This window comes from Citrus sinensis, chromosome 4 (genome assembly GCF_022201045.2).
Source record: "Citrus sinensis cultivar Valencia sweet orange chromosome 4, DVS_A1.0, whole genome shotgun sequence".
NCBI lineage: Eukaryota > Viridiplantae > Streptophyta > Magnoliopsida > Sapindales > Rutaceae > Citrus > Citrus sinensis.
In genome coordinates, this window is record NC_068559.1 from 9,420,428 (window position 1) to 9,489,951 (window position 69,524).

At 32.7% G+C, this 69,524-nt stretch overlaps 1 long non-coding RNA gene and 1 other non-coding gene across 2 annotated transcripts; one reads left to right on the top strand and one right to left on the bottom strand.

The window, feature by feature from the left end:
- Positions 1–12,061: 12,061 nt before the first annotated feature.
- Positions 12,062–12,170, bottom strand: LOC112496802 (small nucleolar RNA R71). The gene has a single exon (XR_003063369.2). It is a non-coding gene; the product is annotated as a small nucleolar RNA R71 (small nucleolar RNA).
- Positions 12,171–29,498: 17,328 nt separating this feature from the next.
- Positions 29,499–33,284, top strand: LOC107177835 (uncharacterized). The gene is made up of 5 exons (XR_008054230.1): positions 29,499–29,666; positions 30,184–30,268; positions 30,823–30,884; positions 31,434–31,880; positions 33,010–33,284. It is a non-coding gene; the product is annotated as an uncharacterized LOC107177835 (long non-coding RNA).
- The last annotated feature ends 36,240 nt before the right edge of the window (positions 33,285–69,524 follow it).

The window sequence follows — 69,524 nt, forward strand, 5'->3', positions numbered from 1 at the left end:
ATTACATGCCTAGAATTAGAGAATAAAACATTGCATGATAGAGTTGCATTATCAAATGAGAAACCTAGCACTTCATATAAGCATCTAGAATATCACATAGATGACTTGAAGAAGGAAAATGAAATGCTTAAGAAGAAGAGCAATGAGTTAAATGAGATTGTTTTAAAATTTACAAATGGACAAAAGATGTTGGATAACTTGATTAATTCACAAAAAAATGTGTTTGATAAAGGAGGACTTGGTTATAAGCCAAATTTGAAACAAAAGTATTATAAGAACTACTTTGTGAAGAGTACATCTATTAACAATCAAGTTGTATGTCCTTATTGTAATCAAAACGGTCACATGAAGCTTGGTTGTCCTATTAAAAGAAAAGTATATCATGGAGTAAAATGTGTTTGAGTTCCAAAAGGAACCATTGCTAACACTCAAGGACCCAAGAGTATTTGGGTACCAAAGGGCACAACGTGAATGTTTTCTTTGTAGGTACCACAATCAAGGAATGGTGGAGAGTTCCTTGATGAAAGCTTGTGAGGATAATCACTTGAGTATGATCTAGGAGAAAAGATGAGGCAAGATGATTTAATTGTTTTGGTAACAATTTTTGCCATATTAATTTTGTTGAAAGAATCATGATAAATGAATTTGCGAAAGTATGCTTGTATGTTTACATGATGGAATTATCATTGTGTATAACATTGAGTGATTTATCATGATGCATTTGTTTGATTTTGATGATTGTATGGTCTTTGATTTCATCTTCTTAATTGTCTATCGTCATTGTCCATCTCTTATATGTGCGTGAATTCATATGCCATTAATTGTGTTATATCATCATTCATTTATAAAATTAACATCATTGTTTAATACGATTTCATATGTTTTGTCTTGTATGCATTTATGTCTCATGTATTAATTGGCTTATTGAAAAGTTTTGAATCACAAAATGTTTTTAAATTGATCAAGTTTTAAGATAAATTGGTGTGTACAATACAAGTTTTTAGGTTAACCAAAATTTAATAAGAGGCAAAATGATCTCTAAGACACAACCGGCATACCACATGTAACCAACCGACAAGCCGTTTGCTTATGGTTGCTCTCAGGTCGACTTTCGGATAACCAGATTGGAAAACCGGTAAGCCGTTTGAGAAAATTTTATTTTTGGGCAAAAATCGGTCAACCGGTTATGAAATCCGGAAAGCCGGATTCGGTTTGGAACTTATTGGACACAAACCAGTCATCCGATTATGAAATCCAGAAAGCCGGATTTGCAAAGTTCCTTTTTTGCCTCAAAATCGAAAAGTCGGTTCTTCTATCTGGTAAACCGAATTCGTTTCTCTCCTCACTGGACACTAACCGGCTAACCGGTTAGTGAAATCTGGCAAGCCGGATTCGGGCATTCATCATTTGTCAACCGATTTTCTCTCTCTCTTTAAAATCCACCATTTCTTTTTAAATAACACCATACATCGCATCTCTAAAATCATTTTAATTGATTAAAACTTACCCATTTTACTCAATATCTTGAAAATCCGAATTTGTGCATTTTGATTATTCAAATTACTACTTCCGTAGTGTGCTCTCCTTATGGTTTTTACCATAGTTCTCTATTTATATTATGCACCTATATTTTCATATGCATTGTTGCTTTCATTGTGGATTGAAGATTATTATTGTTTGATATTTAGATGTTTTATATTTGGATAATGTGGAGCTAATGTGCTCATCTTGAGTTTTTGATGATTGATAGGGGGAGTTTTTTACTATATTTGATGATGAAGAGGGAAATATGATATGTAAGGGAGAAATACATATACTTTGAAATTCTTAAGCATATGAAATTTTTTTTTAAGTTTTATTAAAATGTCACATTATATTTTTGATGAGTTTAGTTGTCATGATTTCTAAAATGTGATTAGTAATTATAGAGCTTGGATTGTTGACATTATGCTCTTATGAGTTTTGCATTCCCTTGCTTAGCTTATTACTTGTTCTATTTTGGATAATATGTATTTTGAACTTTTTTATTGTCCAAAGGGGGAGACAAAGTAATAAATCATTTTGATAATGTCAAAAAGGGGATAATAACATGCACTTTGAATATTCTTTTGATGATTAATATGTGCTTATGGTGATGATTTTGAGTATGATAGTGATTTGATTACCTAGTTTTTATATGATGATTTTATGTTTTGAGTTGTTGATTTGATAATTAATGGAATAATAGTTCATGATCATTTTATGGTTGATGGATTATATGATGATGATAATTTGGGAGTAATATTACTAAACTTGTATTTGAGGTTATGCTTGTTGTTAGGGGGAGATTCTATCGTAATTTCTACTCGGACAACATGGGTAACAAATTTGCTACTCTTATTATTTTCCTTTAAGTTTTCTTTTTGATGATGAAGGGGAAGAATAATACATGTTTTAAATTTATAAAAATTTGCTACTCTTTTTCTTTACCAATTAAGTTTTCTTTTTGACGATGAAGGGGGAGAAAAATGCATGTATTTAAATTTGTTAATTTAGCTAATTGGCAAATTATAAAAGAAGATTACATTTAGGGGGGGAGCAATTTATGGAATCATTCTTTAAATACATGAAATGTTTGTCATCATAAAAAAAAGGGGGAGATTGTTAACATATATGTTTCCATAATGTTGATTTTGATGATAACAAACAAAACTAAGAATGATTAAGTTTTTAAAAGCTCAAATTATTTTTGATACATTTTAAGTAAATCATTATTTTCACATTATAAAGGTTTTATATTTAATGAAAAAATGATTTTATGAAATGAGTTGTTTTTCAAGTTTATGGTTTAATTGAAAGAGTTTTGAAAACTTTGAAATCAACAAGTATTGCTTAAAATTTTGGAGAAGGACTTATTTGAAAAGTTTCATAACGTTTTGGGCCATAATCTAATTTTATAAAGCTTTGGGGTTAAATTATAAATTTAGAAAATAGTTCACTGTAGCAGTTACTGTAGCAAGCGGCCATCCGGATTTTGGGCAGTAAGCTTCTGGAGCATAAACGACGATCCGAATTTCACAAGCGACTATCTGGATTTCAAAAGCGGCTAACCGGATATGAAAAGCGGCATGGCAGATATTCTAAAATTCAAATTTTTGCCTTAACGATAACAAAAGCGGCTAACCGGATCCCATAAACGGTAAGCTGGTTATCACCAAATTGTGCATAACGGTTATTTTTTGAGCTCAAACTATATAAACTCAAATCCAATTCATTTTCAAGCTCTCTTGTAAGCAAAATAAAAAAGCACACAACATTCATTGAGCTCTCATTTCGTAAATCATAAAACCTTGAATCATCTTTTGTTCTTCAATTTGTATATCTACTCTTTAAGAGACTTTTTATTGTAATCTTCAATTCCTCATCTTAATTGTGAGTGTTTGAGTGTGTGAGACACTTGAGTGAAGAGATTGGGAGATAATCTCTTTGTTGTAAAGGTTCATTGACACCTTGAAGTCAATTGTAAACATTTGAAGCCTTGGAAAGCTTGGATAGTGAAATCTTCAAGCTTGAATTGCTTGGAGGCGTGGACGTAGACGGGGATTACCGAACCACGTAAAAATTTGTGTGTTTGTTTCTCTTCTCTCTTACTCATTTGTTATTGTGCTTTTATCGATCTTATTGCTCTCGAATTTATTAAGGCGTTAGATTGGATTGTTGTGTGATTTTGTTAGAATAATTTTTAAAATACCAATTCACCCCCCCTTTTGGGTTGCACACTTGTATTTCAACTTAACCTTTGCTCGTCCTCAAGCAAACCTAGAACAAAAATAAAATAAAAAGAAGGGCAATTATCCACTGACCACTTATTTTTTCGCACTTTTTCAAAAATACACAATTTTTTTTTACTGAACTCCACTCGAAGTTATATTATTTTGCACATGTCCACTTCCGTCTTTAAACTGTTAAGAGAACTAACGAAATATTGTATAAATGACTTTTTAACCCTCAAATGTAAAAGGGCAATTATCCACCAACCACCTTTTTTTCACATTTTTTGAAAAAAATACACAATTCTTCATTTTTTTTTTTGCTGAACTCTGCTTGAAATTATATTATTTTGCATTTGTCCACTTCTGTCTTCAAACAATGTTGTTTTGAAATGACAATTTTACCCTTATGATGTCACAAAAGTTCTAACAGTGTTATAACTTGAGTGGACCAGTGAAAAAAAAAATTAACTTTAGGTAGAACGCTGCAAAAAAATAATAATAATAATTTGTGTGTTTTTTAAAAAGTTAGAAAAAATAAGTGGTCGATGGATAATTACCCTAAAAAGAAAATCTAAACTAGTCCACTTTCGTAAGAAATCATAATTGCATTTAGCGTATGCAACAAGCCTTTAAACAAGTAGGCAGCTCTAGTGGACGAGTTATAGTCTTGTGAGAGCTTCAGCGATAATACCCACAAATATCATTTCATTTTCCATTTTTTTTCAATATAATAAAAAGAACAAAAGACTTTAAAATAAAAATAGCCTCAAAGATTGCATAAGTCATATAGCTCAAAGAAAATTTCAAATATTATCGAAGTTCCAACTTCAATTCAGTAGTCAAATCTCATCTCTCTTTTGATTCTTATAGTGTGTATGAATCAATTCAATCAATATCCATTCCCAAACTCTTCAATATCAACAGCCTTTGCCTTGAACAAAGAAAGAGTAGGTCAAACTAATCTTATTATCACGATCTCTAATTTTTTTTTCCTCACAGGCGTTTGTGTGCATTTTCTTTTATTTTTTTCTTTTTTTGTACCACATGCACTTGATTGACCACATTGCATTGTAGAGATAAGAATCAAGACAAATAGTCATTTACTCAATCTAAAATTCTCAACTCAGATCAATCTCAAATTTTAAGTCAAAATTATGAAAGAATTGACTTCAGTGCTCATGGTTTAAAGAATCTCAATTAAGAAGAAATCAATACAAGAATCAAGTATAAACTAAGATAATATTCAACCATTTCTAAGAACCATATTCATTGTCAATCAAATTCTTATCGTTGGATAACAATGTTATTTTTTTGGTTTTTTTTTTTGTAAAAGAAAAGCCAAAGCAACAAAAACTAAGTTCTAAATCCTCCCCCTCACACTTAATTCTTACATTGTCCTCAATGTAAGCCTAAGCTAACAAAAGAAAGAATTAAACATGGGGAAATGAGATGAGACACACAAATAGAAACAACAAAATTTTGAAATACAAGTATGCAACCCAAGAGGGGGGGTGAATTGGGATTCTAAAAAATTATTCAATTTATTAAATAAAAACTTAATACAATTATAAATTAGATTCAAAGCAATAACAATTAAGATGATCACAATATAAAAAGATAAGGGAAGAGGGATTCAAACACCGAGATTTTTACGTGGTTCGGCCAACCTCGCCTACGTCCACGCCTCCAAGGTTTCCGGGCTTGAGGATTCCACTAAGCAAGCCTCCAAGGCTTCAAATGCTTACACTTGACTTCCAAGGTGTCAATGGACCTTTACAACAAGAGATTATCCCCAATCTCTTAACCCAAATGTATCCCAACACTTACAATCACTCAAAGTAAAAGATTACAAACTGTTTTGCCTCTCACAATATATAAGATTACACAATGATGCTTAATATGTGAGTAGATGAAGCAAGAATGTGTTCTAAGCTCTATGAAGATTGTATTCTCAAATATTAGCTCAAAATGGTCGTGTTGTGATCAGTCTTCTTTGAATTTGAATGAGCTTATTTATACTTGGATTTGAAAATCTAGCCGTTACAAACTGTCGGACAGAAAACGGTTCGCCATTAACCATTAACGGTTAACCGTTTCGGTTGGTCAAAGTTACCGTTGGGCCAGATTTCAAATAAACGGTTTGCCGTTTAGGATTGCCCCTTCGCCGTTAACTTCCAGAGACCTGCAAGAAGAGCATTTGTTATCCATTTACACTAAACGGTTAAGGACTTGCATGAAGTAACGTTTTTGGATATTATCGGTTAACCGTTTGAAATAATCGGTTAGCCGTTTGTCTCCAGTAACCTGCAAAATGAACATTAGTTAATCCGTTTTCATTTAGCGGTTAAGGGATTGCATAAAGTGGCTTCTCTGGGTATTATCAGTTGACCGTTTAAAATAAACGGTTTGCCGTTTGGCTCCAGTAACCTGCACAACAATTCAGCCTTATCAGTTTTCGTTAATCAGTGCCAGAGGAGGACAACCATCAATTCTGGACGTTATCGGTTAACCGTTTAAAATAAACGGTTCACCGTTAGGTTCCAGTAGCCTTCCCATGTTAGGTGATTTCTGTTAAGCATAACCGGTTAGAGCTTAGGTAATATGTTGCTCTCTGGTGATAATCGGTTAACCGTTTAAAATAAAACGGTTTACCGTTAATTTCCAGTGGCCTCCCTATCTTTTGTGTTTTCCGTTTTTCATAAACGGTTAGAGGTTTAGGGAAAATGTTTGCTCTCTGGCTGTTATCGGTTAACCGTTTAAATAAACGGTGAACCGTTTATAACCAGAATTTCATTTTAAACCAGTTTTTGCAGAGAATCTTTTTTTTTTAATTTTAAAGTCCATCTTTTATGAAGCATGAATGGAATGATTACTAAGGCTCTCGTTTATTAAGAAATAGCTCCAATACTTTTATCAAAAATCATTTAAAATTTGTTATCATCAAAATCAATATTATTAACATATTTATGTTAACAAATTTAACATAGAGTGAATAAAGTAAATGAGAATAAGAGGGAGAAAGATCAAATCTGTTATAGCGTGCTCTCAAAATATTTTCTCTAGCTATAAGGTTGCCTCCCAATAAGCGCTTAGTTTATTGTCTTCAGCCTGACATGGTTCTCAAGTTTCACTCATCAATGTACGTGGGTTCATAAAGTGGAGCCTCCTCTACATTGAGTGTCTGAAAGTTTTCATAGTAAGGCTTCAACTTATGACCATTAACCTTAAACTCTTTACCTGTCTTTAAGCTCCTAATCTCAACTGTACCATGAGAAAAACCATTAATAACAACAAAATGCCCAACCCATCGAGAACTTAACTTACTTGGAAACAACTTAAGGTGAGAATAAAATAGCAAAACTTTCTGTCCAACTTCAAAGTTCTTTCTTAAGATTTGATTATCATGAAAAGTCTTAGTCTTTCCCTTATAGATTCACGAATTCTCATAGGCATTATTTTGAATTTCCTCTAATTCTTGTAGTTGGAGCTTCTTGTGTTGGCCGGCGGCATCTAGTTTCATGTTACATTATTTCACAACCCACCATGCTTTATGTACAAGTTCCACTGGAAGATGACAAGGCTTACCATATACCAACATGTAGAGTGACATACCAATAGGCATTTTATATGCGGTCTTGTATGCCCAAAGTACATCATCAAGACATAGCCTCCAGTCCTTTCTATTCGGATTAACTGTTTTTTCCATGATTGATTTTCACTTCCCTATTAGACACCCCAGCTTGCCTAGTAGTTTGTGGATGGTAGGATGTGGATACCTTGTGAGTGATGTTGTATCCAAAGAGGGCTTCTATTGACCTGTTACAGAAGTGAGTACCTCTGTCCGTAGCAATTGCCTTCGGCATTCCAAACCTTGCAAATATATTACACTTTATAAAATTTACCACAACTTTAAAGTCGTCAGTTTGAGTGGCTTTTGCTTCCACCCATTTTGAAATATAATCAACCACAGGAACAATGTAAAGATTACAAAACAATGAAGGAAATGGTCTCATGAAATCGATGCCCCAGAGATTAAAAATCTCTACTACAATAATGGGAGACTGTGGCATTTGATTTCTAGATCCTAAATTACTTGTTCTCTGACAATGATCACAAGATTTGCAAAACAAATATGCATCCTTAAATAGTAATGCCCAATAAAAACTGGTCGCAAGTACATTAAAGGTTGTTCTCTTTAGTGCAAAATGTCCTCCACAAGCCAGAGTATGAAAAAAAGTGAGAATAGAAGTAAATTCAGTTTCGGGTACGCACCTTCTAATAACTTGATCAGAACAATACTTCTACAAGTATGGCTCATCCCACACATAATATTTTGCATCACTCTTGATCTTGCCCTTTTGTGCATGGGTCAACTCCTCTGGTATTGTTATGGTAACCAAGTAATTTACAATATCTGTGTACCAAGGAGTAATCATACCTACCTGTAATAACTGCTTATTTGGAAAGTTTTCATGCATTGGATGTGCATTTTCCTTATGGGTAAGTCAACTCAAACGATTTGCCACCAAATTCTCAGAACCTCTCTTATCTAGAATCTCTAAGTCAAATTCTTATAATATAAGTATCCATTGAATAAGGTGCAACTTGGCATCCTTTTTTGTGAGCAAGTACCTAATAGCTGCATGGTCAGAGTAAACGATTACTTTAGATCCAATTAAATAAGAATGAAATTTCTCTAAGGCAAAGATAACTGCTAAAAGTTCTTTCTCGGTGGTGGAGTAGTTGAGTTGTACATCATTTAGTGTACGAGAGGCATAGTAGATGACATGAGGAAGCTTGCCCACACGCTGGCCCAACAAGGCTTTAATGCCATAGTCTCTAGCATCGCACATGATCTCAAATGGTAAATCCTAGTTCGGTGGTTGAATCACAGAGACTGATGTCAAAACCTCTTTTAACTTCTCAAAGGCTCTTTCGCACTTTTCATTGAAGTCAAAAGTTGCATCATTTTGAAGTAAATTACAGAAGGGTAATGCCATCTTGGAGAAGTCCTTGATAAACCTGCAATACACTACAACAAAATTGATATATGGTAGCACTAAAAAAATGCTACAAAAAGCAAATGGTAGCATTTTAAGCAATGCTATGTTAGCCCATGTTACTAAAGGTCTTATAAGTTAGTAGCATTTATTGAATGCTACAAATTTGAAAACATAGCACTGAAAAAAAGCTACACAATCATATGTGATTGCTTTGGATAAATGCTACCATTTTAACATCAATAACATTTAAAAATTGCTACTTAATGACATTTAAATCATGACGAAAGTGTTACTGTTATAATCGTTTGCAGCACTTGGAGATGCTACTTCTACTACATTTTTTAATTTTATTAGCAAGAATACCCAAATAAATTAATATAATTGAATTACTAAAACATTTAACCCATTCCATTGATAAACAAAAAATAAGTACAAAATAACAAAAAATAAACTTCATAATCAGATTACAAATTAAAAAAAAAAAGATGCTAAAGCATATACATGTAATTCAAAATTTTTCAAAAAGATTACACACCAAACAAAAAAAAAAACAATTTTTTTTTTATCTTCATTTTGCATCCAGTACTTCTCCAGATGCTCTTTATCATCACAACTGCATCATAAACCACGAACAAGAGACATGGAAGAGTTACATTTTGGAGGAAAAAAAAGTATTAGAGAATCTCATAATGGTTGGAAAAGGAAGCCCACGCCTTTGATGGTGATTAAAGTAGATATGAATCCATGGTACGTTATTCAACTCCATAATCTGAAACCTCTCAAAAAACCATAAAATAAGATAGGCCAATGAAATGAAAAAGATAGAGAATTTGAAGAGAAAGGAATTAAGAATTGAGATTCCCAGATGAATATTAAGCTATGATTTTTCAATATGTGTGATTAGTGTTAAAAATTGCATGTTTATTAAGGGATAAAAATGTTATTTTGTTTTATTAATGTAATTTATATTTGTAATTGTGTAAAATATTGTGAATTTCTAATTATTTTTCTAAATATTTGATTTTTTGTGTTTATTAGGTAAAAATAATAATTTCATGCAATTTGAGGTTCCGAATAAATATATAGATGTCAAATTTGAATTCCGAAAGTCCAAGAAATTATGTCATTGTCGAGGAGGATCCAAGACTTTTGTTGTAAATTTTTACTTTTTTACCACGGTAAATGTGGTAATTGTAAAATTATAAGTTTTTAGCATGTTAGGTATGGTAATTGTTAGTGGAATGTGTTGGATATGCTTGAGTGGATAAGTTAGGTTTATGTTTTATTAGTGGGATTATTAGTGGGTCAAATGTAAAGTTAAGATGTAATTAGATTTTTTTATTTGTGTGGTGAGGATTTACCATGTATTAGTATAAATAGAGGGGGGAGGGGTGAACACACCTCTCCACACCTTCTCTTCTCTTCTTTCCTCCCAAATTCTTCTTCTCGTCTCTCTTTGTAATTTATTTTCAATCAATAAAATTAATTTTATTTCAATTTTCAAATTCCATTTTTAATTATGTGTTTTTCAATTTTAGTAATTTCTTTCATTAAAAAAAAGTTTAGCTAAATATTAATAGTTAGGGGAAGGTGAAACTCTTAGGAAATAAATCTGATTTAATCAAATTTTATTTTTAATTTTATAAATTAAGTTATTTTCTATTTAATTTTATACATATTTTATATTATGAAATTTTGATTTATTGTAGACAAATAAGGGAGTTTGGCACAATAAATTCTTTTTATCTTAATATAAGGTATGGTAAAATGGTATTTTGACTTATTGTAGACAAATTAAATTTTGGCACAATGAATACTTAATCCATCATAAAAGTAAAGGGAAAATAATAATAATTTATATAATTAATCTTTTGGGCAATAAATCTAAAAAAAAGGCAAAAAGAATTTATTAAGTTTTATTTACAACTAAGAGTGAATCCACAACCCTAACTAATTCAATTTCATAGTTTTATTTAAATTAGGTTGTTTATATTTAAGTTTTATTTTCAAATTTTAGATAAAATAAAATAAAAAAATTAAATCTTTTCTCTGTGGATCGAATTCGGACTCACCGAGATATATTATAACTAGACACTCTTATACTTGAGAGTAAATTAAATACTTTTAAGTTGTGTCAAGTTTTTTGCGTCATTGCCGGGGAGAGGTATTTATTTTGTTTTATTTTTCCTTTTATTTTTTTACTTTTTGTGTAAATTTTTGTTTGCCCCCTTTTCCTTTTCTTAAATTCTCTTCTACCCCCACATCTTTCATAATTCTAGTTTCACCCCAACAATTCTCGTTTCTTGCTCATTCTTCTCATAATTATGTTCTGACCCTAAAAGCTTTCCGAATCTTCACTTTCATCCCATATGGCTCAATTTTAAACTTCTAAAAATTACGGTGTGGCCATAAAATTATAAATACTTTGCAATAAGATCCCTAGACGAAATTTCTCACAATAATTAGACTTGAACTTATTTGGACTTAATTTGGACCAAGCAAACTAACTACTAATTTTTTATTTCAGTTTTTTTATTTCGCATTTTTTTCTTTTTATTGGTGGGTTCAACCACCAAAGTTGTTATTTAATTTTAAGTTATTTTATTATTTCACTTTTTTTTGTTAATTTAATTGGTGGGTTCAACCACCAAAATTGTTATTTAATTTTAAGTTATTAATTTTCTTTTGTACACTTATATTATTTGCATATTTAATTTTCATTTTTTTCTTTTTGCAATTTTCCTTTAGTTTTTGTGTTACTAATTTGTTTGTTATCTTTGTGATATAATTATTATATGAGACATTGGTTTTGAACTTCAGGTGGCAGGTTAATTCGTAGATCTCAATCACCACCACCAATCATGGACGAGATTCAAGACGAAAACAATTTAGGCAAACTTAATCCTCCAATTGATCAGTGAGACAACCAATCTCAACATGATCAAAAACAACCGAGAACTTTGAGAGACTACATGAATCCAACAAGAACTAGAGCGTCGTCGTGTATAATATTTCCTCCAGAAGCATCTCGATTTAACTTCAAACCAGCTATTATCCAACTTTTACCAATATTTCATGGTTTAAAATATGAAAATCCATATTTGCATCTAAGAGATTTTAAGGAAGTTTGTAATACATACACAGACCAAAATTGTAGAATGAACATAATTAGATTAAAGCTTTTTCCTTTTTCATTAAAAGATAAAGTTAAAACTTGGCTATAAAACCTTAGATCTGGATCAATAAGAACTTGGAATAACATGCAAGAACTGTTTTTAAAAAAATTCTTTCCACCTCATAGAACAAATTCTTTTAATAGGCAAATCACTTCTTTTACTCAAAAAAATGGAGAAACATTATACCAATGTTGGGATAGGTTTAAAGAATTGCTTAACATATGTCCACACCATGGTTTTGAAACTTGGCGATTGGTCACTTATTTCTACGAGGGCTTAATATCTCAAGCTAGACAAGTTGTAAAAATGATGTGTAATGGTGAATTTAAAGATAAAAATCATGAAGATGCACTAGATTATCTTGACCAATTAGCTGAAAATGCACAATATTGGGATACTGTTGGAACTTTTGAATTGACTAATAAACCACAACCATCTCCATTTAGTGGAGGAATCTACAACCTTAGGGAAGATCATGATTTACAAGCAAAATTTGCATATCTAGTTAGGAAGGTTGAAGCTTTGGAAAAAAAAAAAAGTGATCAACTAAAATATGTTCAAGAAATTGCATGTGATGTTTGTAGTTCTAATGATCATTTCACTCAAGATTGTCCCACTCTGCCTGCACTCAAAGAATGTTTGCATGATCAAGCTAATGTCATCAACACTTTTAACAAGCCAAACCCATCTTCACAGACTTATAATCCTGGTTGGAGAAATCATCCAAATTTTAGTTGGAGTAATAATAATAATGCATAATCTTCACAAGCACCACCTCCACAAAATTTTCAAAATACTCAGCCTTTTGTACCATATGTTCCACCACCATGCAAAAATTTGGAAGATACAATGCATTCATTCATTAGGAAGCAAGATGCTATTAACAATCAAAATGCACAAACTTTTTCTGATTTGAAGGATACTCTTGCTAAAATTGCTTATGCACTCATAATTCAAGAAAAAAGAAAATTTCCAGTTCAACCACAACCAAATCCTAAGATTCAAAATGCACCTATTGACCAAGTTAAGTTAGTTATAACTTTTCAAAGTGGTAAGGTTATTGATCGACCTATTCCTGAACCTTGTGAAAATGAAAATTCAAAGGGTAAGGAAGAACTAGATAAACTTACACCTAGTGAAAAAATAACTAATGTTCCATCTGAACCACTATTTCCGCATGCATTGAATAAACCAAGGAAATCAAACCACTCTTCTGTAATTTATGAAATCTTTAAGCAAGTGAACGTTAACATTCCTCTGTTAGATGCAATCAAGCAGGTACCTTCATATGCCGAATTTTTAAAGGACTTATGCACTGTTAAGAGGAAGTTGAAGGTAAAAAAGAGTGCTTTCATGGTTGAACAGGTAAGTACCATTCTGTCTACTAATAATAAGTTGAAATATAAAGATCCTGGTTGTCCTATTATTTCTTGTATTATTGGAGATCACAAAATTGAGCATGCTTTGTTAGACCTTGGTGCTAGTGTTAATTTGCTTCCACATTCACTTTATCTTCAACTTAATCTTGGTGAGTTAAAATCAACTTCAACTATACTTTTACTTGCCGATAGATCAATTAAAATACCAAAAGGAATAATGGAAGATGTTTTAGTACAAGTTGATAAATTCATATACCCTGTGGATTTTATTGTTTTAGAAACTGAAACTGTTGTGAATAATTATAAACCAATTCCTATAATTTTGGGTCGACCATTTTTAGCAACTGCTAATGCTTTGATTAATTGTAGGAATGGTTTAATGAATTTGTCATTTGGAAATATGACTCTAGAATTGAATGTTTTCAATATGTGTAGGCAAGCTAATGAGGAAAATGAGAATGAAGATGAAATTGTTGAACAAAAAGAATTGTTTGAATCTTGTATAGAGGAGAATGTTCAAAAAGGGAGTTTTCCTGAACTTAGTGATATTTGTTTGGTTAATTCGATTGAATGAAATAAACAACTTGAACATGATACTTCTAATATAAATTTGTTATTTGATTCTCGTCAGACTTTGCAAAAGTGATGATGGGAAACCAAAATTTGAGGAGCTTGGAATCATTGAAAAGACTGAACAACAAGAAGCACCTAAATTGGAATTGAAACCTTTGCCAGAGGGATTAAAGTATGCTTATCTTGGAAAAGCACAAACTTATCCTGTTGTGATTTCTTCGACCTTATCAAGCGACCAAGGAGGTAAGTTACTATCTATTCTTAAAAAGTATAAAAACGCAATTGGATGGACTTTAAATGACATTAAAGGTATTAATCCTTTAATTTGCACACATAGAATCAATTTGGAAGAAAATGCTAAAACATGTCAACAACCTCAAAGAAGATTAAACCCACACATGAAAGAAGTAGTAAAAATAGAAATTCTTAAGTTACATGATGCAGGAATTATCTACCCTATCTCTGATAGTAAGTAGGTAAGTCCTACACAAGTAGTGCCTAAAAAATCTAGAATCACTGTAGTTAGAAATGAAAAAGATGAATTAATTCCAACACGAATTACATCTAGTTGGCACATGTGCATTGATTATAGGAAATTAAATGAAGCCACTAGAAAAGATCATTTTCCATTACCATTTTTTGACCAAATCTTAGAAAGAGTGGCTGCACATCCCTACTACTGCTTTTTAGATGGATATTCAGGTTATTATCAAATTCCTATAGCACTTGAAGACCAAGAAAAAACCACATTTACATGTCCCTTTGGAACATTTACATTTAAAAGAATGTCATTTGGACTTTGTAATGCTCCTGCAACATTTCAAAGATACATGCTAAATATTTTCACTAATATGATTGAACATTATTTAGAGGTCTTTATGGATGATTTGACAGTGTTTGGGAATTCTTTTGATGATTGCCTTGATAATTTGGAAAACGTTTTAAAAAAAGATGTGTTGAAAAACAACTCGTTTTAAATTAGGAAAAATGTCATTACATGGTTACTTCTAGAATTGTTTTGGGTTATGTTGTATCTTTTAAAGGAATTGTAGTAGACAAAGCAAAAATTGAAGTCATATCTAAATTGCCACAACAAAAAATAATTAGAGATGTGCGATCCTTTTTAAGGCATGCATGATTTTATAGGAGGTTTATAAAAAACTTTAGTGTCATATCTAAACTACCTTGTAACTCTTATTAAAAGATGCACCATTTGAATGGACTGATGATTGCCAAAAATCTTTTGAGAAAATAATTTACCTTTTGACATCTGCACCTATTATGCAATCTCCTGATTGGTCTTTGCCTTTTGAATTAATGTGTGATGCAAGTGACTTTGCTATTGGTGCTAGTGTAGGACAAAAAAAGGATTGTAAGTCGTTTGTGATTCATTATGCAAGTAAGACTTTGGATAGTACTCATATTTGCTTGGTTCTAAAACTGTTGTTTTTACTAATCACGCTGCTGTGAGATATTTGATGACTAAACAGGATGCCAAACCAAGACTAATTCGTTGGATTTTGTTACTTCAAGAATTTGACCTCACTATCAAAGATAAAAAGGGTGACGAAAATGTCGTTGCTGATCATTTATCAAAACTCACATATGAAATCTGGACTGATATAACACCTATTAATGATTCCTTTCCTGATGAATTTTTATTATCTGTTACTTTAATACCATGGTATGCTAACATTGTTAATTTCCTTGTTACAGGTAAAATGCCTTCGCAATGGAATACTCAGGAGAAGAAGAAATTTTTGGTTGAAGTAAAGAAATTTTATTGGGATGATCCTTACTTGTTGAAATATTGCCCTGATCAGATTTTTCGACGATGCATTCCTGATAATGAGGTAAGTAGTGTCATTAATTTTTGTCATTATGAAGCATGCGGTTGACACTTTTCTTCAAGAAAAACTACGGCTAAAATTTTGCAACGTGGATTTTATTGGCTTACCATATTCAAAGACACATATGAATTTTGCAAAACTTGTGAAAACTGTCAAAAATTATGATCAATTAGTAAAAGAAACATGATGCCCTTAAATCCCATACTTGAGATTGAAATGTTTAACTGTTGGGGAATTGTTTTCATGGGTCCATTTCCACCATCTTTTGGAATTGTGTACATATTAGTTGCAGTTGATTATGTCTCAAAATAGATTGAAGCAATGTCTTGTCGAAATAATGATAGTAAAACTGTCGTTAAATTTTTAAGAGAAAACATTTTAAGTCATTTGAGTCTTTAATGAAAAAAATATGGAATTACACATAAAATTGCTACCCCTTATCATCTACAAACAAATGGTCAAGTTAAATTAGCAAATAGGGAGATAAAACAAATTTTAGAAAAAACAGTTCACCCAAACCGCAAATATTGGTCTCTTCGATTGACTGATGCACTTTGGGCATACCGTACTACATTTAAAACATCTTTAGGAATGTCACCCTATCGGCTAATTTATGGTAAACCTTGTCACTTACCTGTTGAACTTGAGCATAAATCATTTTGGGCTATTAAAGCTTTTAATTCAAATTTGGATGATGCTGGCAATGTGCAAAAATTACAATTGAATGAACTTGAGGAATTAAGAAATGATGCATATGAAAATTCAAGAATTATTAAGGCAAGAACAAAAATTTTTCATGATAAAAGAATTTTTCGAAAAACATTTGAAATTGGTCAAAAATGGTTGCTTTATAATTCTCGTCTTCATTTGTTTCCAGGAAAGTTAAAGTCAAAGTGGAGTGGCCCATTTATTGTAAAAAATGTATATCCACATGGGGCTGTAGAAATTGAGAATCCAAAAAATAGTGTCACATTTAAAGTTAACGAACAAAGAATAAAGCCTTATATGGAAAACCAATCACGTGAACTAAGCACCGAAATAAATTTGAGTGACCCACAAAATCTTGATTAAGTTTTTAATGAGTGCTTTAACTTTTCACTGTTGTTTTACCATTTGAATTGTTTGACCGTCTTGAATGATACGTGTTGTGATGTTTCTTACTTAAGTGTATTTAATAATTGTGTTTTTTTCATCATTATACATCATGAGCACCTCAATAAGGAAGATTCTATTCACACATCTTAAAAGACTTTTACGAATAAGATTTCACTTGAGAAGATTGATACAAAGCTGTAAATCACATTTAATTTGGGAACGACAACCACCAGAATTAGTGGCCTACGTTGAGGATCAAGAAAGACAACTCAGAGCAATAGAGCGTGGTATATATGAATTTCAATTAGAGCTCGAGGTTAACTCAATGAGAGGATGAATGTAAATTCATTTTCCTTTGTACATATTGTGTTTCTCTTTTGTTGTTCGCTTTCACATTTGATTTGATTCTGAAGATTTGATTTTGGTGTGTGTTGATTTATTTTCCCATATAAATGGCGGATAACGGTACTCCGTGACTTCTTAAGTCGGTATCTTCAGTTTCCCACAATAACTGAAATCTCAAAATCAAGCATGGAAGAAATACAACATAAATTGCATAAGCATTTTCCTTCTCTCCCTCAAAATGCACTCAAAAACATTTACAAAGCTCGTTGTGAAAGATTGCGTTTGTTAATGATCAAGGAAATTCCTTTTGATATTTGTTGGTTAATTGAAGCAAAGGTCCGATTAGCTAGTGAGTTTCCTGATCTATTTATTTCTTACATACCTGGTTTTGGTAAAAGCACATTTGCTAAAAAACAAAGAGCTAGAAGACTTGGCTCAGAATGTCATAATTGTGTACGACTTAGTTGCAAACTAGAAGTTCGTAAACCTTTAGGAATGGTTTCTGATAATCGAGAAGATAAAATTAAATTCGTCAAAGATGGCATGAGTAAAGAATCATTGGATGATATCTTACGATCTCTTGAGACGCATCGAAGCGGACATGTGCAATATGAGATACACAGGTTATGGAGACTATTCCAAAAAGAATGTGCACAGTTTAGTCTTGGGAATCTGACTCAAAAAGACCTTGTTTGCTAGTTTATAAGAAAATTGGATGGGAAGCCTATCCTCGACCCATAGGGGGCGTTCAAGCCGTTATTAGATGTAAAACCAAAAGAAGATGTGAGCCACAATCACAATTACCAGTAAATATCCTTTTACTTTATTGTTCTTTTATCATTTGCATTATTGCATTTAATAGTGTGATTTTGTATTTAATCATTATTTGTTTTCTTTTACTTTTTTTTCTTTTCACTGTTTGCTTTTCTTTTTACTGTTTGTTTTTTAATAATTGAGACATGAGCTTTACGCATCATCTGACAAATACAACAACCCATTTACAGTTGTTTCTCATTTTGTCTGTCACTCAGATCTTTAAATAAGAGCTCTTTTTCCAAACTACTCACAACTTTTTTTTGAAAATTATTCTAATGGCAGCATCTTCGAGTAGACAATTCAAAAATATTTGTGTGCTCTCTAGATTTCATTATGGAAAATACAAAGAGTTCGTTCAAGCAGCTGTAGATCTTAGTCATGCCATAGCTGAGAGGAATCTGCACCTTGTATATGGAGGAGGTGACCGAGGGTTATCAAAACTTGTTTCAGAAGCTGTTTTTATTAGAGGAAACCAAGTACTAGATATCATTCCACAAGCCTTAAAACCTCTGGGATGCATGTCTGATGTACCAATTGGAGAAGAGTTAGTTGTCTTAAGTATGCAAGAGCGAATAACTGAGATGTTAAATCATGCTGACGCTTTCATTTTCTTGCTAGGAGATCTTGCAACTTTAGAGGCATTAATTACATTGACATCTTGAGCCCATTTAAACATCCATAAAAAACCCATTGGTTTACTAAATGTTAATAATTTTTTTGATGGGTTGCTCACATTCATTAACCATGCAATTAATAATCATTTTATTCCAATCTCTGCGAAAAATCTCTTTATTTGTGCTTCTACTGCTAATGAGTTACTTGATCTTTTACAAACTTACAAACCAGAGCCAGATCCTAAGACATTGGCATTGGAATAGTCGACTAATGATGGTAACCCTAGCCCTAGTAAGAAGTACAAGTTGGACTTAACTCTTCAGTTGTAACTATCTTCTTAGAGCTATGAGGTTATGTCTTCTAAACTCTACTTCTTTCCTTTAAGTCATTGAGGACAATGTCTTATTCAGGTTGGGGGGAGGGAATAGTTGACAATTGTGGAATATAGCAAATCCTAGTAATGCTTTTGTCGAAGATGACAGAATATGGGGTGTAGCGACTCTAGAAACGCATCTTCAACGGCTTGTTCAGGTGTGATCTTTCCTATTTCTTCTTTTATTATTTTTTTATTTGTTTTCCTTTTTGCATGCATATTTTTAAATTATGAATAATGTTTAAATTAGGTTGGGGGGAAGGAATAATTGACGTAAATTGTAAATAGGTGTGTTTATCTTTTTTTTAAAAAAAACCAAAAACAACAATTTTTTTGTGTCTATGATGGCTGTGTAAAGAGTCACAACTTTTGAGACGCATCCTAATAGTCTTGTTGTATTATATTTTGATTTTAAAATTCATAATAAGTTGTTTTTGTTCCCTCTTCTTTGAATTACTCAAATTTGTGAACTCTCGTCCATTTAGTTATAAAGTTATTTTGTTGTTACTCATTTAACAGGTATTATTAAATCATTCTTCACACACACACTATGACACATACTAGTGGGTTGTAAGTTAAAATTTTTGCAGCATTTAGTTCTTTTAATTTATTAGGGATAATATCTAAGGTTGTAGAAAGTGTATATTGCAAAAAACAAAAAAAGAGGTGAAAAAAAATTAAAAAAAAGAAAAAAAGAGAAAAAGAAAAAAAATTAAATGAGTTTAATTTTGTTATATCTAGAACCCGAGTAATTAAGTCCATAGGGGTGTTTTAACACCTAGTGCCCTAAAGTCAACTGGTCTGGGAGTCACTGGCCTAAAGCTCGCTACATGAGTTATAGATATATTGTTTGCTTATTTATTAAAAACCTAAGTAATTAAGGTCGTAGGGGCGTTTCAACACCTAATGCCCTAAGGTCAACTGATCTGGGAGTCACTGACCTAAAGCTTGCTACATGAGTTAGAAATGCAATTTTAAAAAAAAGCTTGAATAATCTACTGTCTGAAGATAGAATTTCTAATGAGTTTTAGAATGAAAATGTTGTTTTCTTTTAATAAAACCCCATAAGTATTGTGTTAATTACTTGAGCACAAAAGAAGGTTTATGATATTCTGGATAATGAGTGGACGACCAAGAATTAAAAAAAAATTTGGAAGAGTTTATTTATTTGGTAGTTTAGAGGATAGATGAACAACTATTAACTTGCATGTGAATTTTGTAAATCTTAATTTAATATAACGATTTAATTGCTAGGGGCTAGCAATAAGCTAGTTGGGGGGTGTGATTAGTGTTAAAAATTGCATGTTTATTAAGGGATAAAAATGTTATTTTGTTTTATTAATGTAATTTATATTTGTAATTATATAACATATTGTGAATTTCTAATTATTTTTCTAAATATTTGATTTTTTGTATTTTTGTGTGTTTATTAGATAAAAAGAATAATTTCATGCAATTTGAGGCTCCGAACAAATGTATGGATGTCAAATTTGGATTCCGGAAGTCTGAGAAATTATGTCATTGTCGAGGAGGATCCAAGACTTTTGTTGTAAATTTTTACGTTTTTACCACGGTAAATGTTTTATCATGTCAGGTATGGTAATTGTTAGTGGAATGTGTTGGATATGCTTGAGTGGATAAGTTAGGTTTATGTTTTATTAGTGAGATTATTAGTGGGACAAATGTAAGGTTAAAATTAGATTTTTTTGTTTGTGTGGTGAGGATTTACCATATATTAGTATAAATAGAGAGGGGGGTGAACACACCTCTCCATACCTTCTCTTCTCTACTTTCCCCCCAAATTCTTCTTCTCATCTCTCTTTGTAATTTATTTTCAATCAATAAAATTAGTTTTATTTCAATTTTCAAATTCCATTTTTAATTATGTGTTTTTCAATTTTAGTAATTTCCTTTATTAAAAAAATGTTTAGCTAAATATTAATAGTTAGGGGAAGGTGAAACTCTTAGGAAATAAATATGATTTTATCAAATTCTATTTTTAATTTTATAAATTAAGTTATTTTCTATTTAATTTTATACGTATTTTATATTATGAAATTTTGATTTATTATAGACAAACAAGGGAGTTTGGCACAATAAATTCTTTTTATCTTAATATAAGGTATGGTAAAATGGTATTTTAACTTATTGTAGACAAATTAAATTTTGGCACAATGAATACTTAATCCATCATAAAATTAAAGGGAAAATAATAATAATTTATATAATTAATCTTTTGGGCAATAAATCTAAAAAAATGGCAACAAGAATTTATTAAGTTTTATTTACAACTAAGAGTGAATCCACAACCCTAACTAATTCAATTTCATAGTTTTATTTAAATTAAGTTGTTTATATTTAAGTTTTATTTTCAAATTTTAGATAAAATAAAATAAACAAATTAAATATTTTCTCTGTGGATCAACCTCGGACTCACCGAGATATATTATAACTAGGCACTCTTATACTTGAGAGTAAATCAAACATTTTTAAGTCGTGTCAGTGTGTTCTTCAAATAAAGATCTGAATGCTTATGCCTTAAAATTTCGGTGAGGAGACAAGGGAATAAAGAAGGGACTTTGTTTTCTTTCCCTCCCAATGTTGCATATTTTGAAGATCAAAATATTTGGTTGCCGCTTATTCTTTCATTTTGGCGGTACATAGGTTTTCATTTTTATTTCTCTTTCTCTCATTTTGTAGCTATCTTTAAGTGCTACTATATATAACAACGTTTGGTATCATTTTTAAAGTGCTGTATTATTTATAAGTTTACATATCATTTTGAAATATGCTACTAATTACAGATAAATGTTACAAAAAATTAAATGTTACAATTTGAACAATTTATTGTAATTTTCTTCTAAAAATGCTACAATAGATTGACATTTCGTAACATTATGAAAAACGTGCTACTATCAAATGCTACCAAAAGTCATATTTGTTGTTGTGATAGAAACCTGCATGACTAATAAAAGAACAAACCTCCTTCAAACTAGTGGGAGGTGGTAAGGAGCGAATAAGATCTATTTTAGATTTATCAATTCAATCTCCCTTTCGGAAATAACATGTCCCAATACAATACCTTGATTAACCATAAAATGACATTTTTCCTAATTAAGCATAAGATTAGTGTCAACGTATCGTTTGAGCACAAGTATAAAGTTATCTAAATATCTATCGAAAGAATTACCATAAATCATAAAATCATCCATAAATACCTCAATGATGTTTTTCACCTAATCAGAAAAAATACTCATCATACACCTTTGAAAAGTGGCAAGAGCGTTACATAGACTAAGTGGCATACGTAGGTAAGCAAATGTGCCGAAGGGGCATGTGAAGGTCGTTTTCTCTTAGTCTTCCAGAGTGATAACGATTTGATTATAACCTGAGTAACCATCATGAAAACAATAATGAAAGTGACCACTTAACCTTTTAAGCATTTGATCAATAAATGGCAAAGGAAAATGATCATTGCAAGTGGCTACATTCATTTTACGATAGTCAATGCAAACTCTCCACCTAGTTTGAACTCTAGTTGGCACAAGCTCGTTTTCTTCATTTTTGACCACTGTGATGCCCGATGTTTTTAGAACTACCTGTACAAGACTCACCCATTTACTATCAGAAATGGGATAGATAATCCCTACATTAAGGAGTTTCAATATCTCATTTTTTACAACTTCCATCATTTGTGGGTTAAGGCAGCGTTGTGCATCTCTCGTTGGTTTAGACCCTTCCTCTAATAAAATGCGATGTATACACATGGAAGAACTAATTTCCTTAATGTCGGTAATGGTCCAGCCAATCGCCATCTTGTGAACCCAAAGCACCCTATTTAGCTTTTCTTGTTGAACTGGGGTTTTAGAAATTATGACAGGAAGTGTTTCATTCTCACCTAAGTAAATATATTACAGATGCTCTAGGAGTGGCTTAAGTTCTAAGGTATGCGCCTGCATAACTGAAAGTAAAAGTTTCTTGTTCGATAAAGGCAATTCTAGGTAAGAAACATTATACCTATTTGTATGTAATGGGGTTGCTCTATTTAAGATCGCCATGGCTTCCTCTACCCCATTATTCAACTTTATTAAATTTACTTGTTCCTTAGAATCCTCTTTTGTAAGATTTTTGCTGATGGTAATTTCAAAACTATCATTACCGAATAACTAAAAGAAATCTTGCACCAAGATACTAATATCATCTATGGCAAAGACATAATGTACGTAACTGGGATACCTCATTACCTCAAAGATATTAAAACAAATTATTTAATCATTGAATTTCATTGTGAGGGTTGCATCATGAATATCAATCTTGGTTCGGGTTGTCTTAAGAAATGGTCGCCCCAATAAAATAGGCGTGGGATTGGACGATGACTCATCCTCCATTTCAATGATATAAAAATCAGTTAGAATTTGATTCTCCAAGTGTTGGAGTTATGTTTGGGTAGTCTGTTGGAACTGCATAGGGTTAGTAGTAAGAGTTTTTACAAGATCTTCTAGAGAAGTACCTTGATTTTGAGAAGATAGAGGTGGCCGGACTTGATAAGCTTGTTGCATCCGTTGTTGGGGGTAGCCTGGTGGTCGAGATGGTATTATATTTAGAATGCTTTATTTTTGGTTCCCATACCTAAGATTAAGATGATCCTTCCAACTTTCATTATAAAAATTAGAGTAGAGATCATACATTTGTCTTGGTTGGCCTAAGAACCTGTTAACTGCATTAGCCTGCTCGTGGGAATTCTCTTGGAGAGTAGGGCACATATCAGTCACATTCTTGACCATGGAATATACGCCACACGGTCTCACTTGTTGCCCTAGGGCTAATTGTTGCACCAAAGAAGTAAGATTTGAAACTTGTTGCTCTTGGGAAGTAGTACTTACCTTATTGACTCGCTTAGGTGGTGGCAGTAGATCGTTCTTGATGTTGAACTGTTGGGAATTAGCAGCCATGTTAGCAATGAGATTTCAGGTTGTTTCTGGTGTCTTGTCCACGAGTGCTCCTCCACTAGCGGCATCAATCATACTCTTATCCATAGGTATTAGACCTTCATAAAAGTAGTGAATAAGGAGTTGATCATTTAACTAATGGTGAGGGCAACTAGCATATAGCCTTTTGAATTGTTCCCAATAGTCGTATAGTGACTCTCCATTATTTTGTCAAATTCCACCATTTGTTTTCGAATGCTACCAGCTTTTGATGCTAGGAAGTATTTCTCCAAAAATAACCAACGCATCTCATTCCATGTAGTGATAGTACCGTAGGGAAGATATTACAACAATTCCTTATCTGAATTTGTCAAAGAGAATGGGATGGCCATTATCTTAACTCGCCCTTCAGAAACTCCGGCTGGTTTTATTGTGGAGCATACCACATGGAACTCCTCCAAGTGCTTATTTGGGTCTTGTTCTACAAGGCCATGAAAAGTAGAAAGAAGATTAATCATGCCATATTTGAGTTCAAAGTTTACCTGAGGATTTGGATTCTCAATGCATAATGGTTGCTGGTCCAATTTAGGAGTTGCCAACTCTTTAAGTGTTTGGTTGTTGTTCTGAGCCATTGGTTCGGGTTCTGGGCTACTGGCTCTGTCTTCGAGAGTGAAATGTGGATGGTAAAATCGAGTTCTAAATGTGATGAGGTTGCTCTAAGCTATTCGAGTTTCAGTCGAATGTCCTTTATGCTCATGAAAATCTAAATATAGAATAGAAAATAACTAATTAAAATAAATAAATAAAATGAGAAAAAAATAAGTAAAAATGATAAAATAAAATGAGTGATAATAAACAAACGAGACGCTAGTCCCTGGCAACGGCGGCAAAAATTTGGTATTGTCGTTAAGGTGCACCAAATTTAAAACCTTACTAATAATATAAATAACTAGTACAGAGCGAGTAAAGATCGATCCCACGAGGACTATGCTAGTTGTATTTATTATCAACTCTAAAGCAGGATTTATAATAAAATAATCGTAGTAATAACAATAGTACTAATAATATAAATTTTTAAATAAATAGCAAGACAGAAAGGAATTAAAACTACAAAAACAATAATTTAATAAAAATCCTAATTAAAGGAGAAAGAAATAATAATGATGAAAACTTTGGATAAAGGATCATTCGCTACAACCAAACATGCATATAATATATCAATTCTATCATCAATTTCGATTGAAACTATCAATCGTAGGCAACAATAAGCTATGTTAGTGTCAATCTTTCCTTAGTGTGTCGTTAGGCAAAACACGCTCTTCACCTAATCTCTAACTATTAAATAATTTAAAACAAGCTCTTTAAATTTAAGATAATGAAAGCATTAAGCTGAGAAATATATTAGGTTGATCTAGGTAATAAACACACAAGGTCGGATTATTCAACCTAGGTTATGTTCTCCAATGGAAATCATTGATTCCAACTTACTACTAATGATTAAAATATCAAGACAATTACGGATCAAGAATTATAATCTAGCAATAGAATTTATTCAAGTCCTATCTAATTGGCCCCTCAAATAAGACAAGAATATAATCATAAATATTAATTATAGAAGAGCATAAACAATATCAATTAAATAAATTTAATGATAGAAATTGAACATTAATCATATGACATGTTTGGGGCTTTGAGTTCACCCTTAACCAAATAGAAAATCTAACCTAACATAACTAAATTGGGAATAAGAGAGTTGATAAAACCAATCATGAAGATTAATTCAAAGGGCTAACTCTGCTTTACTTCCTTCCGGCTTCTCCTTTTCTTTTCTTCTCTTCTTGTCGCTGCTGCTGCGTATATGTGGCTGCTGATTCCCTAAATCAAAACCCAAAAGTTGGCTTTTTATTATGCCCATGGTTGGCTGAATCCTTATTGAATTTTATTTCTGATTAAAAGCAATTAATTTGTTTCCTTTAATTGCCATGCACACGCCATTTCAATTCTTTATTTCCAATGCATTGTCCACCAATTGTTTAGGCAATTCACGTGCATGCTTAATGAAATATGGCTATTTCCTTTTTTGTTGAATTTGCTTCCTAGATTAACCAATCAGCCAGCCAACGCCACTTTAATGCTTGCACATGCTTGCCTATGCTGTTATCCTTTAAGATTCTTGATTCCAATTGAATTAAGCCACCAAATTGAATTAAATTCAATTTCCTCTTTAATCTCAACGTGATGGTCATAATCTTCTGAATATGCATGAATTAGTTTTGATGGCATCAATTTTCTTGGTTTCCAAAAATCTTCAATTATTTCCTTTTCTAATTCCTTCAAGTAGATTTCTTCTTAAATACTCCGATTTAATTTCTCTTTAGTCTTAGAATATACCTTAAATAACAAAATAAGAAAACTAAGATAAAAATTAACACAATAAAATATAATTTACTAAGTTAAACTTAACTAAAATAACAAGAATATTTAAGACCAAAATAGAAAAAGATGGAGAAATTAATTAGTAAAATATAGAGAAAATATGCACTTATCAAAAGGAAGAGGAACCTCCAATTGTGACTCCCAAAAGCAAGGGAAAAGAAAAAATCTTGATCGAAGAGGAGTCTGAGATAGAGGAAGAAGAGGATGTCAGCGATAGAGGAAGCCATCAGCAGAACTATAAGAACAGAATAATCACGGAGGAGTCTAAGGGAACTCATTGCGAGCATCACTTCTGAGAAACCAGTAGCTACAACTCCTTTATCAACTGCCATAAAGAAAACTCCCACAAAGTCTCTTGTCCCATCAGCAACGGTGTCCAACAACAGAAAAGGGCCACAACCTTCTCGAGGTGCTGCAGCATTGCGAGCACCAGAAGAACCAAAACCCAAGAAAACAAAGCAAACTCTGCCCAAAGTTACAGAAACTGTTGGAACCCCTCCAATCAGTCCAACCAAAATCTAGACAAAGAAATAGACAGTTATTGCACCACTAGGTTCACCAAAAGAACGTTTGACAAGTGGATTAAAAAAGTAATGACGCTTTATAGCATGTGCTGCAGTGTAGCTTCCAACACCAGAGGAATTTCCCCTGCCAGTCTAGTTTAGCTTTGTAATTTTTGAATCTTTTCTTTTCTTTATTTTATCTTTTTTATTTTGTATTTTTTTATTTTAAGTGTATGTATGTTTGCCTTTAATTTATTTTGGGTACATGTAAGGACACAACACCTCTCAAGTTTAGGGGGGTTGTGTTATGATGTAATATGTTTATGAATGTATGTGTTTGTATTGTGTGTGCAACGCTGTTTTCTAGCATTTGTATTTGGATTAGAAAACCCAATGAGGATGAATTAAGTGATGGAATGTAGGATTAATGACTCCCAAGTAGAGACAAATTATAAATGAGGGTTGAAACTCTGTCTTAACACTTAGTCTTTGTTTGAGTTTTGTTGCATGTTGTAGCAAAACCAGGTAGAAAATATCAATAGTCTAAGGTTTAAAAATATCTTAAGTTTGGGGGAACCTGAAAATTTTTTCATAATTATCACAAATTGTGCTAGTTATGAAATAAAATTATGCTTCAATGACTCAGTTGCTAAGTAACCAGGGCTGAGTATGTACCCCATATGCAAACTTGAGTAAAAAGGCAGTAAGAGTTATAAGCATTGTTGTAGCAACCAAAATAGCAAGAAGGGTTCTCTATTTAGGATACTGAGTAGTCAAGTCTGTTCATGAACCCCATGTTCAACCTTGAGTTATAGGTGTCTAAAGATAAGACTATGTTATAGCATCTTAGATATTTTTGTTGCAGCAACTCTTAGCTGTACATTGATCAACTAATGGGGTGTCATCATTATTAGTGATAGGCATTCACATGAAAAATCAATGTTACACTGAAGGGTATATCAAAACAAATGGAAAGAAAGTGATAATTGATGTAGCACAGTTTGAAGCCATTTTTAACTCATGTTCCCCTATAAATGGATATGTCTGTTGTTTTATCTTTGAGTTATATTTGATGCTTGTGTGATGGTACAACAACTCTGGAAATTGATCAAAGTTCCACACACACACTCTGGACAGAATAACACCTAAGTTTAGAATGGGAATTGCTGATGATTATTTTTTATGTTTAAGAATAAGATCTGAGGGTTGATGAGTCCAAGCAAGCTAGATGAAAGAGCTAAGTTGTTTGTTCCATTATTGAGTGAGTAAAGTGTTAGTATAGTTGTCATTACTTGAGGACAAGTAATGGTTTAAGTTTGGGGGTGTGATAACTCTATGAAATGAGAGTTATTTTGACATTTTTAGACTTAAACTAATATTACTTAAAGAGTGAATGATGTGTTTTTATTGTATTTTTAGTTAGATTTTGCATGAGCATCTGCTTAAATCTAATTTTAATAAATTAATTTTGTTTTAGATCACTTTTTGCTTTGATTATATGGATGATTGTAGGTGATAAAAAAGCTCACACTACAAGAAAACTGGCAATAGATGACAGACAGTTTATGACAGCGTTTAGGCAAAATGGCTTATATCATAATAATATGACAGATTTGTGATAGAATTTTCAATCTATCATAGACTGATGATTGCTTTGTGATAGAATTATTTTCTATCATGAATTTATGTGATTTTGTGATAAAATTATTGTTTATCACGAATTTATGATAGAATCGTGACAGAAATTTGATATATCAAGATATTGTGATAGAAAAATAATTTTGACAATGTTTGAGCCAAATTTAATATATTATTTTATTTAAAAGCAACACAATGTATTTTAATAATTAAAAAAAAAGCGAAAACGCTATCGTTTTACCACTATTAATTGGTTTCCTTTATAACACTAGCAAAATGCTACTGTTTTTTGTACTTATTAAACTTCTTTTTCTAAATGTCAAACTTAAAAATAATTCCAAAACCAAAAGCAAAACAAACCGTTTTACCACCTTTATAAAAGACTCGCTAGAAAAAAAAACGCAACAAATTTTTTGAACTGTTAAAACACCCCAGCTAATTAGAGATGGCAAAAATACCCGTCCGGTCCGGACCCGATCGTACCCAGGTATTGTAGGCCGGGTATTACCCGGTCTGGATATGAAGCCGGGTTGATCTTGGACATCACTTGATAAACTCGGAACCCGAATTTTATTAAAAAAATATTATAAAATATATATTATTTTAAATATTTATATTTATTTGACTCATTTATTATACATAATAACATATATAAAGTTTTAAACACTTAAAGTTTATATTTTAATGTCAAATTTTATTGAAATAAATTTAAAAATTATAAAAAAATAAAAAATATATACACACATAATATTAAAAAATATAAATTTGGGTACCCAAATTAAAACTTGGTCCGCACCCGAACTCGGACCGGTTGCATCCAGGCAGAGTCCGGTCATTGCAATACCCGGACCCGACCCGGCCCGGGGTTTTGCCATCCCTACAGCTGATACTCTCAACCTCTCGAACCTTTCGAAGAAAACCCTAACTGCATCCAACGAAAGCCTTTTTTGCTCCTGCTCAATGAAAACCCTAGCCATCATGCTCACCCATCTTCGTCGCTTAGTGCCATGGTCACTACTGACTTCCATTGTCATTCTTTAATTTCTAAAATCAGTCATTTAACTCCTCAAAACCCACCTTGCCGCCTCGTCGAAGAAACTATGGCTGAGAAATTAGTCATTTGTTGTCATGCTGGAGAAACCCTAACTTTCTATTAAAACAACCATTGAGTAATTCTAAAATAGGTGATTAACCCTAACCTTAGCTTTAATTTTTTTCTTGTTGTGTTCTTAGGGACCAAAACATAGATTAATTAGTTGATTAATACATATTAATTTATCTCTATTTTACTTTTGCATAACTTTGATCTTCTACTAGAGGTGAGTTTTCTCTCTTCGCAATTCATGTGAATTAACTAATTAAATTTTGAAATTGTGTTATCTTATTTTTGGGATTTTATTAGATTAGGTTCAATGGGTTTTTTTACAATGATTACATTTCTATTAAATGAAATCTTTAGAGATTTAGGAATAGTATGAATAGTTTCATTAGAATGAACAGGTGTAGTTAATATATGTTTTTTAATTTGAAACACTAAAAGATTAAAGTGAAATCTGTTTTTGATAATGACTTATAAATTTGCTAGGAGTTAATTACGTGAATTAAGTATGTTGAAAAACAATTTTTTTATATTCTATTAGTTTGTTTACCATTTGTAAAGTAATAAATTATTGCTGCATTTTCATATGCTTCTTTTTACAGGAAATTCGCCCCTGTATAGACATGATGGCAGTGATGCAGATTGGTTCTCTCTTGCAGAATGGTGTTAAGGCTTAATGCTCGATATGTATGACTTCATGAATGATATCTGGTTATGTCACTCATTTAGTGTAAATTGGTAAACTTTATAGTTTTTGTGAGTGAAAAAGATTCTTGCAACTCCAATATTTTTTTAGAATTTGAAAAATTGAGATAAACATTTCATGTTTAACTTCTAGAATGCCATCACTTAATCTATAATCTGAATTTTCAGTAGCCTACTATAAATGTTTTCCTAATTTAATGCTGCAAACTAATATGTCCTATTAATATTCCTAATTTGGCAATTCAATATTCCTAGAATTATGTCCATCAGTGGCTTGTTTCTAACCATGTTGATCATGTTTTGAGAAATCACATCGAGTGTGGTACCCTTCGAGTGACTTGGGTCTGAGTTTTCCTAAGTGTTGTCTTCTTGTTTGTATCTACTAGGTTGAGTTATAAGTACCTTCTGACACTTTTCCTTTTGGCCTTTAAGAGTTGGAGTATTCAGGATATTGAAATTTTATGAAGGATTCTTCTTTATTTAGTCTTTTCTTTTTCCTTTTATTTTCTTTTCATTTTCACTTTTTTATTTTACAGATTGAACCAATCACAAGCAGAAATCTACCTCCTGGTTTTGATCCAAATACTTGCCGCAGTGTGTAAATGTTGGCCTATACTTTTTTCTTCTTATTTTTGTTTCCCTTGTTTTTTTCCTTTTTTTTTCATGTTTTGGTTTGTTGTTTCTTTCTTGCTTATACAACTATCACCCTTATCCTTGTTTCCATTGATTTGTGTGTGTGTGTGTGTGTTTATCTTTTAAATCTTATGAAAAGCATTTAAAAATGCTAATTACATTGAGTTTTAGAAACTGCTAGTACTTTTTTTTTGTGATGTCTATTTTCTTACCCTAGCACTTTTAACAACTAAGGGTGTTACATATCATTTTATTTTTTTTTGTTTTGTTTCGAAAACATTTTGTTTCTTTTCCATGAGGTCTTTTCAAGTACTGGCAGTTGAAGACTGCTGTCTTATTAGGAAGGACAAAGTAAAATTTTCAATTCAATCTAGCATTGCCATTGAGATTTCTGGAGTTTTGTCTTTTGCAATTTGTTCCCCTTTATTTTTTGTATTACTGTCATATTTCTGACATATCTGTTTTATTTGTAATTGTAGTCATCATAACGATTTATTCACTACTTTGATTGCAGATTGACTACTATGGCTACACTTTCTCTTAATGGAAGGCATCTATAAGTAGAATTCTCATTGAGACAATGGCTTTTTGTTTCTTTTGTGCACACTTTTACATAATATTATCTAATTTGCAAATTTGGGCAGCCTATCAAAGTTAATTGGGCATATGCCAGTGGTCAGAGGAAGGATACATCAGGTTGCTCAGTGTTTGTGCTTGTGATGCCATATCTGAAATTTATAGTGTACTATAAATTGTTAGATTGGATTGGGTATGAACCATGATTAATGACATGTAGGCCATTTCAATATTTTTGTTGGTGATCTGAGCCTAGAAGTTACTGATGTCGCATTGTTTACATGTTTTTCTGAATAGATTAGTTTGCTAGGTTATGGTTGGAATGTTACAGGGTAAATGGCTGAACTTACAATGCTATTGGAAGATGGTGGGTTGCTGGGTATGGGTTGGAGTAGGGATGGCAAAATCCGGGTCCAGGTCCGGGTTTAACGTTTCCGGTTCCGGACCCGGATGACAATTTATGCTCCCGGATCCGGATATAAACCTGGATTATTTCACTCAGGGTCCGGTCCGGGTTCAACCCGGAAAAATCTGGGTTTCCGGATTGCGGGTTTCAAACCCGGTAGTTGGATGAAGATAGATTTAATACTTGCCACTTTTTGGTTCTTTGGAATTACAGAAGCAAAAAACAATAGGAGGATCACAACCAAATTTGCTTACTTCAATAATAAAATTTACAATTATATGGATATTATGTGCTAAGATGCTGCGTTTGGCTATTAACAACAAGAAAAAAAATTAATAATTACCGAAATTAAGCAAAAGCAAAAAATTAAAAGAGAAATACAGAGAAACGAAAGAAAATTTCAGTTCGCAGCTAAGACGGTGATGGGCCAGTGAAAAATATGATTGCCGGCAAGAAGGGGTTAGCAACTAGCAGCAAAGCTTGCTCTTTGGAGAGAGATGAGACTGAATTTGACGATGGTGGAGCTGGGTTTTTGATAATAATGGATGATGAATTGAGATGATTTAATTGATGATTTATTGATGAACTTGGTCGTTGGGGATGAAGAAGACGAAGATTGAGGTGGCAGTAGCTAGGGATGAGGGAGATGAGGTTTGAGGTGGCCGCTGGGGATGAGTGAGATGAAGATGGAGATGAAGATTGAGAGATGGAGATGAAGATTGAGAGATGAACTGATAAAGATTGAGGGATTGTTTTGTTTTGCTTATATTCCCCCCTCCCCTCAACAAGGTGGCGGCTGGTGCAATTGTTTTGTTTTGCGGGTTTGTCTTGTTTGCTTTTATTTTTTTTTCTTGCCCAATTTATTGTTTAATGCTTATATATTTTTTAGTTAGTAATAAAAATTAATAAATAAATAAATGGTAGTCCGGGTCCGGGTTCCGGAGATCCGGGTTCACCTAAACCCGGACCCGACCCGGAATATATCTGGGTTTGAAAAATTACAACCCGGATCCGCATTGTTAATGCATCCGGTGCGGGTTGAACCTGTATCGGATAATCCGGGTTTGTCCGGGTCCGGGCCGGGTCCGGAAAAATTTGCCACCCCTAGGTTGGAGTGTTGTTGGCTATGTGGTTTTTGGAGTATTGCCGCTAGAAGAGGGTATTGCTACTGGAAGTCTTATTGTTGGAATATTTCCATTAATCTTTGGAAGTTTTGTTGGGTAACTTGGTTTGGTGGCTGGAATTTGAATTGCTTTTTTTGGAGTTTAATTGGGATTTAACTATTATTTTATATTTTGGATTTTTTTTATTTGGGATATGTTTGATTATGTATTGGTAGTGATGACATTGAATACTAGATGTATTTGTTTTGAAATTAATTTGTTGGATTGAATGGAGGTTAATTGCTTTTAGTTTTTTTAAAGATATTTATTTTCATTAATTAATTAAATTTGTAATCAGGAATTTACAAATAAATTATAATCATATTATAATCTTTTTTTAAAAAATTAATTTTATGACGGGAAATACCCATCATAACGTTTGTTATAAAAATATTTCCATCAAAATTGAATAATAAATTTATAAATGATAATTTAATTTCCTGCTGAAAATTTAAAAAATAGCGCAAAAATTTAAATAAATTAAAATTTTAATTTAATTATTTTTCTTATTAAAATATTGTGTGATAGATATATGATTATAAAATACTATCATAAATTCATGATGAAAAATATTATGTCATAAATTAATGACAGTGACATAGATGACAAATGAACTGTCTATCATGCACCCCCTTTTATGACAGTTATTTCCCATAATCTATTACTTGTTTTCTTGTAGTGTCAAGCTTTATGGATGGAATGTTGCAGCAACAAACTTGCAGAACTCAATTGCTCATCTTTATTTTCTTATTTTCTTCTCTCTATAGGAATGTATTTGATGGCAAAAATGAGTATTATTTATGTTTTATCGCATATCATGAACTAAAATTTGATGTAGTTGAGTGTTAAACAAGCTTAATAGTTATTTGACCTTTATATGTGTGTTGCTCAGATTTTGCCGTAGTATTTTTTCTTGATTTTACTTATTGCAAATCCTTATTTTTGTTGACCACCCATTTAGTAGATACTAGCCATGAAGGAGCCTAAAAAAGGTCTGACTTAGTGGAAAAAATTAAGACAATACATGGTTTTAGATTGAGTTTCCCAAGTTAAGTTAATCTTGATTTGAATGTAGCCATGCTTGATCTAAGATTATTGAAGAACTAGATATAAGGATTCACCTTGTAGGACAATTGGAATCTAGAACGCATAATATTATATATAATATTAGCATACTAACTGGTCACTGTTAGGTTGCATATAAATATAAGATATCCAACATGCGACACCTAAGGATATATGAGGGATTCTGCCCAGTGCAGTAGTAGATGATGTAGTACTAGTACCGTAATTGAAAAAACAGTCAGTGCCATTAAGTGAGTTTAAGCACTCAACTACTCATTTCACATTGATTATATCTTTGAATTGCCTTGAGACTTTTATTTATTGCATTTTTTTTTACTTTATTAGGTCATTTATTTTCTTAATTATTTTATTTTAATTAGATTGAAATTGCACTGTTAAGATTGCTGTAACAAGTCCTATAATATCAATCCCTGTGGAGATGATTTGAATACTCATCATTATATTCCTTGTTGTGTACACTTGCACATTGACACCTATAGCAATACGTATCAACAATAATACCTTTGGTCCTACCCGTAACTGTTTATTTAGTCATTGTCTCTTTGAGATAGTTGTTCAAAATTTAACGTTAACTGATTAATCTCAACCAATGCCTCTAGGCTTCTACACTTTTTACCGCATTACAACATATTTTATTTCAAGTTACAGACAATCCATTAAATTTGGCAAGCTTTGAAACTTTGGTGTCAACTTGTGGTAGCGTAGCGGTGCAAGTATTATGATATTTGCTTTTGTTTGTTCCACCTTCAAGACATAAAACATATGTAAACAAAGAAACCCAACAAAATTTATCATTTTACAAGAGCATTTGATATTATTTTTCTAAATTTCATGAACTACATTCCACCCAATCCTGGTGCCCCAAATTTAGTGAGTTCATGCAAATAAATATTAGCATTTTTTGCATTATAGATCTTAATTACTACACCTTTTTGAAGCATCTCATCTCTAACCTTCCGAAAAACCCTTGATGGAAAAACTTTTGCTGCATGCTGCTTTAGGCTATGTAAGTGTGTACCCATTGTAGAAGAAATGTATTTGATTTTTAACTTATCAGCTGTTTCAGTGCCACAAATATTACAGAGAGCACATTGATTTGTCAAACAAACTCATATAATTTTAACTTATATTGGACAAGTCGAATAAGATATGTATTTATACTCTCACATGTTAAGTGTTTCATACATCAACAATTTCTTTTCAATATAAGCTTCAGCCTAGGAGCACTGCTAAGAATACATTTTTTAACCTAAGCATTTTGTTAAAGCTTGAATTCATCAACTGCAGTGGATCACTATTGTTCAAATTCATCTTCCCTCATGGGTGTTAACATCAAATCATGGAATTTTCTTATAAAGTATTCATTTTTTACATTAGCCTATGCATTCCTCTCGAGATGCCAACAACAAAAATGATGGATACACCCTATAAATATTGTTTTTATTGTCTTTAGCATTGCCTTGTCACTGTCAATAATTACATATATGGACTTCTAATTGGCCACAGCAGACAAGAACGCTTGAGTAGTGTTGATGTGCATTGTTGTAGGTGTCCATGTGAAAATGTACATAACAATTAATATAATGATGAGTATCCAGATCATCTCCACAGAGATTGATGTTATGGGACTTGCTATAGCAATTTTAACAGTGCAATTGCAGTCTAATTAAAATAAAATAATTGATGAAATTGATGACCTAATGAAATTAAAAAGGCAATACACAGAATGCAATAAGGAAAATCTAAAGTCAAACATAAAGATATACTTAATGGGAAAGGGATAGTTGAGTACTTAAACTCACTTAATGATATTAATTATTTTTTAATTACGGTATTGTTACTATAGCATCTACTACAGCACTGGGTAGAATCTCTCATGCATCCTTAGCTGTCGCATGTTGAATATCTTATATCGATATGCAACCTAACAATGAGCAATTGTTATGCTAACATTAGTATAACATTATGCATTCTAGATTCTAATTGCGTTACAAGGTGAATCTCCATGTCTAGTTCTTCACTAGTCTTAGATTAAGCATGGCCCTATGGCCCTATTCAAATCAAGATTAACTCAACTTAGGAAACCTAATCTAAAATCATATATTGTCTTGATTTGTTCCACTAAGTCAAACTTTTTTTAGGCTCCTTCTTAACTAGTATCCATTAAATAAATGGTCAACCGAAATAGAAATTTGTAATAAGTAAAATCAAAACAAAATGTTACAGTAGATTCTGAGCAACACGCATATATAAGTCAAATAACCATTAAGCTTGTTTAACACCTAACTACATCAAAGTTTAGTTCATGACAGGTGATAAAACAGTAACAACTACATTAAATACATTCCCAAAAAAAGATGAAAACAAGCAAAAAAAAGTAAAAATTGAGATCCGCTAAATTCAAGACGTCCCTCTCTTTGGTTTTTGTGATCTCTACTTCCTTTTCATAGAAATCCTTTGCTGTAGCCCTCAACTCTTTCTTATTCTCTTCTTTTTCTTTTTCTCCCTGTTGTTTTGGTGTGACAGTCCTCCTTCTATTTCTTTCACGTGTGCTCTTTTTATATCTTCGAATTAGGGCAACCAAAAGCATGTGGCCACCTGTCTCTTTTTTGGCAACCTCGGATCTCATATCTTTGTTTGCCACCAGTCACTGTTTTGTCTGTATGTGACAGTGACAGCGTCGTAACGGCTGTAGCATGCTTTTTTGGTTAACACATGGGCAGTCTTGTATGTATTCGCTTGTGGATTGTTATAGCAACTGCTACAACATCTTCTCTGATTTAGACTTGTTTTAGTTCATCTACAGATAAGTTCTTTGTCATTTCTGCAGGTCTACTACTACATCATCTATCCATAAAGCTTGAGCTTTTTGGTCACCTACAATTATGCACATAATCAGAGCACAAGGTGATCTAAAACACAATTAATTTATTAAAATTAAACTTAAATATATGCTCATGCAAAATGTAACTAATAATGCAAGAAAAACACATCTTTTACTATATAAGTAATATTAGTTTAAGTCTAGAAATGTCATGATAACTCTCATTTCATAGAGTTATCGAGTAGCCATGCATACGAGTTAACTTTCTCATCTTAGAGCAGTGTGAATCAAAAGACCATAGTTTTACAACAATGGTTTGTGCCATGACGCGTTACGAGGGGTTTTTTTATATCCATTAGTCTTGTACGTTGCATCAAATGTCAAAACATCACCAAAATATTGATAATCATAATGTGCCATACAATTAGTCCATAACAAATTTCGTAGTTGTTTTCATCATCAGTGTGTACTCAAAGTATAGCCCATGATCATGTTTAGCTTTTATGGCAAAATATGTTGTAGTTGTGTCTGAATCAATATCTTTAACTTTAAGCACAATTGTAAATAGTATTTTGCACATCTTTTTGTGATGCTTGAACCTGATAAGCCATAGAGCCTATGAATTGACATGTCTTTTCGACATGACCGAATAAGATGAACTTCCTTAGTAGAAGCCAAATGAAGGTTAGGCTTAGATCGGAATTCTTTCACAATGTACTAACCAACAGATTAATCATAATTCATTGTACAACTAGTATGTGTGATTGGTCGTGGTTCTCTCACTTTATTGTAGTTTTGAGTATATTTTCCATCTTTAAGCCTTCTCGGTGAACTATGATTAGTTTAGACCTTTTTTGAATGCCGCATGTCATCTTTCTTAATAACGGAACCAACCATTCAGGCATAATTGTTATACGATAGTTCTGTATCATCTACTAACTTGAAATGAGTGCCAAGTACACCTGATGCCAAAAAAGCCCCATTCTTAGTTAATTGAGTTGATTGATCATATGATGATGCAATTCACAACTATTTGGGGAAATGGATATTTGTAACTCGCTATTATTATATGAAATACTCTTATTTAACCCCTCTACGACAATAACATAATATATGAATTAGCGAAACAATAACAACTATAAAAGGTTAACAAAAGTCACATCCATATTAGAAGTAACATGCTTCACATTTACATTATTAATAAATTAAAAACAGAATATATGGATTATAAAAAATTCACATCCATATTAGAAATAAAACAATAACAAAATGTATGGATTAGCGTACTTCACATCCATATAAGTAATAATAAATCTAATACTTATTTGGAACAAATACCAATTAAGGTTCCAAGATGAGAAACACATCTCAAATATATTTTCTTCAAAGATATCTGAATAAATTTCTCTCTAAAACAATAAGTACTATAATCTTAAATCTGTAATAGTTTCTCTAATTTTTTATACTCCTTTATTAAATAAGGGGAAGTGCCTTCATTTATTATAACACTAAATTCAAAAATAACCTAGCATGTGATGGAAACATGAAACAGAATATATCAAACTAGGGGTGGGCAAATCAGGTTTCGGTTCGGGTTGTTCTGGTTTCGATTTAGGTTCCAACCCGATTGGGTTGGAGAATTGAACTCAATCGGGTTCAAAATACGAACCCGAATTGAACCGAACCAAAATTATTTCGGTTCAGTTCGGTTTTGGTTAATTATTCGGATTGGTTCGGTTTGAAAATTCGGATCTAAATTTTAGTTTGGGCTCAAATCAGGTTATAACAGTTTGATTGTCCAAACATTCGTCATTAACCAACCAAAATTCTAAATTCTAAAATCTAAAATCTAAAATCAGAATAAAAATAAAAGTTCAATTTTATATATGCAAGAGTTTGGAGCACATATCAAGGCCAATCATAATTGATATTAAGCAAATAGGCATAATCTAGAATGTATATCAGCAAATTCTTGCTAAAAAAGATGTAGCCATTCCTGTTAAAGACAAACTACTAGGGATGGCAAAACCTCAGGCTGGGTCCGAGTATCGCAATGATCGAACCCGACCCGAATGCATAGATGCCCGGGCCGGGTTGTGCCAGGCTTTAATCTAGGTACCCGAATTTTATATTTTTTAATATTATGTGTATATATTTTTTATTTTTTGGTAATTTTATAAGTTTTAAATTTATTTTAATGAAATTTGACATGAAAATATTTAATTTAAGTGTTTAAAACTTTATATATGTGTAATAAATTAGTCAAATAAATATAAATATTTAAAATAATATATATTTTATAATATTTTTTTAATAAAATCTGGGTTCCGGGTTTATCAAATGATGCCCAAGACCGGCCCGGCTTCATACCTGGACCGGGTATTACCCGGCCCAAAACACCTGGGTGCGGTCCGGGTCCGGACCGGGCGGGTATTTTTGCCACCCCTACAAACTACAGTTGTTGTGCAGAGAGTTGCAACATCAAAATAAAATTCTAATGGATAAGCGCAAACAAGTATCAACAGAGGAATAGAACCTGAGATTGGATTTGTTAGCCAAGTCCCGAAAACCAAATCCTTCCAAAAACATACATTCAATTAACAATAATGAAGGAGGTAGCGAAATGAAAACATCACCAAAAATGAAATTCCAAACATCACTGAAATTAACATCATGGGAATCGCAAACATCATCGACATTAACATCACCTTGTGCAGCCGACGACTACGAACGAAAAAGGAGGCAGCCACTGGATCTGAAGCGAACGGCCCAAGAAGACTAGATCTGAAACTGCAACGTCGATGCACCTGAACGGAGTTGAATTGATACTAGCGGGGTGTAGGTGTGTGTGAGCGAGATTGTGAGTGTGTTGGGGCTGAGGTTTTGCTTGTCTTGATGTGGAGTGCAAAGAAGAGAAAAGTGGAAATAGGGATTTTGATTTTTTGGCGTTCTGACTTCTGTTTTTTTTTTTCAGTTAACTTGATTGGGTTTCGATTTCGGTTCGGGTTCAACCCGAACCGAAATCCAAACTAAACGAGTTGGAAATTTGAATTCGTTCAAATTTTATAGTTAACTTAAACTGAACTTCGGTTCAGGTTAACCCGATCCAAACGCCTACCCCTATATCAAACATGATATTTGTTGTCAAATATGCAATATTATACGTCAAACCTGAGTGAGTATTGTAAAACATGAAAATTACAATTATGGAAATTTTAGTGCATCAAACATGAAAATTTCTAAAAATAAATGGAAAAACTACAGCAATAGACATCATAGATTTGTTTGCTCTTGATGATTGTATGATTTTTAATAGTTTATCATCATGTTTCATGCACTAAAATGGTTTTTGAGACATTTTGGGTCAAAAATGGCCTTAAAGTCAGTTCCTTTTTTACAGAAAGTCCAAAATTCTAGGGAAACAACTAACCATCCAGTTAGAGCAATTGACTGGTTAGAGGCAAAAACTCTGCCAAATGTAGTGTTTAGCTATTATAAGAAAATAACTAACCGTTTGAGAAAATAAATGTTTTGGATAAAAGTAGCTCACCGATTATTTAAACCAGCTAATTGATTGCCAAACTCTCTAAAATGATAACAATTAATCGCTCAATTTAACTAGTTAATTGATTGCATTGACAAAATCTCTAGAGTGCTAATGGTCAACTGTTAAATCAAACGACTAACCAATTAAGTTGAAAAACTCTCTGTAGTACAAGTTAGTAACTGTTAAATACAACCAACTAATCGATTTTGTGAATAAGTCATTGTTTGGACTGTTTCTCTTCACCATCTTCGTGAATCCTTCACTCTCTCTCTAATTAAAACCCATCTCTCTCACGAAAATCCATCATTGTCATTTGTTTTCCTTGTCAAATTGATGTTTCTAAATCATTATATGTCACTTAAACATAATTTTACTATCATTTATAATGATTTTTTCACTCCAAAATCAAAAGTCCAAAATCAAACCCTAGGATTTGGTTGAAATTAGCATCTCAAAATTAACCCACACTGGCTTGTTTTTTGCCAAATTGCACCCATACATTGCTTTAAAACATCCATATCTTTAGTTTCATTAGTTCAAATTCACTAATTTCACAAATTTGTTTTTTTGAAAATCCAAATTTGGGTATGATGGCTGGTAGTGAAAGTTCAAGCAGTGAAACCAAAAAATGGAAATAAGTAGCTTCAAAGTGTGGCAAACCTTAGGAGGAACTTCGTAACTTTGTTGTGACTCATTTTCTAACTCCCACCATAGAAGAACTCTTTTTCAGCTGGTTTATTCCATGAGCAATACTTCTTTTAACTTTGTCAGGATGGATATATATGGAAAACCATACTATATATGGTTGATCTCTTAGGTATATGCTAAGAGTGTTGATGAACATATGTATCCCAACTTAGTGAGAGTGTTTTACTCGAACATTAATTTGTCCACCAATCGTGAAATAAAAAAATTAACAACGTATATAGGATACCCATTGAGTTTGATGTGTCTAATCTCAATACAACCCTAGGAACTAGAGATAATGGGTTGGTTCTTTTTATTTCTAAGAAAGAACTCAAATACACACATCGATGTTATTAAAAATATATGTAGGCGCTCTGATCTTACTAGTGATTTTTGTGATTGCATCTCATATGCACAATTTTTGAGCCTATAAATTTGAATCCTCCATAACATACTTCAACATGCAATTAGCCCCCGTAAAGGATAGGTTGATAAGGTAACCCATTAAATATAGATTCGTTGAATTATATTTTGTAGGGTCAATGGGTAAATATTGGTTATCTTCCAGCACATGCTCGCTACACCTACGCTTAATAATAGATCTTTTCCTTTCGGTAGAATAATTACCCAAGTCCTCAAGCACTTCGGGTTCCCATTGATAAGCCTACTTATTGGCCATATTGAGAATTAGGAGATGAAGTGATTTTTAGTTTGGGGTTTGATTGAAAGATTGACTAATGGATTAAGGATCCCTCTGCCAAACACAAGTTTATAGTGATTGCTCCTTTTAATGAGGTGTTTTTTGCCAATCAACTTCCTAATCCCATTACATCACAAAAGCCTCAATCGTCGTCCCACTATAGAAGCTAATGATGATATGGTCCAATAGCTATTGGGAGAAGTTCATACATTATCCGAGTAGCAAAACTGCTTTCAGTCATAATTTGAAGTGTTGTAGATCTAGTAATAGTAAATCCTAGACAGGAAATGGTGGATTCTTGAAGGTCTTGTGATAACTCTAGGAAAAGAGAGTTATTACATCAATTCTAGACTTGAATCAAGGTCACTTAGAAAACAAATAAGGTGTTTTTATGACATTTTGGGTACCTTTTGCATAAACATTCATTTTAAGTTGAGTTTAATAAGTTTTGTTTGAATCATAGTAATTTGTACTAAAAACAGGTTTAAATTGTAGGTTTTAAATTCGTGAGAGGATGCTGAGGCATTAGAAGAGCAAGAGGAGGAAGGAAGTTGGCCACAAAAAAAGTAAAGCACAATCTGGAATTAAACAGTGTTGTAGTAGCTGTTAGAGCAACCAGTGTTGTAGCACTCTGGGAGCAATGCAAGAGAAAACTTAGGCGCGAGTCAGCCACAAAATCGCGATCTGCATGTTTCCTAATTCAAGCATATGCACGCTCATGGGCTTTGATTTTAACCTAATTTGCAATATAAAAAGGAGGCGTGCACCACGCACAGAGGCGGCAAGGAATTATCATCAGAAATAATTACAAAGGCAAGAAGAAGGAGATCAAGATTGGAGAGTGCTATTCGGCAACAAAAGAAGAGAGCCGTGCAGAATTATTTGCCTTTCATCATGCTCAACTTATATTTTCTCTTCTTCTTTGAATTGTTGAGATGTATTCTGAGTTCAATATATTTGTGTTTATTTTTCTCATCCAGATTATGAACTAAATTTACTTGTGGTTGAGTGACAAATAATCCAATGAGTTCTTGACTGTTCTTTTATGTTGTTATGGTAATGCTGTAGCAGTATACTCTAGTAGTTTTTATAAATACAATTGTTGTTTCGATTGACCACCCATTTAATAGTTTCAGTTAAGATAGAGCAGTAAAAGGGCATGTTTTAACGGACATTATTAGAGTATTACTTGTTCTTAAGTCGAGTTTCCTGGATTAGGTTATCTTGAATCCCATAAGGGCAATACTTGAAGTTAAGATTTGTGACACTCTAGACATAGGTGTTCACCTTGTAGGGTAGAGAGATTAAAGGTTCTAATGCCATACCATAAATATATGAGCAACTGGTCATTGTTAATAGATTTAAAAGGTATGAGATTTCCAACATGCAATAGCTGCGGATGCAGATTTATTCTACCCATTGCTGCAGCACTTATTGTAACAACTGGTGTTAATTTGGTAAACAACAGTCACCCCACTAAGAGAGTTTGATCATTCAACTACTATATTCTCAATTGAATCTTAGACACATTTAACTTAGTTTATTTCATTACAGTATTGTTTTATTTTCATCTCTCACAATTATTGGTTACAATAGAATTATTCGACAATTGTTTGTTTCAGTCTTTAATTGATTTCCACTATTGTGATTGCTTTAGCATTTTGAGTAACATCAATCCCTGTGGAGACGATCTTGAATACTCATCACTTTATTACTTGTTGTGTGTACTTGCACATTGGCATTGATAATAATTGCTTATAGAAATCTACCAACATCTTGGCATTTTTGTAACACAACTATCATCATAGCCCACCACATTAGATTGATTCTTTGTTTCCTTATTTGTCTTTTTTTATACTGATATTTTCGTGTACATTATCATTTCATTATCTGCATATGTTATCCAATTTATAGATTAATGCTTTGTTATGACTTTAATGTTTTTAACTAGTTGTGGATGATTTAAATGCTTTTATACTTTTTGCATGTTATTGCTTAGTATATATTTGAATTATTAGTTGTTGATATGGCAACTCTACTTTATTATTGATTCCATGGTTAATATGCATGTTGCACATTTTTGCTGTTAAAAAGGGGAGTCACTTTGATGATAAAGGGGAATAGGTAAAATACATGATTTTGAGTACTCTTTGATGGTTATGTATGTAATAATTTGGGTTTGAAAAGGTTGAAAAATGCATTGTATTTGATATCTTATAAATCCGTGACATATGAGGGGGAATCTAAAATTCTTGATTTGTTATCCTCTTTTGAATGTTAAAATACATGAAGTGTTTGTCATTATCAACAAAGGAGGAGATTGTTGACCTAAACGGTTATACGATCTTTGATCTTGATGATAATAAATCATGTGTCAAGGATAAATTAGTAAATATATATTTCCAATCTTACTAGATCTTCAAGGACAAAAAGCATTTATGCAAGATCAAGTTTAAGGCACTCAATAAGCAAAGGCACCAAGCGAAGAACAATTGAACACCAAACAACAATTAAACATGCATTATGCATAAGCCTTTATTATGTCAGTTCATTTTCGAGAATCTTGAAATGATTGACGCTGACATTTTTCATGACATGGAACACCAAATAGCAATTAAACATGAGTACGGTATTTTGTGGTGGATTTTGGGTTGCAAGTTGTGATGGAAGCAAAGTTGAGTCCTCTAATCTTAAAGACCGATTGTCAGGATGTTGTGGATTTTGTGCTACACAACAAGAGCAACAGAACTGAAATTTGCTGGACCATTTCTGAAATCTAGCAAAAAATGCAGAGTTTCAACAGCATGGTGGAACTCCAGAAAATTCAAAGAACGTGTAATGTTATTGCTCATACTCTAGCTAAAACAGCCTTAGCTAATCGGGAAAGTTGTGTATGTAAGGGTGCAATGCCCTATCACATTATGTCTGACATTTCTAAGTTTCTTTAATGTAAGTTAAATCTTTCTTATCAAAAAAAAAAAAACATGAGTACGGTATAAACTTGCAATATAGTATTTCATACACCTAACAAATGATGTTGTATATGAACCATGAACATTAAACATGGAACGGACAGTAGCTTAAAATTTTTTGGTGCCATTTTTTAAGACATGAACACCAAAATTTAAAGATGCAACATGTGATATAAACACGAGGCATGAAATTTACATGTAAAAAGATAACATGAGATATACAACAATTAAAACTAAACATACAATGTTAGACATTAAATATGAATACTATGTAAACATACAACAGAGTACTTGATGTTGGGAAAATATGCTCTTTAAAAGAATATGTGTTTATTTAATTGTAATAAACAAATTTTCTGATTAATAAAATAGATGAGGTATTTTATTCAAATATCTTAATTGTATTAATATTTGTATTAAAGTCCATTTAATCATATTATATGTATTTATGTGATCACCATATGGATTCACAGAAGACATAAATACAAGTTATCTTATGATTAAATAAATTTAGTTCACAGTTGATAAATAAAGTTGGGCACTTTATTTAGGTATAGACTGTAATAAATTCATTGAATGATTTGTCTTAATCATGTATGAATTTATTGATGTAGTACGACTACATTGAACAAGATCACATATGAGATTTAATTAACTTTGTAATAACTGTCAGACTTATTAAATCTCATAGGCATTGATTTTACTGTAATCTTAACCTTGAGTTAATTATGATTTCATGATTGTAATTGTTATTCCATTTGAGTTACCAATGGGCACGACACATCCTTGTGGTCAAGATTACTCGGTATCTTGGTGGGAGCAATTATGAGTATTGGAGTTATGGATTAACAATATAGAATTTGTACAACACATCTCTTGATGGGTTTTCGGCACTTGATCATAGAATTCTCTGGCCAGAGTGTGTCAACATATTTAATATGTAGAAAATGATTATTAGAGAAAACCAGTAAGGATCAAGGAATAAGATGTTATTAAATTGATTGGACAGTTGAGATATCAATTTAATTAACGATGTGGTACAAAGGATTGTGCAGTAAAGAAATCAATGTGGCTTGGGACGAATTATTATTCGAGCATACAATTATGGAAGTCAGTTCCAATCTTTTAGTGGAGTAGATTTGGAATTAAATAATTAGGCTAGTTTAATTACAGGCCTAATTGTTATAGCCACTATTGTATGTTCCCAAATGATCCCCGGGTTAGCTCATTTAATTGACTGCACCACTATTGGACTAATAAGCAAGATAACTAGCTATTTGGGTCAAAAGCCTAAATATATCATTTAGTGGGAGGCTCCATTTAATAAGCTCATGTGTAAGGGGCCTTATGTTATTTTACATGGTGGGTCCCCTATTAAATGAAAAGTAACGTGAGTTTTATTTTGGGCATTCTTGGAGCCTAGGGTTTTCACTAAAGGGAGATATATAAGGCTTATTTTCTCTAAAGGAAAAGAGTGAAGCCACTTTATACAGATCAGAGAAAAAGATTTTTCTCTCCATTGTTGAGAGAAAAATTTTCTCGTGCTAGTTGCTTTGGTAGTGATAAAGGCGCCCACACGTCAAGTGCAGATCGAACCTTAGTCATAACCTGGAAGATCATTGGAGACAGTTCGTGATCTAACAAGTGTGGTGGTGACGGATCGTGATCTAACAGGAGTGGTGGTGGCGGATCGTGATCTAGGAGCCTAAATCACTTCAGCGGAAAAAGCCAACTCGGATTTTCAAGGTACGATTTCAGGATTACGTATTCCTATATATTATATGAGAGCGGTCCTTAAAAGGTTTTATAAAATTTTAAAAACCTGATTTTTCCCCAACAATTGGTATCAGAGCTCATCTCATATTAATATATAAGAATTTCGTATGAAATTAATCTTGAAATTATGTATTAGAGTGGCACAATTTATTCAGATATATATTATTTGTTTAATATATGAATAAAGCATGTTTTGGTTTGTCTTAATTCATGGTTAGATTTTTCGTTGTATTTTTCTTTGGATCTGTAACAAGAGAGGTGATTTTTTATCATCATGTTTCCCTCTTGTTTTTTTTTTACTGTTATAGAATTTTTGTAAGCCAAAAATTGGCCTAGGAAATTTGTAAATCAACGGAAAATAATCACGGATGTCAGATCAGAGGAAACGGAGGCCGAAAATTTCATAAGCATGCTGCCAGCAGCCACGAGCAACAGCAGTGCGCGCGGCTCGCGTGGGCAGCAACGCGCGCTGCACGCCTAGCAGTTGCCGCATGCGCGCTGCAAGCGCGTTGTGTGCGCAGTGGCTGGCAACTGCAGCACGCGACCAGCAGCTGCAGCGTGCAACCAGCAGCGTGAGCAAGGGCTTCCAGTTGCGCGCGCGTCGGTTGATGTTTTCCGGTGTGACGACGGCAGCAAATCGGCATCGGAGATGCGTGAACAGTCGCTGCCCTTTGTGGAGATGGCGGTTGGGGAAGATGAAAGAAAAAAATATATATATGATTTTAGGGTTTCATGGTTTTTATCATGGAGATCCCTATGGTTTCATAAGTTTTCTTTCGGGCAGAAATGTTTCAATTTTTTGCGTTTAAATCCAAAAACAGTTTTGGGCTTAAAGAATCCTAGTTTTAGGCCCAATTAAAATTTGAGCTTAATGGATTAAAATGCATAGATAAAATTGAACACATTAAATTTATTTTTGGTCCAAAAGTTTTATTTTAATAAAAAAAATTTAATTATTTATTTATTTTCTTTCAAAATTAAAATTGGACCAATTATAAATTTAAAAGCCTAATTTTTCCTAGTCCATTAACAAAGACAAGATTATGGAAGATGGACATTGACAAGAAGCCCAATGAAGATTAGGCTTAGGGTTAATGTATTTTTCATTATTAGGAAAGCCATGAATTGAGATTATTTAATTGTTTTTCTATATGTTATGTTTTGGATGATAACATGTCATGATAACATGTCATATAGAATAGGTAGTGCCACTCTATGCATAATGATACATGTCATTCATTAATAATGAATTTCATTATATTGTTTGAAATTTGCATATGCTTAATAATATTTGATATCATCTAGATAATATTATAGGAAGCATGCAATTAACAATATGTATGTTTTAAAAAGAAAAAATCAATTTTAAAATATTGAGTGGGAGAGGGAAAATTTAAGATAATTTTCCCACGGGCTCCATTGTTAGTTCAATAATAAAATTATATATATACCTCGACTTCATGATACGGTGATACTCCATTCGGAGGGTATATATATTAGATATTTTATTTGATGAACTTCTTCAAAGATAAAATTGAAATATTTTTCAATCGATTGTTCACCCCAACGGTGACTATTGAAATGAAAAATATCTAGATTGAAACAATGGTTATATATTCAACTAAAATTTGTTATTAACCTTCCCAACGAAGCTCTGTTAATAAATTTAGGCCCAAAAGGATAACGATAATTATTTATCATGTCTCTACATGAAAGTAAATAATCAATAGGTAATTGGGTCTAGTAAGTATAGACATGACTTCCCCACCGGATAGCTTGTCAAAGCAGAACTAGATTATCGTTACAATAAATTAAAATGCATTTATGGTTTTATGCATTTTTGTCATTTATTGTGAATATTATTTCAAATTATTTATACATGGATGTTTTATTTTTCAGAAAATGACTTTCCTGAGCCCACTTACTATTATTCTGAGTCAAAACAAACTCACTGGAGAGAACTATATAGATTGGAAAAGAAATCTATTCATTGTCCTGACTGCTGAAAATTATAAATATGTCTTAACCCAGTCATGCCCCCCAGTTCCAGCGGATGATGCTCATAGAAATCAGAAGAGGCTTTATGAGAAATGGCAAAAGGCCAATGAAATGGCAAAGTGCTACATTTTAGCCTCGATTTCTAATATTCTGTAGACCAAACATCAGAACTTGGAGACTGCCACTGAAATAATGGATAGTCTCCAACAGATGTTCGGGCAGAGTACTCGCTCTGCGAGACAAGCAGCGTTGAAAGGAATTATGAACAGTAAAATGGGGAAGGGCACAAGAGTTGATGATCATGTCCTCAAAATGATGGACTATTTGAATGAGGCTGAGATTCAGGGAGCACAAATCGATGATTACTCAAAGATTGACATGGTGCTAGAATCTCTGCCAGAAACATTCAAGGAGTTTAAGATCAATTATAACATGAACAAAAGAAACATGACATTAACTGAATTGATGAACGAACTCCATTCTGCTGAAGAGATCTATCGTGCTGAGAAATCTCTGGGAAGCATAAATATTACTGAAAAAAGTTCATCTTCTGGGCCTAAGCCGAAAGGCAAAGGTAAGAAGAAAGCTAGGAAAAAGAGACCGTCTACCAAGCAAGATGACAAGCCGAAAGGCAAATGCTTCAAGTGTGGACAGAAAGGTCACTGAAAAAAGGATTGCCCTAAGATTGTGAAATCAAGTATGGGAAATCTTTTTATAATTGAGGCCTGTTTAGTTCAGAATCCTATTGACACTTGGGTGTTGGATTCAGGAGCAGCTAATCATATTTGTAATTCACTTTATTGGTTTCAGGAAACCAGGAAAATAAGTGAAGGAAGTGTCAAGCTGCAGTTAGGGACAGGACAGTTCGTGTCAGCAGTAAAGATTGGATCTGTTTTATTATCTTTTAATAATGAGACTTTAGTTTTGAATAATTGTCTTTATGTTCCAGACATTAAGAGGAATTTAATTTCAGTAGCTTGCTTGTCAAAGCAAGGGTACACTGTAAATTTTGGATTCTCTGTTTCTATTTTTCATAATAAGAGACTTATTTGTTCTGGTACATTGGAAGATAATTTATATCATTTAAGTCCAATGATCCATTCTATGCATGACACAGTGATAAATAATGATGAGCATACACATTTATCTAAGAAAATAAATATTTCTTCCAACCAATGTTACCTCTGGCATTTACGCTTGGGTCATATAAACCAAAATAGGATACAGAGAACGATCAAAGATGGGCTCTTGGGTCCATTAGAAAATGAATCATTGCCACTCTGTGAATCCTGTTTAGAAGGGAAAATGACCAAAAGGCCATTCTCGGCCAAAGGAGTACATGCAACAGTACCACTTGAATTGGTACATACAGATGTATATGGACCAATCAATGTACAAGCTCGAGGAGGTTATGAGTATTTCATCACTTTTACTGATGATTACTCAAGATACTGTTATGTTTATCTAATGCGTCATAAGTCTGAAGCTCTTGAAAAATTCAAAGAGTATAGGACTGAGACAGAAAAGCAATTAGATAAGAACATAAAGAAACTTCAATCTGATCGAGGTGGTGAATTTCTCTCAGGAGATTTCAAAGAGTATCTGGTTGAAAATGGGATTATATCTCAATTGACTGCCCCGGGAACACCACAACAAAATGGGTAGCTGAAAGAAGAAATAGAACTCTTTTGGATATGGTGAGATCTATGCTTAGTTATTCGTCATTACCAATCTCTTTTTGGGGACTAGCACTGGAAACTGCAGTTTACCTTTTGAACTTAGTTCTATCTAAGTCAGTGCCTAAAACCCCAATAGAATTATAGTCAGGTCGCAAACCAAGTTTACGACATGTCCGTATTTGGGGATCACCAGCACATGTGCTGAAACCAAAGGCAGACAAAATGGATTCACGTTCTGAGGTTTATATGTTTATGGGGTATCCCAAAGGAACAAGGGGAGGTTTATTTTATAGTCCTCAAGATAGGAAAGTGATCGTGAGCACACATTTCACTTCCCTTGAAGAAGACTATATGAATAACTTCAAACCTAAGAGTAAGGTAATATTTGAAGAATTGTCAGGTGATCAGGTTGATGCTCAACTCTCAACGCCTGTTACAGAACAGGAAGAACAGCGACAACCAGATGATCAACACAGAATTAACCCTGAACATCTATCACTTTTAGAACCTTGTCGTAGTGGGAGGGTAACTAGGTTACCTGCAAGATACATGCTTTTGGGAGAAACCTATACGGCTATCTAAGATGAACATGTACAAGATCCCACTAGTTACAACGAAGCTCTAATAGATAGAGATGTTGAATTTTGGAAAAAAGGCCATGAATCAAGAAATGGAATCTATGTATTCCAATAAAGTCTGGGAACTTGTAGAGGCACCAAATGGGGTAAAACCTATAGGGTGCAAGTGGATCTACAAGAGAAAAAGAGGAGTAGACGGAAGGGTGGAAACATTTAAAGCAAGATTAGTAGCCAAAGGGTTTACTCAGAAAGAGGGAATCGATTATGAGGAAACTTTTTCTCCGGTTGCTATGCTTAAATCCATCAGGATTCTGCTCTCCATTGCTGCAATGCTAGATTATGAAATTTGGCAAATAGATGTCAAGACTGCCTTTCTTAACGGGCATCTTGAAGAAAACATCTACATGCAGCAACCAGATGGATTTATACAAAAAGGCCAAGAACACATGGTATGTAAGTTGCAGAAATCCATTTATGGATTGAAGCAAGCATCCCGGTCATGGAACATCAGATTTGATCAAGCGATTAAATCATTTGGATTCATTCAGAACATTGATGAACTATGTGTGTACAAGAAAATTCAAGAAAAATCTGTAGCCTTCCTAATTCTTTATGCAGACGATATTCTCCTAATTGGAAACGATATAGGAGTATTGACTACAATAAAGAGTTGATTACCAAAACAATTTGATATGAAAGACCTGGGAGAGACAAGTTATATTCTTGGTATCAAGTTACTACGAGACCGGAAGAATAAAACTTTAGCCTTGTCTCAATCGGTCTATATCGATAAGATATTGGCTAGATTTAGCATGGAAAATTTCAAGACTGGTTTATTACCATTCAGACATGGAATTACATTCTCTAAGGATCAATCACCTAAAACATCTGAAGAGATAGAGAGAATGAGACGAGTTCCCTATGCAGAAGCTGTGGGAACTCTCATGTATGCCATGCTTTGCACTAGGCCAGACATCTGTTTTGCGGTATGGATGGTTAGTAGATATCAATCTAATCCTGGACCTAAACACTGGACTGCGGTCAAGCATATAATGAAGTATCTGAAAAGAACTAAAAATTATATACTTGTGTATTCTGGTGATGAACTCATTCCAGTGGGTTATACTGATTCTGACTTTATGTCAGATAAGGATTCTAGAAAATCAACTTCCGGCTATGTGTTTACATTGGGAAGTGGAGCTATTAGTTGGAGGAGTGTGAAACAATCTTGTACCGCAGACTCCACAACTAAAGCTGAATATGTGGCCGCATCCGAAGCTGCAAAAGAAGCTGTATGGCTCCGCAAGTTCCTACAAGATCTTGAGGTGGTACCTGCTGTAACTGCACCCCTGAAACTATTTTGCGATAATAGTGGTGCGGTAGCTCAATCTAAGGAACCAAGGAACCACAAGAAACAAAAACATATTGAGAGGAAGTATCATCTTATAAGGGATATAGTGCAGAGAGGTGATGTGGAGGTTACTCAGATTGCGTCACAGCAAAACTTGGCAGATCCTTTTACTAAGGCCATACCTGGGAAACCTTTTAACTTGCACTTCGAATCCATGGGCATGCGTGAGATGCCAAATATGCTTTGAGAGCTAGTGGGAGATTGTTGGGAAAATATGCTCTTTAAAAGCATATGTGTTTATTTAATTGTAATAAATAATTTTTCTGATTAATAAAATAGATGAGGTATTTTATTCAAATATCTTAATTGCATTAATATTTGTATTAAAGTCCATTTAATCATATTATATGTATTTATGTGATCACCATGTGTATTCACAAAAGACATAAATACAAGTTATCTTATGATTAAATAAATTTAGTTCGCAGTTGATAAATAAAGTTGGGCACTTTATTTAGGTATAGACTGTAATAAATTCATTGAATGATTTGTCTTAATCATGTATGAATTTATTGATGTAGTACGACTACATTGAACAGGATCACATATGAGATTTAATTAACTTTGTAATAACTGTCAGACTTATTAAATCTCATAGGCATTGATTTTACTGTAATCTTAATCTTGAGTTAATTATGATTTCATGATTGTAATTGTTATTCCATTTGAGTTACCAATGGGCACGACACATCCTTGTGGTCAAGATTACTCGTTATCTTGGTGGGAGCAATTATGAGTATTGGAGTTATGGATTAACAATATAGAATTTGTACAACACATCTCTTGATGGGTTTTCGGCACTTGATCATAGAATTCTCTGGCCAGAGTGTGTCAACATATTTAATATGTTGAAAATGATCATTAGAGAAAACCAGTAAGGATCAAGGAATAAGATGTTATTAAATTGATTGGACAGTTGAGATATCAATTTAATTAACGATGTGGTACAAAGGATTGTGCAGTAAAGAAATCAATGTGGCTTAGGACGAATTATTATTCGAGCATACAATTATGGAAGTCAGTTCCAATCTTTTAGTGGAGTAGATTTGGAATTAAATAATTAGGCTAGTTTAATTACAGGCCTAATTGTTATAGCCACTATTGTATGTTCCCAAATGATCCCCGGGTTAGCTCATTTAATTGACTGCACCACTACTGGACTAATAAGCAAGATAACTAGCTATTTGGGTCAAAAGCCTAAATATATCATTTAGTGGGAGGCTCCATTTAATAAGCTTATGTGTAAGGGGCCTTATGTTATTTTACATGGTGGGTCCCCTATTAAATGAAAAGTAACGTGAGTTTTATTTTGGGCATTCTTGGAGCCTAGGGTTTTCACTAAAGGGAGATATATAAGGCTTATTTTCTCTAAAGGAAAAGAGTGAAGCCACTTTATACAGATCAGAGAAAAAGATTTTTCTCTCCATTGTTGAGAGAAAAATTTTCTCGTGCTAGTTGCTTTGGTAGTGATAAAGGCGCCCACACGTCAAGTGCAGATCGAACCTGAGTCATAACCTGGAAGATCATTGGAGACAGTTCGTGATCTAACAAGCGTGGTGGTGACGGATCATGATCTAACAGGAGTGGTGGTGGCGGATCGTGATCTAGGAGCCTAAATCACTTCAGCGGAAAAAGCCAACTCGGATTTTCAAGGTACGATTTCAGGATTACGTATTCCTATATATTATATGAGAGCGGTCTTTAAAAGGTTTTATAAAATTTTAAAAACCTGATTTTTCCCCAACACTTGATATATGTGACATATGATGTTGTACATGAAACATCAAAGGCATACATGAAATGGTAGGAAAATAATCATTTTTGGCACCATTTTTAACATGAAATATCAGACTTCAAAGATGCAATATGTGATGTAAAGATAAAACATGAAATTTAAATAAAAACAAATAACATGAGATATGTAGTAATTAAAGTTAAACATGCAATGTTAGACCTTTAACATGAGTACAATGTAAACATGCAATAGAGTACTTATACATGTGGCAAACGAGGTTGTGCATGAAACACAAACGTCGTGCATGAAACAGGCAAAGAAAAAAATTATGGGGGTATTTAGCGTAATAAAGTTGAGACAAATAATAATATACATGAAAAATTTAATATCAAATATGAGACATCACATATAAAAATAAGAAAAAATAATTTCCTTTGTTATATAAACTTTTTATTTTTTTTTATTTTGATAAGATCATATTTTTCTTTCATTTCCTATTTATTTGTCTTTATCCCTTACTATTAATATTATTTTTTCACAACTTTTCAATTAATATATCATTTTATTTTAATATTTAATATTTAAAAGTAAATAAAATAGAGCAACTGGTTTCTTTACATGTTGCTTTAGGTTCCAAAGACCGCTAGACTCTCTTTTTGGGAGCCTGACATTACCCTATTTTTATTAATCATCCTAAAAATTGTTCCATGTTATATGACAAAATTTATAATTCTTTCATTTTGGATGAATGACAGTTACTCTTTTCTTTGTTAAATTAAAGCAACACATATCAAATTTTTTATCCTAAAAAATTATCCTGAAGGATGTAGCATTCATCAATTGACCGACGAGATAATAAATTTAATTTACTTGGACCTTTTAAAGAATTATTAACTACCTAATAATTGACACATCATTTGAAATTAAATTTGAGATGTCTCACATATTCGTTAAATTATAGTTGATGCTATTCACTTTTACAAGGATTACATTTATTATGAAAAAAGAACTCAATAGCAATCATCATTATCACATTCCTTTTCTTTTTCAAATTTGAAGAAGCGTGAGTAGACTTAGAGCTAGTTTAGTATTGCCGTAATTTTTAAAATAATTATTGTTAACTATACTGTAGAAATAATCAGTTATGAAAAGAATCATTTAAACATTTGATAAAGTTTATTTTTAAAAGTGTTATGAGTTTTAAAAGCAATCATATGTGTTTAGTAAATTTTACTATTGAATTGCTGTAAGAATCCAAATGACTAAAATGGGCATAATGTTGAACAAAATTTATTTATATATTTATATATATAATAATTGAAAATTAAAATTATTTTTTATTTTATTAATTTTATGTTTTTTTTAATTAAATATAATAAATGTTTTTTCCCAACTGAATAAGGAGTACATAATTTTGATAACAAAGGCTCAAACTTATAGTTGCATGCGTTCTCTGCAGCATCTTATGGTAATCCACGAGCCAACAAGGTTCTCCTTTTATTCATAAGTCCTTACTGTGAGTTTGAATCTTGGTTTAATTACATTGTTTTACAATATTCAACGTTCCAAAAATGGCATTTTTCAACCACATACTATATAATTTGTTTTTCAATGTTGCATTTCCTTTTTTTTTTCTTTTTTTAATGCTCTTACTCTAAGCGAATTAGGGACTGGTTATTTTCAGCCTCTGGGATCGGCTTCCCCACGGTTTCTTCTATTGTCGAGTTATTTTCTTTCATTATTTGCTCCAAGAATGCGAAGTCTCAATTTTATAATCTTCGTTGGCCTTGTGTTTTTTTTTTTTTTGGTTGCCAATACTGGTGAAATTTGGAGGAATCGAAACTTTGTACGTTTTGATAACGGGCAAACTCCTGCAGCCCTTAGAGTTATCTCGATCGGATTGGCGCTCTGGCAGTGGTATTTACTTGTCCATTAGGGGTCCAACTTCATTTTTTGATGAACTAATGTCCGTTATTTATATTATTGAGATTGATTCTGGACGTGGTTGGATTACTTTAGATTGAATATGACTCTCTGCTAGCCTTCCTTCATCTTCGTAACAGCTGCTTGCCTCCTCCTTGGCCGCTGTCTGATCATTGGAAAAATTTTCTCTCCTCTTTTGAATCATATATATGGAAGATTGTTTTACACATATCTTTAGAGAGGCTAATATTGTTGCTGGTAAGCTCGCTAATCTTGACACTACTGTGACTGGTTTTTCTTGGTGGCCTGATCCGCCGCCTGAGTTATTGCTTTATTTGATAGAGATGCTCTAGGTGTCCTTAGTTATTGTTTTATGTAGTTTTTTGTTCTACTGTATTTTTGCATGCATGTTTATATTCTTAGACAACTTTGAATTTGTTTAGGTTGTTCGCTGGTTGGCTTTTATGAGTTTGTGTTCTTAGTTTGATTTCGGTTAAGGTTCATTACGTCCTCTATTTAGCTGTATTAATTTCTTTTTTTAATTTTCAATAAATTTTTCTCTTACACCTGAGGTTCTTGCGGAAAACAAAGAAAATTCTATAATTTTTTTTAATATTTGTTTAATTTGATACCCATACAAAATCTACTCTATTTCTCTCCCTTTTTTTTCGGTAAATAAAAATTTAGACTTTTAATGTTACAACATTACTAAGGTCCGAGTGGCTCATTGATGGTGGTTAGCAGAGAAAAGGATTTGTTCTGAACAAAGCACCATTATGTATTTTACTTTACTCTTTATTGATTCATCCTCTTGTCTCTTGCTATTTTAATTTTTTTTTTCATATTGAATTTGTGTCAATTTTACATATATATTATGTTGCATTCATATTTCCTGCGCTTTTTGGAAATTAAAATAAAGGTTTATAAACGGCCATGAAACTTTTGATAAAAGACATTAAAGTATCCTCGCATGTTGTTACTTGTGATTACTTTATTTCTTACCGACAATAAGATCTAGACTACAAAAAAAATCAAAATCAAAATTTTCTTGAAGTGATGTTCATGCATATTAAAATGGGAATCTAATTAGTGAATTAAAAAAATAAAAATTATTTAAATGTTAATCATATATTATCACTAAAAGATGACACAAAATCTTTAGAAATAAAAATTGAGGAAAATCCGTTTGTCAAATACTTATTTGATCGATTTGAACAAGTGTTGTTGTGAAGTGAACAGAAGCATCAAAACCAGGGGGATACGATAGCGTTTTGTCTCAGGTGAGTTTGAGTTAATCAAAGTGCTGAGTATGTGATCTTGAAACTGAGAACATTTATCATCTGCGTTTTGGCCATCACTTTAGAGATTCAAGTGAAGCGGATGTGAGAAACTTAAGTAAAGGCTGTTATGTTAGTTATGATACGTGTCTTCATTCTGTGCAATTTTGGTTTCTGGGCTCTGTTATGGTTTCTGTTATAAGGGCTAGTGGATGGGTTCGATTGTTACGCATGTTGAGAGCATTGTAGAGAGAGATTGTAGTGAGAGAATGTTCTAGCTTTGTAATTTCCCCATCAGTTCAATTATAAAACTCACACTGATAGCTTCTTCCCTGGACGTAGGTCGTGTAATCTTGCACATTTGAACTTTTGATTGTGTTGATTTGCTTTCTTTGTTGTTTCTTACTAAGATCTATATAATTGTCCTTTGTTCATATTGGATCATCTCAGATTGTTATTTGGTTTGAGCAACTTGAATTGATCTATTCAGAGATCTTGGCAATGGTTGATCTTGTTGAGGTTACAGAGCAGATCAGTCACTACATTTTGTATTTGTCAACCACTCATTAGTTGACACAATATTGCCTGATTAAGGTAAAGCGCTCTAGTCTCCTCATTTAAATTTCTCCAAATTTAGAAATGTATATTTTTCAATATGGGTCACGAAATGATTATACTATAAAAATATAACACAATTTCTATGTATTCAGGTTAAAAAAATAACTTGGATTAACAATCTTGTTGTGTTAACTCATTTATTAATCGTGTCATATTCATGTAGATCACCCCAATACGTTTACTCATTTACAACATAAATATACAATGGAGTAATTGTGTGACGTCCACACATTAACAGTTTATGATGACCTACTTACGATCCATTTATCAATTAATTATCGTGCTAATTGTGTCATATCCTATTACTTGTGTCATCGTATTACTTGCGCTATCATATTAATCGGATAATCATGTCTTGTGTTGCTATGTGACTCAGGTAATCATGTTACAATCATGTTATAATCATGTTTAAGCGAAAAATTGACTCATTTATTTATCGTGTCATATTGACCCGTTCAATAAACCAATTGTATTGGTGTTTAATTATTTAACACAATTATGAAAGGGTCAAATTGCTAAAATTTGACAAAATAGGATTATAATAAAGTGCATTTATACAAATTGCCTCCTCTAGAAGGGGTTTCATATATATAAGAAAGTGTCATTCTTCATCAATTACATGGAGAGTTTATAGTGTTGGGAAAGAAACTCAAATAAGCAGAAACAAACTCTTTCCGTCTTTATGTGATAAAAACGGGATGTGTACAACAAATTAACAAGTAAAAAATAAATCAACTCAATCAAAAGTAATATATCAACCACAAGAGATAGATTTTTATTTAGAAAGTCCAAAACAGGAAAAACTATGGGATCGTGGTCTGATATAACCTTCCATTATATTAATAATGGGATTACAGGACAATTTTTTCTCTGGATAACATTAGAGGCTAACAACATCATGAATCTTAACAATCTTGCCTTATAGTAACGACCTCATATATATCTCTCTAATAAGTGGATATCTCAAATAACAGCCAACGAGAGGATAAAACAGAAATCAAGACCAGTAGAATTGTAGAGGGTGATGCCAGGAACTTACTCTCTAAATTACGGAGAAAATGGATTTAAAATTGCATTATGATCGTCCAATCAAAGATTAGAACCATTGCGCCCAAATTCAGTAATGGGTTGTCTTCTATTTTCTTTCTCATTTTTTTGCCTTTATCAATGTCAGCCACCATTTGCTTTTTATGCGATTTTCAAAGCCAATTTAGTGGCAATTTTCAATCAGCCCTAATTATTTCTTTTAATTACTTAAACCCACAGACTAATAAATCTTTAGGCTTGGGCCACCTAAATGAGACGGACCCAACAAATCTCATTCTCCAGATGATATGGGATCACCACCAACCCTGCTCTTTGCTTGTAGCTTTTCAGCTTCTCCTTTGGCAATCATTGTGTCATCATATCTGACCTATTCTCCGTTTTGTGAATCTTCTTAAGCTGTAATTATTTCTTCTCAAGCACATCCCGTACTCAATGATACCTCACATCAGTATATTTGGATTTCGAATGGTTTGTTGAATTTTTTGCCAAATGAGTGGCACTCTGACTATCACGGTACATAATATAGCTAACATGTTTCACACCTTGCTCTTGTAGGAAATTCTTCATCCACAAGGTTTCTTTACAATCTTCAATTATTACAGTATATTCTGCTTTAATGGTAGATAAAGCAACACACTGTTAAAGCCTAAACTTTCATTAGATTGCTCCCTCTATAAAGGTAAGCAAATATCCTGATAGGAATTTTCTGAAATCAACATCTCTTGCCATATCAGCATCTATGTACACTTGTAACACAAAGTTATCACCATCAAAGTACAAACATGCCCTAAAAGTGCCTCTAAGATATCTAAAATTCCACTTTACTGTTGTCCACTATTCTTTCCTCGAATTGAAGAGAAATTAACTAACTACACCAACTACATGATCAATATCTAGTCTTGTTAAACCATGGCATACATAAAATTGCTAATTGTTGAAGCACATGGAACTCCTCTTATCTCTTGCTTCTCTTTCTTACTTATAGTACAATGCTCAAAACTAAGCTTAAAATGGCCTGCAAGTGGAGAACAAATAGATTTCGCCTTGCTCATGTTTAATCTTTCAAGAATCCTTTCAATATATATGCTTATAGAGATAACCATAACTTCCCAGTTTTTCTGTAATGGGAAATCTTCATGCCAAGAATCTGTTTTGATGATCCCAAGTCGTTCATTGTAAAAGACTTGTTACGCTCTTTCTTCATATTATCAATCTTATTTACATCCTGACCAAAAATCAACATGTCATCCACACAAAATAAAAGAATGATAAAATCATTATTACCAAACTTCCTCACAAAAAAGCAATAATCACACATAGTCTTGCTGAAACCATAATTCTTTATAAAAGAATCAAATTTCTTATACCATTGTCTTGGTGCTTGTTTCAACCCATGAAATATTTTTTTCAACTTGCACACCAGTTCCTCTTTACCTTTGACATTAAACCCTTCAGGTTGCTCCATGTATATTTCCTCCTTTAGGTCACTATGTAAGAAAGTTGTCTTTACATCGAGCTATTCAATCTCCAAATTCAAGGTAGCTGATAATTCCAGAACTACTCAGATAGAAGACATCTTCACCGCAGGAGAAAATATTTCTTCAAAATCAACACCATTCTTCTTATTGAAACCCTTCAAAACCAATCTAGCCTCATACCATTATTGTGAGTCATTTCCAGTCTTCAACCTATAAGCCTATTTATTCTTTAATGCCCTCTTTCACTTAAAAAGTTTTACTAAGTCATAAATGTGGTTCTCATTTAAAGATTTTATCTCCTCTTACATAGCGTTAATCCACTCAATTTTATGCTGATGGGATATAGCTTCCCCAAACATTCTGGCTCCCCTACATTTGTAAGCATCACATATACATGTGGAGCATATCCAGTAGAACGTTGTTGATCTCTAGTAGATCTCTCAATTCTAGCTCTACCAGCGGTGCAGATGGTTCTAGAGATGCTTGCTCAACTGGTTTCTACTGGACCGCCATTACTATTCTCTCCAGCTTCCCTATGATTATCATGAACTGTAGATGGAAAAACTGAAGTTAGAATTATACTCTGGAAATGACTTAGACTTAACAGTTTTCTTTTTATCACCAATTATTTGATCTTCAAAAAACACGTCTTTACTTCTAATTAGTTTTTTTTGTTGCTGCATTCTGTAATCTGTATCTAAATTCTTCATGTTCATAACCTAAGAAAATGCATTCCTTGACTTTATCATCAAGCATCAATCCCTCATCTTTAGGGATGTGAACATATGCTCTGCAACTAAATACTCTCAAGTGTTTATAGGAAACATCTTTCTTGGTCCAAACTTTCTCAAGTAGATCAACATTTAATGAAGTTGAATGAGAACGATTAATCAGGTTAACTGCAGTATGTATAGCCTCTGCCCAAAAAATATTGAGAAGCTTGGCATCAAGCAGACACTTGCTCTTTTCTTCAAGTGTTCTATTAATCCTTTCTACAACACTATTATGTTGAAGGTTTCTGGTACAATCTTCTTAAGTTTGATTTCATGAAATCTGTAATACTACTCAAATGACCCTTTATAATCATCACCATTATTTGCTCTGACACTTTTTAAATTCCTTGTTGTCCCTTTCTGAATGTAACCATAGAAAAACTTAAACATATCAAGTACCTGGTCTTTTGATTTCAAAGCAAAAGCCCATACTTCTCTAAAACAATCATAAATAAAAGTTACAAAATAAAGTGCACGTCATATTGACCTATTTTGGATCATGCAAATATCAATGCAAATCAAATCAAGGATATGTGACTTTCTAGATGGAGAAAAGCTTTTAAAAGTTACTCTATGTATTTTTCCAATTAAGTAATGAACATAAGTCTTGAGGGACATACTTGTAAAGCTAGTAGAAATCCTTTTCTAGCAAGAGTTTCTAACCTTTTTTTCACTAGTGTGACCAACCACATTCACATCTTCTTTTCTGATCTTAGTTTCTATCACATAGAGAATGTTCACTTTCTTTCCCTTAGGTAGCACTAGTGAGTCTTTGCTAAGCTTCCATTTTGCTTCACCAAATTGGTTATTATAACCATCATCATCAAGTTTGCCTATGGAGATCAAATTAAGGCAAATATCTATTACATATCTGACATCTTTAAGCACTAAATTAAAACCCACATTGGTTTCTAAGCAAATATCTCATATGTCTACAATCTTGGATACCCCCTTGTTTCCCATCCGAACATGGTCATAATGACCATTAACATACGATGTGAAGTAACATGAAACAAAGCACCCAAATCAATCACCTAATCATTGATATGCCAAGTGAGATTTATAGAGCTCTCATCATAAAAATACCTATATCACCGTCAACTATGGATGCAATGTTCTCTTTGTCATTTTTCTGAGCATCTGCTTTTTTTTGTCACTTATTCTCTTTTTCACAATCTATATTCCCTTTTTATATGACCCATTTTCTAACAACGAAAGCACTTGATGTTTCTCCTTTAAGACTTAGATCTTTCTCTAGGGTTATCATTATTCTAATGATGGGAATTTCTACCTTGGCTTTTTTCTTGCCTTTTTTACTTTTTTGAAACAAGTGCATCTTACTCAGAGGGAACCACTTCAACCTTCTTTCTTCTAGATTCCTTATTTCGCAGCCTATTTGTAACCATGTCCAATGTTAGTTTTCCATTCGGTGCTGAATTACTTACTGACATCACTAATATCTCCCAACTGTCAAGTAAAAATCCAAGCAACAGTAATTCTTGTAACTCATCATCTAAAATAATCTTCATAGTAATCAACTAATCAACCAAGTTTTGAAACTCACTAGTGTGTTCAGTTATACTGCGCCCTCCTTGTATTTCAAGTTAACAAGCCTTTTCATCATATTGGCTTTGTTCTATATTGTCGGCTGCTCATAAATTGTTTCCAATTTTCTCTAAAAAACATCAATCTTGGATTATTTCACGACATGGTGGTACATACTTTGATCAATCCATGATCTAATAATACTCGTTGCCTTTTGTTCAATTAATCGTATTTCTTATCATCTAAATCGGCAGTTCTACCTTCTTTGCCTTCAGCAGGTTCAAGTAAGTCTTTCATGTACAAAAAATCTTCCATTTTAGACTTCCAAATAACATAATTCCATAACTTCATTTAATCATGCATGCCAAAGGTTCCTTCATCTCAACTATATAAGTAATAAAAGCACAAAACCTAAAGTTCTGATACCACTCTATCGGGAAAAGAACTCACACAAGCTACTGCAAATTAAGCAGAAACAAATTCTTTCCCTCTTTATATGACTAAAACAGAATATGTACCACAAATTAATAAGCAGAAAATAAATCAACACAATCCAAAGCAATAAATCAATCACAAGAGACACAAATTTTTACATAAAAAACTCAAAACGGGAAAAACCAAGGGGTCGTAGTCCGATATAACCTTCCACTATATTAATAATGGGATTACAATACAAATTCTTCTCTAGATAACACTATAGGCTAACAACATTCTCAACAATCTTTACTTAGGGTAACATCTTTTATATGTCTCTATAACAAGTGGGCATCTCAAATAACAGTCGACTAGAGGAGAAAACAACAATCAAAATCAGTATGACTGTACAGGATGATGACAGGAACTTACTCTCCAAATTTGAGAAAAAACGGAGTTAAAATCGCCTTCCAATTATCCAATCAAAGATTAAAACACTTGCCCCCAAATTTAATAATCGGTTGTCTTCTCTTTTCTTTTTCTTTTTTTTTTTACCTTTTTAATGTCAGTCGCCGCTTGCTTTTTATGCCTTTTATTGACGTGATTTTAAAGCCAATTTATTGGTTATTTTCAATATGTCCCAATATTTTTTTAATTACTTAAACACCCAAACTAATAAAGTTTTGGGCTTGAGTTACCCAAATGAGATGGACCCAATTATTGCTCCAATATTACTCCGAGAGAGAGAGGGAAAAAAAACCATTAACATATTTATATTATCCATTTTATTGAGAAAGAATCCATTTGTAAAGTAATTTCGGCATCAAGGAAATAAATTCGGCATATAAGATCAAAGCAACGCTATCGAAAAAATTTGATTACATTTTAATTTTGTGAAAACTGCTTTTAAATCCTATATCAAACGGGGTGTAAACTTCTATCCCTCATCGCACGCAATATCCAATTTTATACATTGACAAAAAGTTGTTTATCATAATATCATTCCTTATAACAAGATTTTGCAACACTTCAAACAAGAGCATTGAATTCTTATATCACCAACATCATTCTTAAATGCAAGGTGTTGAATCAATTAATAAATTTTCCGTATTTGTAAGGGGCATGGTCAAAATGTAAACCAACTAATGCAGTGTGTCGACGATACTAACGGCTATGGCGCACTGCACCACATTCATTGTATTGAATTAAATTATATTAAATGTAATATAATATCATATTTAGTATAGTATGTACTGTATTGTGCATTTAAATATTTTATATTATTTTAATTCTAAATCTGCAGCCGTCATCTACTACCATCAACTACTACCTACCAGAGTATACCATTGGAATCCTCATCATCGGAGAACCATACAAAGATAACATAACAAACAAATGAGACTCCACTCATCGACAAAAGGCTTGAGAACGATCGGCTGTTACTACTGTACGCCGTTAAAGGCTTGAGAACAGTTGGCTTTCTTCTTACTGATTTTTTTTGTAATTTATTATTAATTATAAATGAATTTAAAAATATTAAAATATTTTAATTAATAAAGAAAAAAGAAATTGGCAGACCCGCAAAAGCATGGGGTGAGCGTGTGTATCCATTAGAGATTTGTCTTTCTTTGATAGCTTAATAAAATACGAGTAATTTAGGTCCATAGGATTGATTGCGTGATTTTCAAACAATTTATATAATGCTATTCTCAAATAATATTTTTATTTTTTATGCTTTCAAATTATAATTTAAAATATGTGTAAATTCAACTTAATAATTGACATTTAAAAATTCATCACCCATAAAATTTTTTAATTTATGTGTAGGGTAACGACAAATTTGTAAAAGAAAAAAATAATAAAGTACTATTTTGAGTTTTAGCAATATTAAATATTAAATTTTTAAAAACAGAAGAGTGTATTAAAAAAAATGTTTTGGAATTAAAATAAAAATGATTGAAAAGAGGTTTTATGAGAAGATTAGAAGGGTGCTAATAATCCAACTCTTTCTTTCATTAGTCATTTGAATTTAAATTTTAGAATAGGAGACTATTAGATTTACGATTTGTCTACCCTCCAATCTTTTAAATGGGGGAGGGGGGGGGGGGAATAACTCAGGTAATAAGAATGCAGTCTCTTTAAAGCGAAAGATCTTGGGTTCAGCCCTGTGGAAAATCCAATGATCCTCTCATTTAAAACAGGGGGAAAAATATATATATGCGAGCAACCATGGAGACTAAATAAAATACCAGTCGTAAATTATTCCACATTTTACATATGAAAAGGTATTGCACATATGTCAAAAGAAATTAAATGTATTTGTTGATTTTCGAGCAAGAATCAACATTAAAAACTTGTAAATCCGAATTTAAACGCATACATGGATTATATGCGGAAAACTGATAAACCAATGTTGTGCTACTGATTTATGGTCGGAGGATGATCACAAAGTCAGAAAATCCTCTCTATTCACGTTGCAAGAACCCTCTAAGCTTCTCTTGACTTGAATTTTCTCCAAATTACACTTTGCTTATTTTTTGCTTAACCTCTATTATCTATGGATTTGCACTCTATTTATAGCATTCCAAGAGTAGTGATCATCTTCTCAATGATTACTAAATAAGCTTAAACAATTGTTGGAGTGATCATCTTCTTAATGATCACTTAATATCTTTCTCTATAATATTGTAAGATATTATAGAGTTCTAACTCAAAATGATCACTTGCTCTTGGTCATGCTTCCCTCACAGGTGATCTCAAAGTGATAGAACCCTATATATAAATATATAAATATATATTTACATACATATTTCCAACATCTCCCACTCACACATGATGGGATGTTTATGGTGCAACGAGAATTATCTATTCAAGCCTTAAAACTCAATTATCATACTAGCAAATACAATGTGTGACCCATGAATAATAAGCAGGAGCTATATCGCTTTGAATCTCAATTGTATTCTATACAAAAGAGTTGTTCATCATATATCCTAGATTCCATATTATTACATCAAATTCAAGCATACTCAGTCTCATATCAAAAGCTATGCTTGACAATATACACTATATGTAATCACAATTGTATTAATCCTAGATTATACAATCGGTACCAGTGAAAAACATAAGGTAGATGTAAGTAATGAATCTTCCCATCACTTTTATATTTCTTAGTTTTAGATTAACTACATTCCTAGACTTGTTTCATAAACCGAATAACATCATAACTTTAGAAAACAAGTTTAAAGTCCCAAACAGTAATCTATCACCTCAAAATATAGTCGATAGTATATAAGGATTCCTATTGAGGTTTATAATACCTCAAAGAAATTTTACACAATGAGAAATAAAGGAAATTTTCTCATTTTTCTTTATTTGGTCATTAAAGCGCACGTTGTATAAATACGTGCTACAATGAATTCTCTTTTCTGAGAGCATATGTATAAATTATTTCACTGTACAAATCTTAGTTCAGTCGCTACTCAAGCGCCTAACCTGAGTTTTCAATAATCTCGCTTATCTAAAGCGCCAATTTAAAAGGCTCACGTATGGCTTCAATCAGGTTTCCATGATTATTGGGTATATCATGGTCGGTTTTATATTATATATAAACCTCATCTTGACCCAGTCAAGGCAACACATTTATAAATGTTCCATGAGAATATACATAGTTTCTAATTCTCTATCTATTGTCTCATTTCAACTTGTTTTTCTAGCAACTGAGGCGATCGCTTGTGTAAGAAAACCGATCAAAACCTGATGACATAACTTTAAATATGTGTAATCAAAAAAACTTTTATATGGACAAACAATAATAAGAATTTAATCATGTGAAAAATTTATCACATGTCCATTACTCAAAAAATAATATTTCACCAAGTACAATTTTACAATCTATGTAAGCCCAATGATCGAGTATGTTTCAAGTAAACATCTCGTGTTATGGCTTTGGTAAATGGGTCTGCTACCGTAAAATGTGTAGATGTGTACTATATTAGCACTTCTCTTTGTGCTACAATTTCTCTCACAAATTTGTACTTGGTTTCTATGTGTTTTGACTTACTATGGTATTTGGCATCTTTTGTAAAAGATATGGCTGCTTGACTATCACAATGTATAATTACTGGTCTAGAAGAATTAGTAACTATTTTGAGATCTTCAATAAATCTCTTAAGCCATACAGCTTCTTGCACTGCTGTTGAACATGCCACATATTCAGCTTCCATCGTAGATAGAGCAATGCATGTTTGTTTCTTGCTACTCGAAGAAATTGCGCCACGACTAAGTAAAAATGCATTTCCGGAGGTCGATTTTCGCTCATCTAGATCGCTACCCCAATCGGCATCTATATAACTAATTAGGCGCAATTCACCTCCCTGATAGCATAAAGAGTAGTCGGCAGTGCCTTTTAGATATGTAATAACCCTTTTGATTGCATTTCAATGCTGTCGTCCTACATTTGATTGGTATTTACTCATTAACCTCACAGCATAATAAATATATGGTCTAGTACACATCATAACGTACATAAGAGTGCCAACAGCACTTGAGTACAGAACTCGTGCCATTGCTTTTAATTCTTCAGGAGTCTTAGGGCACATTTTAAGGCTTAGAGTTTGTCCTTTTGAAATAGGAGTAGCCATAGGTTTACAATCTGACATATTGAATCGTTCAAGAATTCTCTTAATGTATGTCTCTTGTGAAAGAAATAAAAGTTTTTTTGAACGATCCCTATCAATTTTAACTCTTAAAATATAAGTTGCTTTACTCATATCTTTCATTTCAAAATTTGAGGATAACCATTCTTTTAATGATTTTGACAAACTCTATATTGTTTCCAGCCAACAAAATATCGTCCACAGAAAGAGATAAGATAACAAAGTTATCTTCTGATCTTTTAACATATACACAATGGTCTTCTTCGGTCATCAAGAATCCATAAGAAATTATGGCTTCATGAAACCTAAGATACCATTATCTGGAGGATTGTTTCAGCCCATATATTGACCTTTTAAGCTTGCAAACTTTGTGCTTTCAGTCTTGCAATATATAACCCTCAGGCTGATCCATGTATATTTCTTCCTCCAGTTCTCCATTGAGAAATGTTGTTTTAACATCCATTTGATGTAGTTCAAGATCTATATGTGCAACGATTGCTAGAATCAATCGTATTGAGGCAAACTTTACCACAGGGGAAAAAGTTTCCTCATAGTCTATACCTTCTTGTTGGGTATATCCTTTCGCTACCAAACATGCCTTATTTCTCTCAACTGTGCCATCCGCCTTATGTTTTATACGTAGAACCCATTTATTTCCAATGGTTCTTCGTTTAGGCGATAAATCAACCAAGTCCCAGACTTGATTTGATTTCATGGACTCTATCTCTTCATTTATTGCTTTTATCCATAATTCCTTAGCAGATGATGCAATAGCCTCACTAAAAAGTTCTTGGCTCATCGCTATTTGAAGCAACCATAAATGCCTCCCCTTCAATCTCAAAACGACGACGTGGGATGGAAATATGATTACTCCTTTGAATTGAGGCATCCTGTAAAGTCATTCCATAAAATGGTTGACTCCCACTAGGATAAAAAATCCCAGGTAAATATGGGTTTTCCTCAATTCCATTGACAATACTCAGTGGATCATTCATTTCATATAAACGAATATCTTTGTCAACATCTGTTATACTAGAAACGTCATTCTCTAAGAATGTGACATCTCGTGATTCTAGTTCAGTTATAGTTTCATTATCACGTTCACCAATCAATACATAACCTTTTGAGTGCTCAGGATAACTTATAAAAAAAAAAATTTTCCTCTTGCACCCAATTTTCCATGTGTATGAGAAGGATTGTGAACATATGTTGCAAACCCCCAGGTTCGCAAATGCGTTAGAACAGGTTTTCTACCTATCCATAGCTCATATGGAGTGGTGCTAATTGACTTACTTGGGACTCGATTAAGTGTGTAGGCAGCAGTCAGTAATGCATCTCCCCAGTAGGATATTGGGAGATTCGCTTGCACCATCATAGACCTAACCATCTCAAGTAATGTCCTATTTCTCCTTTTTGCAACACCATTTTGTTGTGGAGTCCTAAAAATAGTTAATTGTCTTTCAATACCTTTCTCTTAACACAATTCCTTGAACTGTTTAGAAAGATATTCATGTCCACGGTCTGTTCTTAAGACTTTGATCGTTTTGTCTAATTGATTTTCAACTAATTTGAAATTTTTTTTAAAGCAATCTAACGCATCAGGTTTGTGAGAAATCAAATAGACATGACCAAAATGTGAGTAATCATCAATGAATGTAATGAAGTATGAGGCGCCATGTATGGTCTTTACACTCATTGGACCACAAATGTCAGAATTGATAATTTGCAAAGAAC